Below are 72,089 nucleotides of genomic sequence, written 5' to 3' on the forward strand. Positions count from 1 at the left end.
CATGAAACAAAATGGTGCTCAGATGTGTTGCTCATTAATAATTAGAATGAATTGGATGATTATATTTCTCTACCAGCTTCACATTAAAAATATTTTCAATGATCACAAATGCATGGGAAACAATTATGTAAAATGTTGTTTTGACAACTGCAGGTTCTTTATTATCAATTAGATTGGTTTTAAGTATACTCTGTTGTATGTATTGTTGTATATATTGTTTATCTCTTTATTTACTTTATTATAAAATTTATGTTTTTTCTTTTCATTTATTTCTCATAATACAAAAAAAAAAAAAAAAACACTTTCAGTATCGAATTTTAAAAAAGCACATGAAAATTTAGTTTGTTTCATTTCACTTCATTTGAAAATGCCAATCTCAATCTCCTCAGTGCTTACAGACCTCGAACCTGAACGCTCTGGAAGGTGTCCATGGCAACCTGAGAGCGCACTCAACCCCACTCATTCTCTGTCTCCTTCACTCACTCTCCGAGTTTCTCAGAGCATGCCCTGAGCGCTGTGAAAGTGGCAGCTTTTATCTTCTAATTAGATAGAAGGAACTCACCTCAAGGTAAGAGCAAATGGGGCAAGACCCTGCACGGCCCTTTATTCCAAGTTATCTCTGTACTGTATATCTGTTTCATTTATTCTAATGACTAAATTCAATAAGACAGCTCCCATAATGACTTTATTTGACATAGACTGTTCATATCAAATGGAGAACATGTCAGTTTTCATAACAAAAAATGAAACGTGACGAAACAGAACAAAGAGTAAACAACTTTTTTAGAAGGGTGATGGAAAGACCCCAAGTGTGTCTGGTGGAAGCAAACACATCTCACCCAAGGCGAGAAGATCAATGAGACCCTTTCATGCGCCCCACGTTGGGCGCCATATATACAGATTGAGCGCTTACATATGTACATCCCTCTGTTTCTCTCCAGCCTTCTCTTTCTTAGCAGCTCTGTCTCCACTTGCCGAAAAGCGTGTGACAAGCAGCACAGATGGAGTGTGAGGAGCGAGGTCTTCTCGGGTCCGTTTCATGGTGCATTTGGCTGCGCCTTGCAGCTGATGATTTAGGTGTCATAATAGATGTTCCCATAATAGCTCTTAATCCAACGGACACTTCCAGAGCAGCATCCCTCACAAAGCTCTCTCATTCCATCTAGAGTGAGTCAATCACCAGCCTCAGGCATCCTTTTTAAAGTGGCAACTAGTCCAATCAAACAGCCATTCTCAGTATCACTGATTTAAAGGACTTGTCAAACATATTAGCAGCTAAGTAAAGAGTAAAATTGGCAAACTGTTTGATAACGTGAATGCTGTTCGCTAAAGCTCCTGTGGGTAAATTGGGCTGGATTTTTTAAGAGTTCTTCAATTAATGTCCATGCTTTGAATTTTAACGATTGCCACATAAAACATCCGTAAAAAATGGATTTTAACCTGAGGGATGTTTCTATTACCATGTCTCTGTCTCTGACTAAGTCTTGGTGGAAGATTGTTTGGGGTGAAAGCCAAGGAAAACCTATACAAAGATGAAGTCCAGATCTCTTCTTTGGCACAAATTTAGTTCTTGTAATCATGTAGACGAAACAATAGCCCCAATGGATACGATGTTGCGTGCAATTTGTGATGGTAAGTATACTTAGCATAATTTAAAGGGATAGTTCACCCAAAAATGAAAATTTGATTTTTATCCGCTTACCCCCAGGGCATCCAAGATGTAGGTGACTTTTTTTTCTTCAGTAGAACACAAATGATGATTTTTAACTCCAACCGTCTGTCAGTCATATAATGCATGTCAATGGGAACAAAATCTAGGGGAGTAAAAGAACATGCACAGACAAATCCGAATTAAACCCTGCGGCTCGTGATGACACACTGGTGTCCTAAGACACAAAACGATCGGTTTGTGCGAGAAACCGAACAGTATTTATATCATTTTTTACCTCTAATACACCACTATGTCCAACTGCCTTGAGCACGTGCGCACGGCATCCGGTGCTTGAGGTGTGTATGTGCTAAAGCAGATAAACATCAAATTTTCATTTTTGGGTGAATTATCCCTTTAAAGTTTGGATAAGTAATTTGCCAAATTGGTCCCTGTTGTTGGCTCCAAATGTATGAATACTCTCAGACAACCTAAATGGTGTTAACGTTCTTCATATTAAAGATGTACTTGGATCAGAAATGTTTTGGAAGAAAAAGTGAGTGAATGAGTCTAATTAGCATCTAACACATGATACAACAACAAAAAACAAGATTGTCATGCTATAATGTTATCCCAGACATCAAAAAGGCAAAATAAAGAATATCCACAAACACAAAAATCGCAAGGAAATGACATATAGTGTATCATTACCATCAAATAGAATTAGATTATTGATTTTTGCTTTCTCTGGTGATATTTCTAAATGAAAGACGTTCCAATAACCCCAGCTTTCTTGGAGAGCATTTCAGGAAAATAAAAAGGGAAAGGCCAACATTTAGTGGTATTCAGCAACTTGAGTCCATTTGTGTGGCCATGAATGAAAAGTACACAATTTTGAGCAACAACTTGTGCTTTAAAATGGAAAAGTCAGATTAAACATGCCAAAAGATTTGCTGAAAGTGTTTCATTGCTTAAATTTTGAGATTGATATTCCAAGAACTAAACGGGTGCAAAGAAACAAAAAACAAAGACATGGTTTTAAATGGTGTTGAAAAATTGTGTTATATTATGTGCACTATTTCTAAAGTCATATATCATAGAAATTGTGCTTTACGCTTGTAAAATAAGCAAAAGTTGAGTTGTTTGGTGTGATATTACAGTTTTTGACAGGTACAGCATAATTACAAGGGCAAACCATGACATATTTTCAGGGAAAGCAGGTCGGTGATGTCCCAATTAGGGTGAAATGACCAGCAAAGTGACAGCTCGAAAATGTGTCTCATCCTTGGCATACGTCCTCAGAGTGGGCTTCGTTATGTCGCCTATACAAGACAGAATTGAATGGCAATGTCACAAGGCACTCCAAAAAGTATCTGGCTTGTTAGAATGCAGATAATAATGTTGTTACATGCCTTGGTTGCTAAGGGTCATTTTCTGATGCAACTCCAAGACTTCTGCGAATCTAAATATAATGGGACCAGCAGTGGTCCAAATTATGGTACCATTTAAGGTCACATTCTTGGCATCCAACTTGGCACCCTGGTTAAATTGAATGCATGTCAGACGATAATGTTAAAGAAGAGGCCAACATGAGGACACTATCCTCAGGAGGTCCTTCAGGAGACGGCTTAGTAATCAGGGAATTTAAGCATCGAACACTGGTCATTCTTTTGCAAAAAACATGTGGTTCTCTGTCAGGTCATTATGTATATATACAGTTGCAAGAAAAAGTATGTGAACCACTTGCAGAATCTGTGAAAATGTTAATAATTTTAACAAAATAAGGAAGATCATACAAAATGTATGTTATTTTTTATTTAGTACTGTCCTGAGTAAGATATTTTACATAAAGGATGTTTACATATATTCCACGACACACACACACAAAAAAAGCTGAATTTATTCAAATAACCACATTCATAAGTATGTGAATCATTGATTCTTAATACTGTGTGTGGTTACCTGGATGATCTACGACTGTTTTTTTGTTGTTGTTGTTGTTTTGTGTTCATGTGTCCCTTGCTTGTTCTGAGCAGTTAAACTGTACTCTGTTCTTCAGAAAAAATCTCCAGGTCCTTCAGATTCTTCAGGTTTCCAGCATTTTTTTTTTTTTTTTTTTTGCATATTTAAACCCTTTACAGAAGTGACTTAATGATTTTGAGATCCATCTTTTCACACTGAGGACAACTGAGGGACTCAAACACAACTTTTAAAAAAGGTTCAAACATTCACTGATGCTCCAGAAAAAAAAAAAAAAAAAACAAAAACAAAAAAAAAAAAACATGATGCATTAAGAGCTGGGGGTGAAAACATTTGGAATTTGAAGATTGAGGTAAATTGTATTTAATTTGTCTTCCGTGAAACATGCAAGTATCTTCTGTTGCTTCCGAAGGGTAGTACTAAATGGAAAAAAATAAAAAAATAAAAATATATATATATATATATATGCAAAAGATGGTGGAAAACTGAAGAATTTTGGAGATTTTTTTCTGAAAAAACAGAGTTCAGTTTAACTGCTCAGAATAAACAAGGGACTCATGAACAATATATATATATATATATATATATAAAATAAGTTTTGCCCTTATAAATTACACTCATCAACAAGTATTTTACTGTGTGTTATTTCATTATGGAACAATGAAATTAGATGGGCTTTTTTTTTTTTTTTTTTAAAACACACAATTGGGCTAAACTTTTGGATTGCTAATGCTATTATAATGCTACTATGCTCATTATAATAATGTGTGCACTTAAATGGGAGGTGCTGCTGGCTGACAGTCATCACTCTTTCTCAAACCTCCAAATGTATTTATGTACCACACAAGAAAGCTTTCGGGAAACAAGCCACAAAGACAATGCAGCTTAAGTACCACTTATGCTCTGGAAGTCACCATGTCATGTCTTATTTTCCCTAGTACATTCCTCAAGATGCTTCTTGGAACATTGTGTGGCTTTAATTAGATGTTCATTAGAAGGTGTCTTGTATTTCCTCAATTAGTCCCTGTCATGGCAGCAGCGGCACTGCAGTAATCTCCGTGATTAAACTCTACTCTTGTTTGTCTGGGCGCGACGTGCCAGCTTTCTCCGACGGGCGCTGTCCTGGAGCCCTGTCACAAAGTGTAATGATTCTTTAGCATGCCCCTCCAAGGCTTCCCAACATCCTGCCAGCCTAACAGCACAGAGCACTCATTTTAAATGTCTTCCCCATTCAACCATTTGCCATTTTCAATTATACCTTTCCACCCTTCCATTTGTGTAATTTTCTAATCTCACCATAGCTGGCGTGACGCTGTTTTAGTGGTAGCGCAGAGTGACAAATGAAGCCATCAGGATGAAAGCTCAGAGGTGTAAGACATGTCAAAGGTCATGGCTATGTGGCATGTCCCTTTAACTTGCCTAAACTGATGAATGATAACAATGATTATGTGTCTGTTTATTATAACTGCATATGTTAAAATTACAGAGTTGTTTTTTTTTTCTTTTTTTTTTCAAATAGTATGTTGTGCACTCATGTTGCCATGGCTATAGAAGAACAGAACAGTTTGTTTTCTTTAGATTTAAAAAATGACAAATCGAAAATGACATTGGACTCAAGAAAATAAATTAAAAAGCTAAACTGTCACATTTTGTTAAATTCAAGTTTGAAAAAAAAAAAAATTTAAAGACATGTTTAATCACCTTTTTAACTTTAAAAATCCTCTCCCAGACTTCATTCACATAAAATAGAACATTTTTTAAAAAGAAAGGAAAATATTAAAACACTGCAAAAGACATCATTTCATCTCCATTCTGGTGACAATAAGTCCACTTGCTTAGCTGAAAGAGCCGCTCTTGTCAAAGCACAGCAGTGGTGAAAGAGGTCAGGTCAGACAGATATGGGGTGCAATTACTGCCTCTGAGAGCCATAAGCATTAAGGTCTATTAGGTTAAAGTGTCCACCACTTCGGTACTAAAAAGAGCACAAATAGCTACAAACTCATGTTTTGAGGGTTGGCTACTGTTCTGAGAATATGATGGAACAATGACCTGAAAGGCTTGGCAAACAGGTTCGAGTGAAGTTCATGACACACTTTGAACAACAAAGAGTGATAGATTATATATTCTCTCTAAAAGGCTTCAGCAATTTAGTGACAATTCAACAAACAGAATTATGAAATGGTGAAAGATATTTTTTGATGTAGACAAGCCCAAAACTTGCCCAATTATATTGCCATGCAGCCGTTTAAGACATTTTGCATAGTGACCACTGCAAATGAATAAAGAAGCCCTTTTGACCTGAATGAAATGTAGAAACAAGATGTTACAGATATACACTGACCGACCAAATGGATTTTAATAGCAAATACTTAAAGAGTCTATGGATGGATCATTATTACAGTGATTATTATTTTTCTAGCATGTTATATGTTTGACAATGGTTCTTTTAACCCTAAGGGTGCGTTCACACTTGTCATGTTTGGTTCGATTAAAACGAACCCTGCTCGGTTAGTGCGGTTCATTTGAACATATGTGAACGCTGCCATCTGTACCCTGGTGCGCACCAAAAAAGCTTCCAAACGATCTCTGGTGCGGTTCGAATGATATATGAACGCAACACGGACCAAAGACATGTAAAGACATCCGACCAATCACGTTGTGAATGTATCCCTATGCCTTAAGGTTCGGTATCTTCTGGTTCAGTGACAATTGCCAATCTGAACGCTTATCGGACCAGTACTAAATGTTTTTTTTTTCTTCTTTGGTCCGGACCAAATGAACCAAACGAACTACAAGTGTGAACGCACCCTAAAAGACGGACTGTGTAGCTTTTCATTTCTTAAACAACCATGTAGGAATCATGGCCATATTCCAGTATGACAATGTCATTAATCAGGCTCAAATTGTGAAAGAATTGTTGGGAGGGAGCATGAAGAATCATTTTCACACATGAATTGGCTCTGACCTTAACCTCAGTGTAAGTTTTTGGGATGTGCTGGAGGAGACTTTACAGAGTGTTCAACTCTTGCATTGTCAATACAAGATCTTGACCAAAAAATGATGCACCAATCAATGGAAATAAATGTTGCGATGTTATTTCCATCAAGAGGTGCATCAATTTTTGGTAAAGATCTTGTATTGACAATGCAAGAGATGAGCACTCTGTAAAGTCTCCTCCAGCACACCCCAAAGACTTTCAATGAAATTAAGGTCTGGACTCAGAGGTGCCAATTCATGTGTGAAAATGATTCTTCATGCTCTCTGAACCGTTCTTTCACAATTTTAACCCTGGTGAATCTTGACATTGGTGATATGACCATGATGTGTCTTCCTACATGGTTGTTTAAGAAATGAAAAGCTACACACTCCATCTGTTAGGGTTAAAAGAACCGTTGCCAAATATATACTGTAACATGCTAGAAAAATAATAATCACTGTAATAATGATCTATCCATAGATTCTTAAGTCTATGGATGGATCCAAGGATTCTTAAGTATTTATTAAAATCCAAACAGCAACTGAGTGAACATCTAGTAGGCTATATACTTACTATATACTTTGTGCGCAAACATTGACAAGTATAGAAATGTGAGGAGACCAAGTTGAAATAGGGTGTGCCTATTCTCAAATTTATGAATATTAGGAACATCGTTGGGGTAACTCAAGTAACTTGAGTATCGTAATCAGAATACTTTATTCAAGTAAGATGCAATGCATTGCTTTTAAATTTAGAACAAAATATCTGAGTTACATTTTCAATCAAGTAATGCATGTTACTTTGTTTTCTCATTTATTGACTCTTGTCACCACGTTGAGAGAAATCAGGATTGAGGTGCAGAGGCATTGTGTGCGCTGTGTAAACATGATGGTTATTGTAGTTCTAGACTAAATGTGAACATGCATTTACTTTTCACTTGGCACAAAAAACAAAAACAAAAACAAACAAACAAAAAACAGATTCAGTATTCCTCAAAATAAATAAAATCAGTCAAATGAAATCTCAGAATATTATGCAAATCAGCAATAATGAAATGTTAAATAATACATATAAACTTTATGCATTTAATCTCACTTTTTTAACCACTGTCTTTGTTGCTGACCTTTGATAATCCAATTCAACCATATTAAGAAGCAATAATGACTTTAGCATGCAAAAGTGGTGAATTTTCTTCTTCTGCAATCCAGAATGGCAGCACAGCTGATAGGTTTGTTTAAGCAGGGCCCTCTACTGTACAGGTGTGAATTTGCATTTCCTTCAGCCTGAGGCTTATTAATTCCATTTTTGGTGTGAAAGAGCCTTTATCTTTGCCAAAAAATATAACTTTTTTTGTTCAACATGTACAACAAGCAAGGCCAACCCAGGTGAGAAAAAAGTAACGTAATGCATTACTTTCCATAAAAAGTTAATTAGTTATTTTTTTTAGGGAGTAACGCAATACTGTGATGCATTACTTTAGGAAATATTCTTCTCTCATATTTTGTGATATGCTCATTTAGACAGCCCAATGTAAGGCTGTACAATTAAGTGTGCAATAACAATAAAAGCACAAATGGCCTTATATTGCTGGATGCAGTTTTATTTTATTATTATTTATACACTATTATAGTATTTATTATTAATTTGATTTTATTTTTATATTTTCTTTTTTTTGTTATAGTTTTAGTAATTTTATTACACGCCTTTGTCATTTTTATTAGTATTTTATTTCTATTTAGCTTTAATTATTTGATAATTAGCTAATTTAATTAATTTATTTGTTTTAACTTTAGTAATTTTAGTATCTCAATCTAATTTTTTTATTCTTCATCTAATAGTTATATTTTATGTCAGGTTCATTTAAATGAACAAAAATCGATTATTAATAGCTTTAGTTTTAGTTAAAAACACTGGACTCCAGGACACCAGTTCCCAGACAAATTATGATTCCATCCATGTATCATGTTATGGGTCAGAAGATGAAGAAGGTTGAGAATGAAGGCCAAAATAATAGAAAGATAACTGTAGATAACTAAAGCAGGCAAAACTGGAACTGAATCAAAATAAAAATGAAACCGAAATTGAGCATAACTGTTACACCATGAACAGGTAGATGTACATTTGAAAACATTCAGTATTTCATGTCAAAATGTATCCTTCTCCCAGTACGAACAAACAAACAAACATATTTACCATCGCAGTATCACAAATCTTGCATAACGCGCACTCAGTTACATGACCGTTCAAAGGTCTGAGTAGGTCTCAGTGATTTTCTCTGAGGTCTCCCTGATTGCAAGGTTGAAGTGCTCTCCGCATCCCGGTAGGATAAAGGAAATGAGACATCAATTGGACTCTGCAGCGTGTACTCAGTACCAATGATTCATTTGCAACATTCAGGAGGCATTAGAAGCACTCATTTCCTAGCCCAACTCCCCCCAGTCCACAACACTCCCCCACAGCCCACGCTGCCTTACTGTGATTAGGTAATGCTGCTCGTTATGAATGTGATGCCCCATTTCCACTGGCAAATCAAACAGCTCTGGATCAACGGGCCTTAACTTTCGGATTCATTAGACATCTAAGAGAGGTCTTAAAGCGAAACATCTGCTTTCGGTTTCGTCCCAAATACCTGTTCCAAGCCATCAGCTCTGCGCACGATAGGCTGCCAGGCCATGCGAGATGAACCCGAGTCTGATGACATCGGCTGAGGTCGCTTCTCCGCGGGTCTAATGAAGGCTTAAATGAGCTGCTACATTGATGGGTAAGGAACGAGGGATGAACTCGACGCATGCAAAGTTCATATCGTCTGACTCTGGCAAGCGCAATGCTGACCACCGTATTAACTTAGCAAGAGAGAGATTCGTCCGGGTCTTTTTTCCTTATTCCATACCTCTCCCTTCCTGCTACTATACTCTGTTCATTTGATTTTATCCCTGCCAGGATATTTGCTATGTGCAGATGTGACAGCTTAATAATGTAAGCTGAGGTCTTTCCCTTCAAAAACATCCTGGGTTTTGTAAGCCATCTGTTAGACATCCTTTAAGCCAACACTTTGTGTTATACTTAACGTCACTCTTCCAGGGCACACTTATAATGGGGTAATAAATAGTGCCGAGATCCGTACTGATGTTCATCTCAGTCCCTGGCTTTTTGGGTTTAAAATATTAGTGGCGTAGTATGTTTTACACCACCTGTTTGGAATCTGCTCTTGAGATTCATTAAACAATGGCAGGTTGTCAGACAAATTTGCAAATGACAAACAACTTGAGGCTCTTATTAAAAATGTACATTCAAAACTCTGCATGCATGTTAAAAAGTATTATTTAATGGCATCATTCAGAAGAACCTGTCTTGTTTATTATGGTTGGCTCACATAGCAGCACGATGCAATAATGAAGTGTTCCTCACTTGATAATAAACAGCAGCACTATCAAGCACGGCAGAGTCTGTCGCGCTCATGGACACCTTTCACCAAATCAGTCAATTTACTGTTGTTATGAGCAAAAGGCCATGTGCATACAAACAAAATACTTTACGCTGACAGGTTATTTTTGTATGTAAAAAAATATATAATATTAATAATTATTCATTTTAGACTAAAAAATGAGAATCCTTTATTATATTATGACATATTTATATATCTCGGTGCCGCAGAGATTTCCAGAACAGCACTTGCAACAGACCCACAAACAAAAATGCAACACTTCCTCATCAGATTCCTCACTGTGCCTGCAAGACTCGGAGAGAGATATTCTGGTCACAAGAGTTATTTTAAGAGTTTCCAAATCGATCTAGTATATGCTCTTGTGCAGCTAGTTCTTTATAGCTGAAATTCACTGTTGTTAATTTGCATTTATCTGAATTGTATTTCAAATGTGCATTAGATAATAGTTCTTAAAAAAAATAGTGCACATAGCAAATAACTGAAATATTGTCTAACCGTTAAAGGTCCATTAATCATTTAAATACCATTACACATGATAAACTGCAATTATACAAAAACAACTGACATAAGTAAAAATAGGCAGTCCTTTGCCACAGATAAGCTAGTTATTGATTCAAATTAGTTACTCTACTTATAAAAAGACTCCACCTTAAATTAAACTGAGCACCAAAATTGCTTTTAATGATACATGTAATTAAATTGAGGAACTGTTTAAAAACAAGTATTATAATTATTAAAAACATATATTGTATTAGCACTCGATAAACTAAATGGAATTTAGTTTTCTTTATTTTTAATTTGAGTCAAGCAATTGCAATAAGTATCAGTAATTTTTTGTGTGTTTTTTGGAGGAGGAGAAATTAAGCAGTTTTATCTATAATATGTTCAAAATAGTGAAAAAAAAAAAATTGCCTGCTTGATTACATATTCTGGTTTATTATATTATATTATATTATATTATATTATATTATATTATATTATATTATATTATATTATATTATATTATATTATATTATATTATATTATATTATATTATATTATATTATATTATATTATATTTGAAGTTGTTCAAATGTTTTCCCTCTAAGCCAGTTCAAAGCCAGCTGAATTCTTAAATAGAGCAAAACAAAATTTAAAAGGACTTCAAACCCAGATAACCTAGGTGCAGAAGGTATTTAAGATATCCACCATACTCTCATTAGCCCTTTGTTTTATTAATTTTAATTTCTCCCGACAACCATGGCGTAACATCCTCCACTAATCTCAGAGTATGTAAAGATAATCCTGCAAACACTTGTCTCTGGCAATTTACATGCTCGCCTTTTCTAACTAAAGATAAATGTCAAAAAAAGGGAGAAAGGGTGGCACAGAGGGAAACCGAGCCTATTTTTTCTTTTCAATTACCTAATGGTAAGTGGGCTGTTTGCAGTTTTTGCCAGCTTGTTATCATGTTTGGAAAGTTTGCTGAATTGAAAATCGCAACAGCTTAGACAAGTGCTACATGCTCGCTCTACTGTCTTTATATAGCGCGAAACGACCAGAACAGACCTTAGGAATTCTTTCTCTAGAGAGCTCTAAAAACATCTTTTGTACAGCCTTCTCTGATGTATCTTTGACAAAGAAAATCCTGAGGCATCTCTTTACACAGTCACTGAAAGACATTTCTTCTACTGGAGCAACGTGACAAGGTGTAACATTCCATACCACCATGTCAACAAACCAACTGGCTTCCATCATAGCAGTGAGCACCACTTCCCAAGACAAAACAACCAGTCTAGAGTCTCCAGGGGCAAGTCAGAATCAGCCCAGACATGATATTCCTGTCCCCTGACCGTGTCCACGCTAGAGGGATCAATGACTGACATCTCTGCAGAGGGTTTCACCAGCCTTGAGGTTGAGTGAGTGTAGTATGTCGCTCGAAGGCATGCCATTGGCCATGGCCAAGTATTTCACGTCAGAAAGGCCCACGAGAGACCTTTGTTAAAATGGCAATGAAAAGCTGACAAAATGAGTACATCAGTATGACACAGTCACGCTTGTCACACAGTCAGATGTCTTCAGATAACACTAGCAAGTGGATATCTTATGCTAGCAAAACAGGACATTAAAGCCTGAAGTTAATAAAACATGAAAAAAGGGAGTCAGCTGATATTTGATAATACTTTTCAGGGAATGTACATTTGTACAAACAACAAAATCCTATTATACTCGCCAGCTGGAAAAAAAAAAAAAAAAGAAGTCGCTGTTTGGATGTAAAAAGGCAAATACTATTACAATACATATTATGACTGGATCATTATTGCTGTGATTATTATGTTTCTAGCATTTTATATGTTTGTGAACAGTTCTTTTAACCCTAATTGATGGAATATGTAGCTAAAGAATGGTTGGGAGGGAAAAAGAAGAAGAATTTTCACACATGAATTGGCACCTCTGAGTCCAAACCTTAATTTCTTTTAAATGAAAATGTGATGTTTATCTGCTTACCCCCAGGGCATCCAAGATGTATGTGACTTTGTTTCTTCAGTAGATCACAAATGATGATTTTTAACTCCAACCGTTGCAGACTGTCAGTCGTATAATGCATGTCAATGGCAACGCAATATATAAGATTAAAAAAAACATGCACAGACAAATCCAAATTAAACCCTGTGGCTCGTGACGACACACTGATGTCCTAAGACACAAAACGATCGGTTTGTGCGAGAAACCGAACAGTATTTATATAATTTTTTTCATCTCTAAAACACCACTATGTCCAACTGCCCTCCACATCCGGTTAGTGAGGTGGATGACGGAAGTGATCGCACAAAATGATCGTTTCGTGACTTAGGACATCAGTGTGTCGTCACGAGCCGCAGGGTTTAATTTGGATTTGTCTGTGCATGTTTATTTGACTCTTATAGATGGTGTTACTGTTTCAATGTATTATTTGACTGACAGACCACAACGGTTGGAGTTAAAAATAATCATTTGTGTTCTACTGAAGAAACAAAGTCACCTACATCTTGGATGCCCTGGGGGTAAGCAGATAAACATAAAATTTTCATTTTTGGGTGAACTATCCCTTTAAAGTCTTTGGGATGTGCTGGTGTAGACTTTACAGAGTGCTCACCTCTTGCTTTGTCAATCCAAGATCTTGACCAAAAATTGGTGCACCTCTTTATGGAAATAAATGTTGTGATGTTAATTCCATTAAGAGGTGCATCAATTTTTGGTCAAGATCTTGTACTGACAATGCAAGAGTCAAACACTCTGTAAAGTCTACTCCAGCACATCCCAAAGACTTTCAATGAATTTCTTTCAGAAATCATTCTAATAATCTGTATGACCCCAAATTTTACAAATTGTACAAAAATCTACATGTGCTGAAACCATTTATGTTAACCCAACCCAATAAGACTGCTGAAATATTTACAGATTGAACAGATCCCAAATGTAGTATTCACACAATGTTAGCATGGGCTCCTTTTCTGAGTTCATTAAGAGTTCAGATCAAATGAGCTAATTAATCATCTCAACATGCATGATACAGTATTTTATCTGGACCTGTGACAACTGTTTAATCCCCCCTTACCATCCATTCAAAGCTTGACAACAGTATCACCAAAACACAGTTTGTCCATTATTGTCTTCATGTCAAAGTTTTTCCTTCCCGGCACGTTCATAAGGTTTGAGTGAACACTTCCTGCTGTATTTTTGTGCATTGATAAAGGTAGCAATTAACATGTTGCTTCCCCACACTGCACAGTGGGGCTCGTATTCAGAGCTTCGCCTCACTAATTACAGCCCATGCCTTGATCTCAACCTGTGTCCTTTGCACAGCATGGTGACCCTCCAATCAACTGCTGATTCTTCCACCACTTCCTTTTTATCTATGTGGTGAGCTTACCTTCGTGTGACGCTAACGTATCCCATGCCACACAAGACCTCGGAAACCTTATTTTTCTTCTAGCTTAGATGTTCCTGGACATCTGCAGGAGGAGACACTGGAAGCTTCACAGAGGTTGAGGAGGAAATCACATCACGGCCCTAGGCAATAAGTGCAGAGCGCACGAAACGCTTGCTCCTTGCTCTCTTCAATTCCCCCCCAGAAAGAGTAGCGTGTGCTGCGGGGTACGGATAGATCTGGAGGAGGGAAAGTGTAAAGACAGGGCAAAAGCTGAGGAGACTCGCTTTACTTCTGTTTTTCATTCACCTCCTTTGCCTTACACTCTTCCCCGTCCCTGCTGACCCGACAGAACCCTCTAGCTATGCTGCCATTTCCACGGTTCCACTTGAGTTCTACAACCTGCACTGATTATATTTCCTGTGACTTATATTAAAGGAAATAAGGTGAAAATGATGAGAGGTATAGCGTTTCTATAACTACGTGCTAATGTGTTCATCAAGCTGCCGTGTGAGACATAAAACGGGTAAAATGAAAAACATCTTTGAGATCAGTGACAGGAGGGCTGTTATGTTTGCGCGAATGCGCTCGGCAGACTGATGTGTACACGTGTAATCTTATGCCTTGCCACTAATGAGGACATATTTGTTTTTAATGAGTATGTGGGCACATAGATGGAGACAAGGACAGCAGCTTTTGAATAGCAAAACAACAGGGGATAAAATGGAGCTTGACGTAGACTATAGGCCCAGTGGGATTCGCACATGTGTGTAAACCTACTGACACACACTCTTTGCTCAAAGAAAGAGGGTTTTTGCAGCTACACACAGAGGAAAACACAGTGCAATCTCGCCTGCGGATGTTCACAAAAGATGCAGTTGTGTTCTCCCACTGCCAAATAAGACCCCACTGGAGTGTCTCAGACACACAGAAACACAAACTCTCAACCTCAGCTATCTCCTGGAAAAAAAATGCATTGTTCAGTAACTTATTCTTTGATAAACAAGTCAAAGTGTAACGATTCTTCCTCCCGGAGCCTGTTTGGTGCATCCGAGGCATTGCGATCGCAGGCCGAAGCCTGTTTCCATCAGTCAACATACAGCTGCACCTGGAGGGTTCAAAGACCCCGCTGCTACATCCACGCTTCGGCCTTATGTTAACGGCTTGACTTGCTCCATCTAAAGCACCTTTGAGAGCACGCACCTGGCACAGACTGCATTTTACGCTTAAATAATCAGTTCATTTGTACTGATTTAGGGCCGAACTGAGGCCGGATGACCTGATCAAGTTTTTGAGGTCTCACTTGCTTTAACTCTGGGTGCACTACTTTTCACTAAATTTGAAATATATAGGACATGTAACTAAAAGAAAGTTCATAGCAAAGAGTTTATTTAAACTGCATGTATGCAATGCATAATATACAGCCATGGAAAAAATTAAGAGACCACTCCAAGTTCAGAAATCAATGTTAAGTGGTCTCTTAATTTTTTCCATAGCTGTATATGCAACACACTTCATCATATTGTGTTTAAAGTCACAATGAGCCATTTGTGAAGAACAGCAATTATATGTTTGAATTTTGACTATCATCTGTGTTGTTATTTTTGATAACAATACAGATAATAAGTCAAGTACAGTACAGATAAGTTCCACATTTTAAATTTCATGAATTTTATTACAAAATTCAAACAATGAATGTCTCTTTAATGTAGCATGACATATCGTTGTAGCTCAAATGGCAGAATGGTTCATTCAGTCATCCATTTCTCTTAAAAAAGAGTTCAAAGATACAGTCAAATTTACTGAAATGTATCATGTAATTATGCAAAACAGTCATCTGACATTACACTTACCTCAGTAAAGATGATCAGTGTTCAACAAGATTGTTAGTCTGCTAGAAAAAAAAAAAAAGAAATCACAGAAATCAATTTATGATGTCTTAAATGTTTAATGTATGTTTGATTAAATCTCCTAATTCTGTAAAGGAAAATAAAAGATCTGCAATCTTTCTGTCAAAAAATAATGGGATCTTTAGAGTCCATGTAATCAAAAACAACTTTTTATGTTTGTATACATGACAAATATTATTTTCCTATGTGCATTCATTCAACACCACTGCTTATAACATGAATGATTTGGTTAATTTTGCAAGAAGTATTTTCTAACTGATGCATGGCTATCAGTGTTGGGCAAAGTTACTTTTAAAAGTAATGTATTACAATATTTTGTTACTCCCAAAATAGTAATTGTGTTACTTAATTACTTTTTATGGAAAGTGATGTGTTACTTTTTCTGGATTGCCGACAAAGAAAATTATTTTAATAAATAAATATATAAATGCTAAAGTCATTTTGGTAATACTTTATTTTTACTTTGTTTTAAGGTGACGTAGTTACATGTTACTTCATGTACTTACAATAGTAATATCAGTAAATTATGCATAATTACAAGTAACTTACCCTAACCTAACTCTATAGTAAATACACATAGTTAATTAATAGAATTTGTTTTAGTGCAAGTGAGATGAGTAAATGCATGATCACATTTAGTCTAGAAATAACTGAACATCAATGTCTACACAGTGCACAAAGATGTTTTACAAAAATAGCCATCAAGCTTACACAGCGCAAACAATGCCTCTGCACCTTACTCCTGATTTCTCTTAACATGGGGGAGGGGGGGAGTTACTTGCCTTAATTATTTGACAAAAAAAGTAACTCAGATATTTTGCTGTAAATGTAAAAGTAATGTGCTTTACTCATTACTTGAAAAAGTAATCTGATTACATAACTCTCGTTACGTTACTTGTAATGCGTTACCCCCAACACTGATGGTTACTAAATCAGACATGCAAAGGGAAAGTGGATGAATGCATGTCTCGGCATGAAGCTCTCCCATAATACCCTTTAACACCATCTATATTGAGAGCGCATACTGTAAACATTGCGAGAGCTATCTATGACATCATTCTCATTTTTGTCACTGTCGTGGCCATCACATGATTCAAAGTCTCGTTGTGTTACTCATGCTTTATATTGAATCATCAACACAACACAATCTTAAATGACAGAAAAAAGTCTGGGTTTATAGACATTACACAGAGAACCCTGTTGTTGGGTCCTACAGGAAAAGGTCAAATTAAAAATATTGTGTGGCTTTTTGCCAAGAACTTTCCTTGCGGTGAGGGTCTAGATGGCCTCCGTGCCTCTGGGCTAAATTTACACACTGTACAATTAATTATGGCTTGTTTACTTGTAGAAAGAGGAGAGGCTCCGCCAGAGAATCTCAGAACATCATTTCAACACGTCCCATGCAGTGGTGTTTCAGTTTAGGGTATGAATTTAATGGGACTGTGATGTGTATTAGACACTATATTATTATACAGACCATTGGTTCTGACCTTGCTAGACAAGCTATATTATGTGTCCAACATGACCTTGCACACAAAGCAATCAAGGCTAGGGGTCTAGGCTAGGCCTCGTAGCAGGTCTCACATATTGTCCAAACAAATGGAGGGAACAGAGAGATAAAAGAATGCAGTGGTGACCAAAGATTTAGAGAAAAATCGGCCCAGGAAAAGGGGGCTTTTGGTCTTAGTTGTCATCAAAGCCTTTCACAGTCTTGTCTGAATGTCTCTTGAGGATGCTGAATCTATGGCAGAAGTTCACTCACACTTTATACAGATTTCTTTTCACTCGGTTGGGACTTGAGAGGTTCAGAAAGCATGATTTATACTGCAACTTTATCTGCAATCCAAGAAAGAACATATCAGAGGGAAAGTACGCATATCGCCAAAGAAAGCAAATAGGTTTCCTTATGCGAGTTTTGCAGAACTGGCTCAGTGTGACGTTACCGCCACTGCTACATCCATTTTTGAGACCAAAAATAAATAAAAGTAACAGAACTGTGTAAATTTTACAAGACTCAACCCAAAGTGATGAATTTTAAAAAAGGTTTTTGCAATCTTGCAAGTTGGTCTGTTCACATAAACCATGTAAATTTAAAACCATGTACAATTGAAACTGAAGTAGCATAAATTCAAAAAATAAATAAATATTGGAATTACATGGTTTTTCTTTGTGTCAGCAGGGTCACTGGACTTTTTGAAGAACTCTACAAAAAGCCACTGGGCTCATGTTGTCTCAGCGGAATAAGACCAAGAGGATTACACTTTGAAAATAAAGCTAACACCCCATGTTTTGTACTAGTTAACATAGCAGTTTGTGATGGATTAAGACGGATTATGTCTTCCGTTAGTGATCTAAATACAAAGTAAAACTGTGAACATTGGTGTCTTGTAATGCCATATTTGAGTCTGCCATAATATAATGAATTCTTTACATTAGAATAACATCAAAGCATCAGATTAATTAATTCATCTACTTAATTTTCAGTTTATCCAGCTGCATATAAACACTAATCATTAGATAGGATGTCGTTTGCATGTATAGGACTGGCGGAGACCGTGAAAGCAGTGGACTTTTCGGATTGACTATATAGCCAGAGAGAAAGACTACAGATATTTGCTGCCGGAAGACCAAAGGGGAGGACGAGGAGAGGCAGAGGAGATGTGTGAGGGGAGGCCCGAGGGGGGGAGGGTTGGTGCCATGATCCAAACTCATTTGAAACATCAGAACTTCTTTTCTTAAGTCAGCATTTCAAATCAGAGCGTGTCCGTACTCATTTAATGCACCGTTTTGCAAAGTGATAAATTTACGAATTCGACATACATCCTTTTGGCTCTAGATAGGGAGCGCAGCGCAAGGAAGAGAGAAGCGAGGAGGATTTAAGAGCATTTCGCAGTGTCAAACATCTAAACCCACGGGGATCCACGGCACAATTAGACCAGGGTGAAGGGGGGGAAAGAGAAGAGGATCTTAAGAGGAACAGCCTCATTTCTCGTTTACAGTAACGTGGTTATCTGTCGCGGGTGATCCGTTTAAACGGTTCGTTTGCAGGGATAAAAGCCGTATGGAGGAAATAAACTTAGTTCTGGCTTAATCTCCAAATCCTTAGTGGTCATGGAAGATGATCCCAATTTGCTTCTGAGCAGCACTGTCAGATCTCACAATAATAAATAATTTAAGTCTTTAAGCACCAATTATGTTTGATTAATGTTGAAGCATTTGGACTGTGCTCCGTGGCTGGCTGATACGTGAGTTTTCTTGATCAGTTGTTGCACCTGATGAAGTCTGTAGCCCACGCTGAGGGAGACTTTAATCCTTTTTCCATTTCCCTGTATCGCTGAACAATCATGACATTAGGTGATTAGTAAATATACCTAATGTTCTTGCATTAAAGTTCCCATTAGAATTAGTTTGTTACACCTTTTTAAAATGTAGGTCAATGAAATCAAAACTTTTCATGTTAGTTCACCCACAAATTAAATATTTACCATTTACTCACCCTCATTTTGTTCCAAAACTGCTTTTTTTGAAGACTGTTATGAACAACCTCTCATGGATTATTGCTTTAATAACTTGAAACAACCAAAACACATTTAGATTTACTATCAGCTATCAAAAAAAAAAAAAAAAAAAAAAACTGTGGGGATTTACTAAAGACACACAGTGCAAAATTAGTGCTGAAAAGGCATGGACTGAGTTGTTTTTGCGGCTGACCTTATTGCATGTGCATTTGTAGGAGTTTCCCTTTCAGACACAAAATTTATAGGAGGAGAGTATTTAAATGAATCACGCAATGCGATTTACTAATGTTTGTGCTAGTCAATTTACTGGTATTTGCGGCATTATTTAACACCCAAAAAAAGCATGTCTTAACCCATTTTGCGACATGGCTGCAAGTGTTGCTGCTAGGATGAGACACCGCAGAGAACAGAAAGCGTGGTAGAAGGGAGAACATATTTTCCACTTATATTCATTTCTTTGGAATGCCAGAGGAAGACGTTATCCGTATATTACATTTAACAAGTTGTGCCTGTGTCGACCTGCACCTGATGAGCATCATCTCTGCTTATTTGCGACCCAATGCTAATTTCCACTACTCTTGGTAGATTGTGTTGGTCATTATGTAAATGATTTGACTGTGTCTGTGTCTGTGTCAGCAGATCACGTGCAAAACTTGCCACTCCCATTTGCCCCATTTAGTAAATCTGGTCCATTGTGTTTGAAATAATAGGGTATTTGGCCATCTTGTTTTTTTCAACATGCCATTGGCCATTTTGGGATTTATTCACCATGTCAAACTCAACAGGTTTTCCCAGGTGACCCCATTATGGCCTGACAAGAGAATAGCCATCCTGCCCCTCATGGTTTTTTTGATTATGTCCTGTGGGACACTGATATTGTAAAACTGTCACCACCATGGGTATTTGACATCAGTAAGATCTAATCAAAATAAATGGATGGAGGGCCAGTAGCATTTTAGCTTCTGTTCTTGTTAACACATGAACAGATCAGGTAAAGCCTAAATGAAAATCTCATATGTCTCATATTATGATTTTCATCATCAGCCATCTGAGAATTGTGATGCGTAGAGTGACAGAATTGTGCAATCAAGAGCTCTTCACTTATCATTTCGTGACATTTTATCCACAGCCCTCTGCTCAGCAGAACAAACAAACAGGAACACATGGAGATAAAGCCGCCCGGCAACAGCACACTGTGGTTTTGTTTGTTTTTCCAGCATGTGTTTGTCTTCTCCACAGCCTTGTGTTGATCTTTTGTTTATGTCCAAATGTGCCTCAGATGACTGTGTTGAAGCTAGTTTTCCTCAGTGTTAAGATGAAGTGCACATTTCAGTTGTGCTTATTTCACCGTTTCACAGTTGTAATGAATCAATACATCCACGGTAAAATGAAAAGTGTAATTATTAGCTTTGGCGTTTCTATCTAATCCTGATTGATGGCTTGAAAATGAAGCTTGATTGCTTGCTGATGACTAATTCTGTGTACTGTCAAGTGTTTTGGGGGCTAACTTTTTTTTGGGGGGGGGGAATCTGTTTATATTTCAAGCTGGGAACTTTCTGAGAAAGGCTTTCTTACAGCTCATGTTTGACCTAGTTAACCTGGTGTGAGTGTAATGTCAACAAAATGCATGTCTTTTACAATCAAGACATCAATGTCGAAGCACAAAGTGCAAAATTACAGAAGAAAAATTAAATCAAAATGCTTGACTTCTTTTGGCAGGCACTAATGTTTACCTTGAAGAGCCCCTGTTGCTCTTGAATGTGCAGTATAATTCAGTACCCACTGGAATTCAGCACTCAATACCTGTATTCAAGCAAGAACACGTCACATGGTACCGCTACGGTTAGTCGTATGCATGCCAGAGCTGCGGGAGACAGCTACTATCTTGTGTTGACTTCTAGAGAGGCTGGATTCTACATTTAGCATTTCAGTATGACCACCATCATGTTGTTAGTGCACTTAGCTGAACCCTGAACCAATCAGAAATCTGTTTTCCCCCAGCATCCAGTTTAGCATCTGACAATTTACTGGTTTATTCATTCTGATAAAAAATAAGGAAGTATTGAAATTGTAATTAGATCTTGATCCTAAAAGTAATTGTGAGTGCCATGAAGTAAATGGTAAAAAATATTGACCCGAAGGGGTCAAAAAAATCATTTTGACAAAAAGTGGAAAAGTTTCATTTTTAGAGTACTTTCATTTTCTTTACTTTATAACTCTTTTTGTTATTCAATCAAAATGAACTGAAAACCTGTTGTTTTTTTTTCTGATTATATAACTAATTTTGTTACTCTTCAAAGCAAACCTGTGCTGGAATACAACAATTCCAAGGATGTAAAATGAGCATATTCTTTCAATCAATGAGCTGAGTTGTCACTTCAAAGAAGATAAACCACATGCACATTTTCTAGAGGACAGAAAGAACTAGGGTGTATGAGTCTCCAGAGACGTTTAAGTCACAGTGACTCTCTCTCAAATCACAGCAGCCAGTCTGAGAAAAGAAAAATGCTCTCCGACGTTTTTCGCCGCCTTAGAGATGTCTCCAAAGTTAACGTAGCATATAATTCCACCACTCCCCTTTTTCTCTCTCCCTCTCCCTGCGGCTGTACGGAGAAAATAAGCATATTATCAAATTCTGCTCTCAAACGGCATAATTTCTTGGTTGCGTGAAATGGCTGTCTCTTCAGGGAATCCTTGGCCTAATGCTGACTGGCAGCCTCTCCAGCTTGGTGGCATAGACAAGACCCGAGCCAATGGGCTGGCAATACGGCGACTGTCATCTGCCTGCTGCCCTCTACAATGTACATTGAACCCAAACGCTTGCTAACATTTCCACCGATTAAGGGCAGAGGGCTGACTTTTCTTACCAAAATGGGCTTTGAGGATAAACACTAGGCCTTTCAAATAGGGTTCCCTTTCAGACGTCCTTTGAAGGACACAAGATTCTTTTGAGGCATAGGGGAAATTATAGGGGTTTGTTGTTGGGCTATTTGGCAATTCAGGAACTTCATCAGCTTGTCCAAGAGAGAAAGACGAAACTCAAGGGAAAAAGAAAAAATACAGACCCAGAGTCCTCTCAATTCCCTTGCAAAAAAGCCGGGCGCTACGCACTATGCTTGAAACACTCCATCCTTTGTACAACACCATAATATGTCCCTCCTATTTCCTCTCCTGAAACCTCTGACGCGTGTCCCTTCGCATTTCACTTCTTCTAGTCTACTGGAAGTACTTATTTGTCATTTCCTCTAATAATTGAGGGAGTCTCAATTCAGTCCTTCTGACAGCAGAGCAAGAGCTAAAATGATCAGGGAGGCAAAGCAAACACATTAACTCACATTTCAGAGGAGGAGGGATCCAGAACAAACTGTCATTGTCCTCCATTACTATATTCAAAATGAGCCCCCGGAGCCCCTTGTAAGTAAAGGGCATTAGCTATATGAGGGGACAATTCATTTTCACTACAAAAACATAGCTTCTGTTTTTAAATAGCACAATTTTCTGCTGTGTTACGATGGTCCTCCTATTTTTAAGGGCAGCTCGAGCAGGATCACATTCTCTCATGTTGTTGCTGCTTTTGGAGAGCTTCTAAAACTGGATGACCATTCAAAATGCTCTGATTACTTCGTGACTGATAAAAACAAGGTTGTTACAATAGGTTCAAAATCAATTTTCTAAAACCACGCTTTGCTGAAATGAATGTTCTCCCTAAAACAAACAAGTTGTGTTGTCTATTTCGGTCACCATTTTATGGGCATGATATTGTTTGAGCTGTGAAAGGCATTGTGGTCAGTTGGAGGCAGCCTCCTCTCCATCATCATCATTAGGGCCGTGGAGCAGGGCCTTTGGATAATGAGAAAGCAGAAGAGGGTGGTGGCAAAGGGTTTGGCGGCCACTGTATGGTAGCTTTGGCATCCACGCTCTGACAGCATTTTTTAGATGGTGGGTTGAGTATAATTTGACGTCCTTGTGTATAAGTACACCATATTGTTTGGGAATTAAGTGCAGCGTCTAGGCCTGTAATTACATGTTCACAATAACTGGTATTCACCGAGGCTGGAAATAGCTTAAAGGGTTCCGGTCTGTGCTCCGATGCCGGCGAACTTCATAGGAACGGGTTGTGTCTCCTCTCAAATGTCAAACAGTTCTTATTTTAGAAACAAAGGGTTGTCTTTTACTGCTTACAGATCTTGCTGGGCAGAAGTTCATTGTTCAGCGGCTTCCTGATTAACAGAGTCACAGTGTTCTATACAGTAGACGGCATAGGAAGAGAGAAGAGATGAATAAGGAGGCCTCGTAATGCAGGTTTATGCAACATTCAGAAATGAAGAATTGGTACCATTTCATTTCATCAGTGTGAATTTGAATTGAATTGGCCTTGCCCCATCCATCCATGCATCCATCCATCCATCCATGCATCCATCCATCCATCCATCCATCCATCCATCCATCCATCCATCCATCCATGCATCCATCCATCCATCCATCCATCCATCCATCCATCCATCCATCCATCCATCCATCCATCCATCCATCCATCCATCCATCCATCCAATCAACCAACCAACCAACCAACCAACCAACCAACCAACCAACCAACCAACCAACCTAAATCTGCACTCTTGTATTCAAATTCAAATTGCATTTCTGTTTGCTACCTCAATTCGAATCAAATTGAAAAACTGAACTGGAAAATAACATGGCATTCCAAATTCAATTCTGAATGGTGCACAACCCTGTCATAACGTTGCATAAGACAACAACACAATATGCCAACTGCATTGGTTGCATTGAACATTGGTTGCCATACTGAACACCAGCGGATAGCAAAGTGATAGAGGGAAAGTAGAGGCTCAGTGGCCGTGCAGGTGCGTCATCTGTCTGCGTTGTCATTGACTTTGGTGTTTCTAATAGGCTCCCTAGGTGGTACTTTACATGAGACCTAATCAGTCAGTGAGGGCTCTACTTCTCTCAGCCCTGCCCAGCTGGAGGGGAGGGTTAGACAGCACCGTCCAGACAAACGGCCTGCTGGGACTCTCCACACAACCCCCTCTCTTTACTAGCCGCCTACGGCTCTCAGTGACTGGCCATATTCAAGGACACAGCAGTGCGCCCAAGCAGCATTTAAATCTCCCAGAACCGTATACGGTCTCCATCTATTTTTTTGTTTTTATCCCATTCTGAGCACATGAAGAATGTGAAAGAAAGAAAAATAGAAATCAACAAAAACTTGACTTGCTCCAGAACTGCCGACAATGCTCAACCGCGTAGTCGGGCGACAATCCCCGCTGTGAGCATGACCAATCGCTCTCTAATGAAAGTTAAAGTACTGTGGCCTGAGAACCCGCTGTGCTAGTCTGGCAGTGTTACTCTATTTAATATTCCTTATGTATCTCAGCAACGCTTGCATTCTCCTCCATCGCCTCCACCTTGATACAAATTACAGGTGTCCTCCCACACAAGTCTACCTGGTGATGTCAAAACTTCACATTCAAAAAATCAGACCTGTAAATGCAACAAATAATAGCTCTCCCTGTGGAACAATTCAAGCAACAATGCCACTAATCAATGCAACAATGCCACTAAACCATATGAAGAAAGTCAAGTAAATGCCTTAGTTTTACTGGACAAAAAGAGAGTTCAACAAAGTACTTGATATTGCAAGAACTTTCTCAATGGATTAAAAAAAAAAAAAAAAAATCATTTTGTCTTATTTCATAGCAGTTTTTATTACTTGTTAAGTAAGATAAAAACAAACAAACTAACCAAAAAAAAATAAAAAATCTGCCAATGTAGTAAGACAAAATAGAAACATGATTGCTTTAATCAAATCATGCAGTTTTCAAATATTGAAAAAGTCAATTAAATAAATTCAATGTCAACACAGATTCACTCCCCTACTTTCTGTCACAATTACGAGGAAAAACTATTGAAGTGTTAGGAATTCTCTACCCAAATTTTAGCCTCTAGGTCTCAATATAAAAACAGGAAAACAACCTGGTAACCTAGATGGGATTTCTTTAACAGGAGCACACAACTAAAGTAAACTAAAGTACTGTAAGAAAACATAAAACTGCTCACTGGAGAGGGAGGTTGGGATATCTAAGAGCACGTGTGGTTTCTTTAGGCAACAGGAGAAGCCATGGAGTATCGATTGGTTGCAGCAAATCTTTTAGCAGGTGTCTCTCCATTCAGGAGATACTTCTATTTACAAAATTGAAGTTGTACTGCAAGGTTTGTATAAATGTTTGCTCTGGAACAATAGACTTAAGGAAAAAAGCTGCATATAAACAACATAACTTGAAACCAAGTAAACCAGGCTGAGTCATTTATAGCCACAAAGATCATTTCAGTCATTACTGCAATAATTTGTGATGTTTGTTGGATAAAGGTCAACATCATGTTCTTCAGGGAGGAATCTCTCACTGCTACAAAAAAAATGGGTCTGAAGTGAAATATTTATGCCATGGATGGCTAAGGACAAACCGGACCAGAGCAGGGGGCCTGTTTATTGGGTTGGCTTGTCAGGTGACCATATGAAAGGGTGAAGTAACAACAGTTGGGTAGACGTCATCTTCAGCTTGTTTGGACTAAGCAAGCGGGCCACTTGCCGGAGCCACAAAGTGAAGGAAACTGCCGTAAATGGTTAGGGCCATTATTTAGTCTGTTGTCCTCTAAGAGGGAGGATGTGGTCTTATGACAACATACAAGAATGAGCTTCTTGTTAAATATTTCTTTCCATGCCTTTTGTGACTAAAGGAAAAGGATTCTCTCAGAGAAATGGGTTTTCTACTTAATCAACCATTAACTAAATAAAATGATGCTGTGCTAGCTGAAATACACACACACACACACACACACACACACACACACACACACACACACACACACACACACACACACACACACACACACACACACACACATACACATATATATATATATATATATATATATATATATATATATATACAGTGCTTGACATTACATTACATTGACATTACATTGCTCACCAGCCACTGTGGTTAGTGGTTTTCCAAAGTTACTAGCCACTCAGCATTTTCACTGGCCATTTTTACATCCACTTAAAACCAAACAGACTGTGTTTTTGTGAATACTCGCCAAGACCAGCATTTTGACATTATTTTGTGTGTATGTGACTGTTGACTGTTATGCGCAATATGCGCAATCCCACTCTGAAATTCAAGCCCTGGAACACCAACAATATTCATCCAGAGCAAATGAAACAAGTGAGTGAGGGGAGGCGGGTTTGTGTGTCAACGCGATGTTGGGGAGATGAAATTGTGTATCTATTCAATGGAAAATGAGTATTGGAAGCATTTCAGTATCGATATATATATATATATATATATATATATATATATATATATATATATATATATATATATATATATATATATATATATATATATAAAGTTTATATATAAGAAGATACGTCTTAAATAATTGCATAATTCTTCCATGTTTAATGGGTTATATCATTGTTTATTGATAAAGTACACTGTAAAAAGTAATACGGTATATATACTACATTAAATTTTGGCAACAGATTACAAGCAATATTATTAATTAAATTCAACAAATTTAATTGAGTTAGATTTAATCAAATTAATTCCTTAAATGTCAACCATATAAAATGAGTAAAATTTAAGTCAAATTTAAACTAACATATTTGAATAACAGACGTCAAAGATGAATAAAGACTCTTTATTTTTCATTGCCAACATTGAAGACACCTGATGGTAACAAGCAGAATCACTGAATGAAAGAGAAACACAAGAATTAACAGAGGTTTAGATGCTGTTGTTGAATTTATTGAAAATGTTGGTCGCCATTATGGTGATCAGTGTTCCATTTAGTTGGCCAGTTTGACTCTTTGCTTTTTATGTCAGTTTGTGGTTTTTGTAACGGTGTTTGTTAATTTTAAACATTTTAAATGATTGACTTTTAAGGAAATAATTTGAGCAATTCTAACTCAATTCTTTTATGTTGAATTTAATGAATAATATCGCTTGTAATCAGTTGCTACAATTTTATTGAGTAGATAGAGTGTATTACTTTTACAGTGAAGCTGTTTAATTAATAAAACTTAATTAAAACAGACAATTAATTACAAACAAAATAAATTAAATAAAACAAAAAAAAAACAAACAAACAAAAAAAAAATAATAAAGAGATCCCATGATGGAATAAATGCATTTTAAATGGATTTTTTTTTTTTTTATCCAAATTGTTGTTAATCAAATCTAATTGTGTATTGAATTCAATTACTGAATTGGCAAAAATCAAACTGAAATCATATGTAATCATAAATCGAATTGCTTCCGAAAGGAAAGATTCCTTCATTACTTTTGCAAAGTGACACATCTGCAAAGATACCGCAGAACTAATGTGGTTTCTGAAGCATTTGTGTTTTTAATAACAATTTTAAATCACAAAGTTCCACTGCGGTATTGAGAGTACTCGCTGAGAGTCTGAGAACCTTCCGGATCACCAGGACTCCCGCCTTGGCCTTCACAAACACGGCTGGCTCGAAGGCAGCGCCTGGAGGTGAGTGTGCTGAGAACTCCGACGTCGGTGAAAGTTTTACACTAAACCTACTTTTCCAAGCCTATGGAACAGCCATCCTCAAACCTGTTTACAAGAAAACACCACATCACAGAACCTGCTGTGGGGTAATTTTGGAAGCGACCAAAGGCGTGCCATCAGCGCAGCGTTCCCAGACGCTCTGAAACACAGCTGTAATGAGAGGCGAAAAAGTTTTGCAATTCTCCTCCCTGCAGTGTGGCAAAAGCGCAGAGAACTCGGCTTTAGCGTAACGTAGCGGAAAGCCGCATCCTCTCTTCCACTGTGAGAACAGAGGGCACGTAAAACAAACAACACACTAAAAATACTAAGTTTGCCTATACAAACATGCTGCTTAATGAGCCAACGGTTTAGAAAGAGAGCTCACTCGTAGAGCCCTCCGTAGTCTACCACACTGATGTCTAGAGGAGAGACGAGATCAGAGGGAGAAAAAACACAGACGCACAATGAAAGCATGGAGAAAGAGAGACAGAAGATGACTCAAACAGTGAGCAGGAAGAAGAGCAGAAGAGAGAGAGAGAGTATATTCCACACATCTCTGAGGGGGGCCAGCGGGAACTACCTGAGCTAGCACTGAGCAGAGAAACGAGCACAGATGTTGAGGTGTTTCTACAGGGTTATGCTTGATAAACTGAGTGTTTGGCACATTGGAGCACATCCTTCTCTGCTTGTACCATCGGGCCACTGCTTCACTGTTTGGGGCTGTGCTTTTATTGTGCCATAGACCAGAAAATAGCTCTGGTAATGCTGTTTGGGCAGATCTGATGGTTAAGGACATGCTTATACAGCCCAAGCAAGAAATCATAACTAGTGGAATTTTGTCATACACTTTGCTAAAGTTTATAGTCATTTCTCTATCCTTTGAACAATTTCTCAATTGTCTGGAGACCAAACTAGGTCACATGAATTTTTAGGCACTCAAGAGCATAGGTATAGATATAGTATATATAGCAGTATTTTTCAATGATGTTGTACTGTAGAAACTGACTGCTGATGTCAATTTGCAATCACAATTGCTATTCCTTGAAAAAATATTACAGCGGAAAAAGGATTAGTAATCATTATTTCACAGTTAAATTGAAGGAGGTAAAATATCACGCAAACACTTTTGTATAGGGAACATGTATTCACTGTTAATTATGACTTTTCTCTCAATAAACTCCTAATTTACTGCTGCTATTAATAGTTAGTTAGTAAATTAGTTGTTAAGTTTAGGTATTTGGTAGGATTAAGAATGTAGAATATGGTCATGCAGAATAAGGCATTAATATGTGCTTAATAATTACTAATAAACTGCCAATATTCTAGTAATATGCATGCTAAGCAACTAGTTAAAATAAAGTGTTACCAATGTCACAGACATTATTTTTAATGTATTTTTAATGAGTATTTGTTCACTGCATTAGATTCAGCTTATTAGACATCATTTAATGTAACCGATTATTTCCAATCAATCATTTTGTTGAATTTTCATTCAATCACTGTCTGCAAATGTTAGAATGAAAGGTAAAACATTTAACAAGACATTAAATTAAAATTGTATCATTTCATGGATATTAAAAACAGCAAAAATATTATATTGTTTTAAACCTGTAACAGATTGTGGTTAGTAGTGTAAATATTTTACTGATATTAGCTCTACAGTATGCAATTTAACAAACAGTACCATACAAAAATATACATTAACAATTAATTGTGCAGTACAGTGGAGATATACAATTTGTTGTTAGTTTTACAGTAAGTACTGTATGAAGTACATAAAAAACTTGTCACTACAGATGACCCCCCCCCCCTTAAAAAAAAAAAAATCATCATTATTAAAATAATTAAATAATTTTCAGATAACTGACTACTACAATGTGACTTGCCAAACATCAATCTTACTATTTCCAGTCACATTTGTCCCAAAAATCCATGCCGTTAGCATATCCTTGCAGTGCGTTTTGAATTATTTGAATGAGGCTCATATACTGTAAGGTCTGCTGTAACTACTGCCATAGCATGAACAAAAGACTCATTGAGAAAAATCCTCCATCTTTCATTCTGACATAAACAGACAGCAGTGTATATGCGGCCATATACTGGACACACTCTGCCAGCTCCACTGGCGCGACAGACCTCACCATATTCCTTAAGAGACTACTAGAGTTGGTACAGAATGCCTAATATTGTGCACCTGGCAAGCAAAAAATAGTCTTATTTTGTAGGTTGCAAAGTGACAATTTTCTCTCTCTTTTTTTTTTTTTTTCAGGTTAATACTGCCAGATAATTTTGTTGTTTCAGCCTTTTTATCCATGTTTGACTTCTGCTGTGAATTTGTCTCCACCACTATGCATAAAAAGGCTGAGTGTGCAGTGTTTTAAGTCCAAAAACAAACCCAGGAATGTTTAATTTCTTTCATTATAAAACTCTTTGGACATGGTCAGTTGAGCTAGAGATATAATAAGTTTACAACAGTGGTAGCGGATGGCGGCTTTAATGAGAGTAGGCAGCTGAAGAGATGTTCTTAATCAAAGCTGATGAGGCTTTGGGGCGTATGCACGCCTTCATAATAGAGAGAGAGAAAGTGGAATCATTTTTACAATAACCTATATGTCCTCTTGTCACAAATCATTAAAAGGAAACGAGTGGAAAATGCAGCAACAATTACACCAAGAAAAAAAAAAAAAAAAAACAAACAGGGAAACTTTCTTCTTTCTTTTATGGATTACGTTTCTGGTTACATCAAAGCAATTGTGAAAAGATAAACAATTAACCATTGGACTGGGAATATGTTCATAAATAATGTATTTATTTTTTCCCTCCCTTTCTCTTAGAAAATAAGTTCTGAAATGAGTAACCTTATATAGATCTAAAAGTTTTCATGCTGTGAATTGACACACAAGATATTAGCCTTTCCCCTAAAGGCCACCAGAAGAAAAGAAAAAGGAATAGCAATGACATTCATGCTTACCAAAACAGACAGACAATTACTGCAGAGAGGAGACTGTACACCAAACACTGGAAATGTATAATCATCAAAATATTGGCAACAGCTTTCAGATATGAAATTAAAGGGAAACTTCAAAAACAAGATCCTAACCACAAATGTTCTTTCTTGTCCCTTTTTAATTTAGTTTTAGCCTTTAATAAAGTGTATAAATACATATAAAATAAAAGTCTTTATATAAGACGTAAGGACAATGTAGAAACCTGACCTACCTGTGAATGTTCTATAATATTGAAAAATAATGTATTTATTTTAGTCTTACTGTATATGTTTAAGCAGTTTTTGTCAAACCGCTGTGCCTCTGTTGTGGTGGTCAGTAGTATTCAGATCGCATAATATTTTCTAGACGCCTGTAATAACTTCATACCTTTAGTCTAACCAATGCAGCAGTAGAGGTGGCTAAAGCAATATTACTTTATAGTAGAGAAACCTGGGTGGTCCATGAGCTTGTATGCAGAGCACCGGTCGGCCCTCTTTGCTCTGGTTCAGCGAGAATGGAGAGCTCTTCACCATCTCTCTCACTCTCACTCTCTCTGATGAGTCAGCCCATTCTCCCGCTCCTCGGCCGTCCTGTTTGTTTGGGATTTGTGGTCTCAGCCAAAAAAAAAAAAAAAAGAAAAAAATCAGCTACAGAAGTAATAGAAAAAAAGCAGAGGGTTAGAAATAAAGAGAAAATGTTGTTCAATATTTGGACGTCTTCTGACTGTCTGCTTAAATATTGCCCCGTGGCTGTCGGGATGGAGTGTGAAACAAGGGTTTCAGTAAGACTGACAATGAGATCTCTGTGGCGACGAGGCAGACTGTTTATCTGTCTGTCTGCTGGTTTATCGGACTGTCAAATTATCCTTCTCTGCAAACATCTTCCCGCTCCGTGAATGTAAATAACATATTCCGCGTGAGTCACGTGACTCTCTAACCGGAGGTTAACAGGGTTACTTAATGAGATGAGATGTTTTTGACCGTTTCTTTAAATATCGGAGACGGCATGCGATTCCTTTGCATTATTCATAAAGATGGAAAAATGTGTTTTCTGCACATACAGACAAGATAATGTCAAAAATATGTATGTGTGAACTGGGTGTATAGCGAACGTGTGACATTTCTCTGATTTTACAGAACTGGCGTATAGTTGGAAATTTATGAGACGCTGTGACAGAGAGATATATTACAATTGAACAGACTTATAACACTTGCACATCAAAGCTCAGAGTGGGGTTTGAACCGCTGCATTTCGAAGAGAGAAAAAACGCCCTTCTGCCAAAACCAACAGGGTGGGCTGCCTTTCAATGCAGTGACTCTCTTGGACATAAGGATACAAACTGATTGAAGTTTCAAAGTTGACTGAAGCTACTGTTTATGAACTAAATTACACAGGTTTGGACGGAGAATCACAGGACACAAAATTTCAATTCCACGCAAGTTACACAGCAACTAACTTCCAAAGACATTTACATCAAATGATTCATACGCTCTTGAAGCATCACCAGAGAGTGTCAAATACAATTTCAGATCATCTACGACATAAACCAGCGTTACAGCATCCTCCTCCTCCTTGCAAAATAAATCAATGCCTTATATGTGCCACATAGGAACACATCATAAATACTTCACATAGGCATCTGAAGGAATCTGCAACATAACACATACTGAAAGGCCTTTACGGTGATTAAAAGATTTGGCGAAAGGGTTTAGCCAGAATAAATTATTTTTATACTCGCCGCAATGAAGTCGTAGTCGGCTTTGTGTGCCTTGGGTGGGGGCCAGAGCATAAAATTCCCTCCATTTAGCCACAGAAATGGTTGCTAAGGAGTTGGTGTATTGACCAAACAACTCATTCACTCCCTGCCATTCAGTTACGGACTGTGGGTTTGAATTGTCACAACTGTGTCATTCATTGCCCCTGACACGCTCTGTAAGAATATATTCAAGTTCAAAACTTGACAAGTGTAAACAGACACCCTTCGTGCGACCCGTTCCAGTCGCTTTAAAGGCAAAAAAAGACTTTCCACTGGGCTCATTTGTCTGCAGTTTCTCTCATTTTGCTTCACGGAGCGTGACGCACGGATGATCTGCGTAACTGCGCACACGCAAGCTCAACTAACAGGTTCTCTACATTAATGACTTAATCTGCATAAGGCTCTTTGATGTTCTGACTGCTCTTATTAGAATATGAAAGCAGTTTCATATGAGAAACAGCTCTGTTTTGTGTCTGGATTCAGTTCTTTGGTGTGTGTGTGTGTGTGAATCCTTATGGGTGTTTACATACTGCACGGAATGGCCGTATGGGTGCATAATCAGGACAGTGTTATACAGCATTAAAATAACAGCTGGGTAAGAAGGTGGATTCAAACACACTTTTGTAATCTGTTAATGAGGGGTGAAAAATCAGGATTTAATTCTACAGTTGTACCTTAATAAAACATGAGGGAAGCCCACTTTGACATGTTTCACTGTAAATTTCCATTCAGGGCCTGTTCAGATGACACATTAGGCTCTAATGTTTAGCTGGGCAGTGTCATGCGAGCTCTGCCTCCTCTTTCAGACTATTTTTTCCCCACCTCATCCGAGGAAACAAACAAAGAATTGCCTCAGACAGGAAATTTCCTTCATTTTGACTAAAAGAAAAAAAAAAGAGTTAGGTTCAAGAAGGAAAGAAGGGGAGGAAAAAGAGCTACAGTGAAATTCATAGCCACCCAGGATTTTGGAAGACTTGCAAGGACCGCATGAGGGACCAACATCCGACCACTTCACACAGGCGCTACGGGACGTGTGGACACACCTCTGCATGGTGTAAATACACTCGTGCCTGATCCCTCATCTGGCACCACTGCCAAAGACAAGAGTTTAAGTCATTCCTGTGCATGTGCGATTGGCTTTTATCTCAAGATCTTTTATATAACTTTCATTAGATTAGACTTTGATATATTATTTAAGTTTTAATAGTAAGAATATAGAGAACTCATACGGCCTTTGATTAAAGTTCTTTGAAATTCCATTTCAATTTCTTCAATTTCAAATGGATTTAGAGTGAGATGGTATCTAATCACAATCAAAATAGCTTATTTCAAAGAATGATTTCTTCTTTACTCACCCATGTCGTTCCAAAATCATGCTGCTACTGGAATACAAACTCTTGTTATAAAATGACCACTTTCTGGTGACCAGAGCTGTTAAGCTCCAAAAAAGCACTATAATAGTCCATGCAACTTGTGTACCGCTATAATCAAGGTTTTCTGAAAGAATTAAGTCATTGTTCACTAATCCTGTCCTCCTCGAAACTTTGCATAGAATGCGTTTGAGTAGTTCAATCAGCAATGCCAAGGTCATGGGTTTGATTCCTAAGAAATGCATGAATGGATAAAAAGTATAGTTTGAATGCAGTGCTTTAGATAAAGACAATAGGGTTCAATTGGTTAATGTTAGCTGGGGGCAGTTGTGGCCTAATGGTTAGAGAGTCAGACTTGTAACCCAAAGGCCATGGGTTTGGTTAAACAGCACTCTCATTACCCACAACTGAGGTGCCCTTGAGCAAGGAATATATTCCATGGTCATATTTTCTAGTGATTTTTTGTCTTTTTTCTGGTCGCTATAAACGGTCCTTTTATGACAAAAGATGTGTAAACTATTGTTAAACAAATTAAACTTTTATGTTGCACATAAAAAAAAGCACATGTATGAAATGACATGAGGGTGAGTAAAGGTAGAGCTGGACTGTTTCCTCCTTCTTATGTAAATTTGATTTGTGCAAAAGACCTCTGAAGAACAGGTGAACCTCAACATAACACTGACTGTGATGCAACAGTCAGGATCATTAATATGTACACCCCCAATATTTGCATATGCCAGCCCATGTTCAAGGCATTAGACAAGCCAGTATTAACGTCTGGAGCAACACAGCTGAATCAACAGACTTTATGCAGGTAAGCGAGCAAGGACAATAGTGAAAAATGGCAGATGGAGAAATAATAACTGACATGATTCATGATATCATGATATTTTTAGTGATATTTGTAAATTGTCTTTCTAAAAGTTTCATTAGCATGTTGCTAATGTATTGTTAAATGTGGTTAAAGTTACCATCGTTTCTTACTGTATTCACGGAGACCAGAGACATCGTTATTTTCATTATTAAACACTTTCAGTCTGTATAATTCCTAAACGCAACTTCATTCTTTATAAATCTCTCTAACAGTGTGTAATGTTAGCTTTAGCCACGTTAGCCCGAGCATAGGCTACTATCAAACTCAAAGATAGAATCAAATGTAAACATCCACATAAATACTATACTTACATGATCTGATATGCTGCATCACGAACACTTTGTAAAGATTCATTTTGAGGGTTATATTAGCTGTGTGAACTTTGTTTATTTGATGTATTGTAGAGTTGCGAGCTTGGGGGTGGGGAGCACGAGCATTTAAAGGGGACACGCGCTGAATCGGCACATTTTTAATTATGCCCCAAAATAGGCAGTTAAAAAATTTAATAATACAAAATCAATGGAGTATTTTGAGCTGAAACTTCACAGACACATTCAGGGGACAGCTTAGAATTATATTACCTCTTGTGAAAAAGGGTTCTAGGGCACCTTTAATTTGTGTTTCCGAAGATGAACGAAGGTCTTATGGGTGTAGAACGACATGAGGGTCAGTGATAAATGACATAATTTTCTTTTTTGGGTGAACTAACTCTTTAAAGCTCATTTATTCTTTGATTGACTTGAAGTGATAGAATCATTCCTAAAAGCGCATATATGTGTCCGGTGTATATGTGTGTTTTAGGGGAAGCTAGAAATATGAGGAGCTGAGAGCTTGTGCACATAGGTACGTGTGTGTCTATCGTTCCTGTGTTTGGTTGCAGAGATGCAGACCTGCATCTATGTAAAGTGTTCGGGTGTGTATGTGTGTGTACGTGTGTTGAAAAGCTACGCGTCCAGAGCGGAGCTCCAGTGCGCCTTTCACATGCCAAAGAAAACTGTGGTCGGAAGAGGCCGCTAATAGAGCATGATGCACGTCACCTGAAACTAAAATCATCGGCAACCGAGAAACCACAGCAGGCAGGCATCTCCCTGGCTCCGCTATTAAAGTCTTTCAGAGCCTCCTGGGACCAGCCCCTTTGCCCAGCCCCAGACCCTCATTTCCCTTCCGCGCCACTGTGAGCCTCCATTAGCCTCCAATGCTTCTGCTCGCGTGTCTGGCCTACTCACGGTGGAGATGGACAATTGAAGTTAGAGCTGGATGAGTGTTAACAAGTCTGTAAACCTTCCTCAAGCCTCTGTCTGATGGTCTTCATCAGTGTAGGTAAGTATCTAGCTAGAAGTAATGTCATGTCATTCTAAATCTGTATGACTTTTTCTTCTGTGGAACATAAAAGAAGTCCAAACAACAATGGACCTCACTGACTTCTATTGTTTGGCCAAAAACTATCTATGGCAGAATAAAGTCATAAGGGTTTGGAACAACAAGACGATGAGTAAATGACTAGTCAATTTATTTTTGAAAATGAATGTGTACATAATAAGCTAGATAAATATATATCACATTTACTCTGGGAAATGCTGATGAAGCCAAATGTGACTAATTATAATAGGCTTTTGTGATTTCTGTTTAATTTAAACTTGAAATTAAAAATAGTTTGAATGATTGATCTCCATGTTAATAAAATGTTAAATATCAAACAACCAAATGTCTAATAAATTGAAGTGTAATTAATACAAATGCTTATAATTTTCAAGTATAACTTTAGAATAAAAATGATAAAATAATTCTTCTCTTCATACCACACACCATTTTAGAAATTTCACTTCAAGAAGTTCAAGAGGTTTGTCAAGCTACAGTTTCAGTGGCTTCCCCATCTCCAATGAGAAGGTCAATGAAGAATGCTTGCCAAACACATTAACGCTACATAAGCTCTTAGACCTGTGAGTCTGAATCACCCAAAGTTTGCTCAAAGTATAAGTATAACCAAGCTTTGGCCGGATGTAAAAACCCAGTTATTTGTGTGCCAAATGTCCTTTATGGAGCACTTAGAGTCCTCTCAAATAGCTTCATGCGTTCCCCACTGTCTGCACCTTCTGGGCCATCTCAATGTCAGGGTCAATGCCCTCATAACATGTGCCACACAAATAAACTGGTGCACTATCCATAAAAAAAAAACAAAACAAACAAAAAAAAACTTTACAATAGGGTTCAATTTGTTAACTTTAGTTAATGCATTTGGAATGAATTAACAATACTGCAAAATTCTACATACAGTACTGTTCAAAAGTTTGGGGTTGGTAAGATTTTTTAAAAGGTTTTGAAAGAAGTCTCCTATGCTCATCAAGACTGCATTTATTTAATCAAAAATATAGTAACATTGTGAAATATTATTACAAATTAAAATAACTGTTTTATATTTTAATATATTGTAAAATGTAATGTATTCCTGTGATGGCAAAACTGAATTTTCAGCAGCAATTACTTCAGTCTTCAGTGTCACATTATCCTTTAGAAATCATTCTAATATGATGATTTGGTAAACCATTTATTATTATTATTAAAATCAAAAACAGCTCCTTATTATTTTGGTTGAAACCATGATACTTTTCTGATGAATATACAATTCAGAGGAACAGCATTTATTTGAAATGTAAGTCTTTTGTAACTTTATAAATGTAAAATAAAAATATTATTTCTTCAGATAGATAGATAGATAGATAGATAGATAGATAGATAGATAGATAGACAGACAGACAGACAGACAGACAGACAGACAGACAGACAGACAGACAGACAGACAGACAGACAGACAGACAGACAGACAGACAGACAGACAGACAGACAGACAGACAGACAGACAGACAGACAGACAGATAGATAGATAGATAGATAGATAGATAGATAGATAGATAGATAGATAGATAGATAGATAGATAGATAGATAGATAGATAGATAGATGTGTTCCTTTGCCAGTGCTTGTGATGTCTGGAACAAAATCCAGAGTTCTTCCCTTCCTCTCTCTCAGGCACACACATCACTTCTGTCTGGTGACAGCTTGTGGGTGGGAGAGGAGACGACTAGTGTCAATAGTGTCTATTAAAAAGGACCACACAGGCCAACGGCCGGCCATGATGGATGATTATCTCAAAGTGTGACAGGTGCTGGGATGGTGGGGGAGCACAACCTCTCTCTGTCAGCTCCTGTGTGTGTGTGTGTGTGTGAGAGAGAGAGAGAGAGAGAGAGAGAATTTGTCCCTTTTTCTGTCAGCAAACCACTTTTTGTGAGTGTATGAGGCTTTATCCCTCTCTCTTCCACTGTCTTCCAGCTCCTTTCATATTTGTGTGTGTGTGTGTGTGTGTAAGTGCACGTGCACGTTTTTGTAACATATCAGGTCACAAATTTGTATAATGACATGGGTATGACATAGGTATTACAAGGAGAGGGTGACTTATGACGACATTACCCCATATCCTCAAACGGCTTATAAATCATACAGAATGAGTTTTTTTTTTTTTTTTTTTAAAGTTCAATTTTGCAGTTTCCTGTGATGGGTAGGTTTAGGGGTAGGGGTAGTGTAGGGGGATAGAAAATACAGTTTGTACAGTATAAAAACCATTTCGCCTATGGAATGTCCCCACAATTCAAAAAAGCAAACGTGTGTGTGTGTGTGTGTGTGTGTGTGTGAGAGAGAGAGATTGTCTACAAACCCCTTTCTCCATCCACACCAACATTTCTCTATGCTTTCTGTTGCAAGCTCCTTCTTTTCTATCACCTGCTTTCTTCCTTTAAGTTTTCGGTCATCCTGTTTCTCTTAGTCAAGATCCCCCGGCCCCCTCCCTGTAGTCCTGCTATCTCTCTGCTGCGCTCTCTGTATTGACACTTGGGAGATAACTCTACATGGCTAATAAGGCTGTGTAAGGGTCTTTCTGCCTGCACTCTGTCTTCTAACTGTCCAATCTCCCTGTCACCGTGGGTGAGAGTGGCCTATCTGAACCATTACAAGCCATCCTGGATATCTATCTACTCCTGAGTCACTACACACACACATACATATAGACAAAAATGCACAGATGCACAGCCTCCATACACAAATGCACATGGACATAGAGTTTTTCTCTCTGTGAGTCTTAGGATGTTTCCACACTTTTTGAAGGAAGTCAGATGCCTTTAATGCCCCCTTTCACTTACATGGTTCACTTACAATTTCATGAACCACAACAACTTAAACTGATAAGTTTGATAAAGCGTTTTTAAGTAAAAAATAATGCATCCATTCATAAAAAAAGTAATCCATACGACTCCAGTGGGTTAATCAAGGCCTTCTAAAGGGAAGCGACGTATCCAACGTACGCAGAACGTGCGCAAGTTGATTTGCAGTGGAAAAGTATCCTTTGACCTGATGCACAACGTAATAACGAAAGCGGAGGCGCAGAGGATAGAGCAAAAAAAATCACTGGTCACAGATTATAAGTCTAAAATGATCATTTTTAAAGAGAAAATTAGGAGGATTTCGATATATAAGAGAAGAGGAGCTTAAATTTGTTGCACAGCCCTATTTGTTTGAACCGCGAGATGAGTCAAAGCTTACAATACTCCTACATCCTGCGTCATACTTCGCGTCAGAGGATTACTCATTTGGCGCAAGAGGACTTGCGCATTCTGCGTAAAGTCATCTGCCGGAAGCTAGTTATTTGAATTCAAAAAGTTTTAAATATGGATTTTTTTTTTTACAAAAATACATCGCTTCGCTTCAGAAGGCCTTTATTATGGATTACGTATGGATTACTTTTTTATGGATGGATGGATGCATTATTTTTTATTTCAAAACGCGGCCCCCCCATTCACAACCATTATAAACCTTGGAGGACTAAGGATATTTTTTAAATATCTCTGATTGTGTCCGTCGGAGATAGATAGAAGAAAATAATCATATATACCTAGGATGGCTTGAGGGTGAGTAAATGGGATAATTTTTTTAATTTTTGGGTGAACTATCCCTTTAAGGGACACTGCAATATTGTTACATTAAATTATATTTAATAGAATATTAAATTTGGACTGGACTGAAATCTTGTCACAGTCAAAGTGGACCAAATGAGATCTGAGTGAGGACAGTGTGAATGCAAAGAGAACTGGTTGCTTTACCACTCTGTTTAATTTTTGGTCATCTTAAAGATGTCTAAGTTCAGTTATTTTCAAGATGATTAAGTGTTTAAAAAAGTTTTATGCTTTATGAAAGCAGTTTAAATATATATTGTTTTTCTACAGCTGTTTTTTTTCTGCTTTGAAACTAGATTGTTATTCACCCTGCCTGCTTGATGCCGCAATGATGACTTCTGAAATTGGTTTCTTGATTTCAGGTCCAAAATTAAAATATGCTGAACAAACCACTCTAACTGCTGCGCAAGCACAACCATGCAGCGTAAACCTCAATACTGTCACAAGTGCTGTACAGTTCCCGAAACACCTTTAAATTGGCGTTGTGCAACCAAACTGTTATGGTCAGGCTATAGACCACATAACCTCACTTCTCACGCTGAACTTCCTCGTGGCTCTTTTATAACGTAATTGATAGTCAGTAGTCACCTGCTACCCATTCTTTGCTCTTATTGGTTAACCACATTAAAAGTATATGGAAATACCGTATTTTTAGATTTTTGTTACGGTACGGTACAGCATTCCAGGCTGAGTGACCATATGAACTCAGATGGCTTGTTTAAGTGTTTTCATAGTCTGTGGAGTCATTTGTTACTAACAAGTCTGTCAGCATGGTCTTCTGCCGCCCACAGCCGTGTTCATAATCCTCTAATAGAGCCAGCTGTCAAAGATGTGATCGCACTAGGGTGGTCTATGAGGAAAATCAGTCGTATCCACACTGCATACCATTCTTTCAGCTAAAAAATGCAAGTGTGACAATAACTGTGACAAAAAAAGGATGAGTATTTAAGTCGTTATGGTCTTTACTTTTGGATTACGTCTTCTAATTGTGTGTAAGGCGCTGCATGTACGACATCCTCAATCAGGGTATAAACCCTGACATTTTATTCTGTTTTCCCTTCTTACTGTACTGGCAGATTTAATATGACTGTAAGAATGGCATTATGTTTCTTTCCTCAGCGTTGGCAGAGTTATTATATGCTGGTAAGATCGAATGAGGACAGCATGAAGAAATGCAGAGAAAGCATTCTGGAACGAACACTGAGCGAATGAGGGAGGAATGAGGCGCTCAGTCACGTAACCGTACCTATGGAATGTCGCTCGGGAAATTCATAGAAAAAGTCCTTCAGTGAAACATAAGACTGACCTATTTTAGAGTATGTCCAATTAACATGAGGAAAGATCAAAATAAAGCTATATAATTATTAAATGATGCTGAAAAAAAAGCTCTTAAGGAAAAGAAAATCTAATCCCTGGACAATACAAACCTTCAGATTCCTCCATTAAAGATTGTTTTGGCATATGCTAATAAGATGCCTTAGTCATAGCAATATTAAAAATAAATACATAACAAAAATACAAATAAAATAAATAAATAAAATGTATACCCAATTGAAGCGAAAGGTCATTGCCAGTTTAGTGGTTTCACTTATTTAAAAATGAAATGAATTGAAAAAAAATAAAATAAAATAAGATAGTAAAATACAACATTCATTTTTAGCAATTGTAATAAATAATTAAATAATATAAAAAGTCTCACTGTCAAACAGTCCAAATATTGGCATATTTAGATGTTGAGAAGATTTTTCAATACAAGAAAATTCAAACTAGGTTTCTCAACCCCAAACTTGCACATTCTCTATATAAAGCTTCTTAAAATCAATTGCTGAGTAAATCTGAAGCAGAATGCATTGTCCTAGACTGTTTATTCCTCGGTAGCAATTGAACTCTCTGATCATGCCCTGATTTTAAAAACTTTAACTATGTCATGGACATAAAGTTGATTAAATTAAGTCCATCCTTTATGCTTGAAATGATGATTCAGTGCCTCTTCTTGATAAAAGAGCATTGTTTATGTCTAGATTTTGCTTTTCTGTTCATGCTCTGACACTATTTGAGGGTCATATTTCAGGCTACGAACTTTCAAAAGAATAAAAGAAAGTGTTACCCTAAATGTGCTTTACTAGCACAAGCCATCTTTTCCTCACCATCCTGCTTTGTTACATATTCTGCATAGCCCATCATTTTAATCTGTCATTAAAGCTAAACCATGAAGACAGAATGTAAAATGACTAGTCCACCCCTCCCCCATGGGCAGATGGTATCTCCCTGACCATATCATCTCTCCCAAAGGAAACTCATATCCAGGCACTATGAAATGACTCCAAAAGCATAACAAATGAAGGAAGATAAAGGGTTGGAAAAATTGAGAATAAATTACTGTAAAGGGGAAACTGCTTCACACCCTGTCCTCCACTGAGAACACCGGCCAAAGTAAAAATCAGCTTAAATTGATAAAACCTTTTTCCTCATTATTTTAAGAGAACAGATTTGAGGCAGAGAAATTGATTAATTGTATGGCCTCTTTTCAACTTCAAAGAGCACAAAAAACCCCATAACACTATACTTAAAAAAGAGGAAGAAGAATAAAAGACAAAATATAACCTCACAATACCAAAATCTGGTTGAAGAACAAATTAGCTAACCAAAATTATATTATTAAATATTTCTTGCATGCTGCACAACAAAGTATAATGCATTATATCAAAGCGATGCGATTATTTATACGTTTTTACAACATAATTAAGAACAATTTCATATGTAACACTATTCAGAATTTTCAAACCCATTGAGGAGTTCCTCAATGTTAAGCCTTAAAGCAAACAAAGAGCGCAGAGCCCTTATTTTAGAGTGGCCCTTTCCCAGTATATGTAATGCATGGCGAAAATCCATTATGTCAAAACTCATTTCCTGCCTAGCAAAACAAATAGCCCTTTTCTAAAAAGGGAGGAGAAAATGGCAAATTTCTTTCTTTCCTCATTTTAGCAAAAAAACTCAGCTTTTTTGACTTAGCTTCATAGCAAGACCACCTGGGAGAAGTGCAATATTGAGAGAGAGGGTGGGTTTGGAAGAGGAAGTAGATTAAATTATTGATTATTTGAAATGTTTGAATTATCTTCAGCAGGTACACATCTCTTATTGTATTCTTATTACCTCTTAGAGGTTATTATCCACTTACAGTATGAAAGAAAGGTACTCACACACAAATACCTGAATATATATGTATGGCGAGATAAATCGAAATCTCTGGCTCTTAATTTATCCCTAACATAATGAGAACAAGCATCACTGCCGTTGAGCTTGTATGTTCCAGGAATATAACAATAGAATTCAGCACTGCGGTCACAACAAGGGCACAGTTCTTGTTTACGCCGTACATAAATCTTATCATCCTCAAATAAACTTTTTGATAGTTCACCAAATAGAACTAATGACCTTGAAAGAGGAGCAAATTAGCAAACATACAGAGCCATCTGTGTGCCCTGCAGGCAGTCAAATTATTTCATCTTTGCCAAGGTACCCTAATGAATCTCCTACATTTTACATGTAAATCTCTGTCTAATCTCGCTCCTCGCTTCTGCCAAACGTCTGAAGCAAATAAATATATAAAACCCAATTATGATTTAATTAATAGAAATCACATGTTCAATGGAATTTGTACCTTGGCTGGGCAACTCTAAGCTCTGATGCAGACTCACATTTGAGCTTTATCAGCCCCTGCTGTTTAAACAAGCCCTCAGGGTCTGAGTGGAGCTTCACCAACCTCAATCCTTACAGTAGAAAAAATCTACTGAGCTACCTCGCTGCCCACTGTTTACATAGGCAGCTGCCTTCTAAGACAGTTTTGGAACATTCTACATATGGTGTGTCAAATCAAGTCAAGTCAAGATTTTTATTTTATGAGATGAATGCACATGAACACCACCACAATGTTGTAATTATGAGTGGCAAACTCTTTTCTGAGTTGGAGGCGTGTTAGAGAGAAAACATAGCGAACATAATGGATGCAGCGTTTGTAGTTGATGGCAAATTTGCTGAATTAATTTTTTTCAGTTACAATAAAATGTCTCAGGTTGCGAATACACCTTGGTTCCCTAAGAAGGGGGACAAGATAGTGCTTCTTGGTGTTGATGTTATAGAGAACACCATCAGTGTGGCCGGTGTCTCAGCATGTTAACAAACGGCAAAAATCAATAGCAGGTGGCAACCTATGAAGTCCCACATGGAGCGCCCAAACATTCGCATTCGCAACCTAAGACGATTCCTTTCTAAGTGAAATTTCAACACTGTGTCTTTGGTGTTGACGCTATGGGACACAAGACCCCTGCATCATGCTGAAGAAATGCCTGCCCCTCTAGGCTGCGAACGCGCACAAATAGATTGGGCATAACCTTAAGTGATCTAAGCCTGAGAGGCTCACAGGGAGTAGTCTACCAAAGGGAGCAAAGTATCTCCAAGCTGAGGTTACTGAGAAAGGCGACAGGTGAGGAGTGGACAGCAACTGCTCTGCCCAAAAGCCCATAGCTCCAACCTTAGTATCGCCACCATCCAAGGGGAGGATATCCTGACCACAACAAAATCATAAGGGAGGGAAGTAACGAGACCATGGGACACCCAAAGAGACTCTCGCAAAACAGACTCTGTACCCTAATGGAATCACAGGGGAGATTAAGCCCTACTTAAAACCCCAATGATAACTGGGAAGAGTGGCATTACAGATAAATTATGATACACACATAATCCTTATTCCCAAGATTATACCCTGACCAAAGTAAAGGGCACTCTCTAGAGACCCATATGGCTAATGATATCTGGTCTTAATGAAATATAAAAGAGGCTTTTACCTCTACCTTTACATGGATCTTGCTAAGAAGCCCACAAAAGCAACAGCTTTGCACAGCTTTGGTGGCAAGCCTACAGTTAGGATACCTCACCCAGTAAAGTTTACTTAGCTTGCGTCTTCAACAGGGAGCATCTTCACATAGCCCTGATCACATAATTCCTACACATTCGAATGTTGGAAAGGGAAAAATGTGGGCTGAGTATGGGTCCTTCCATGATTTTCCCACCTCAGTGTGAAGATAAGGAAGAAATGGAAGGCTCAAGAGCTGAACATGTGTGCTATGAGGCAGATAACACAGAGCTCATGTGAGTCCTCAGATGTAAGATAATGCCTTAAGGCCTGGCCATACTTCACTTTCTGCGCCCAGACGCGTCTCGCACGCAGTTGTGTCTGCGCATCTTTTAAAGTATTCTTGACCACGGATGCACGCGGATCACCGAGTTCGACACATGCGCAGTATAATTTTTTCTATACTCTTAGCAGACATCATGTCACCAACGGGACATTCGCTGGGCAGGATCGGAGAAGAAAAAAAAAGTGCATCCACCACTGCAACATACTTCAGAAGATACACCAAGTGACTTGCATAATAATGAGGCCTTTCAGTCAGGTAGGCTGTGAAAAAACCCTCTGTAATCATGTCTCAGCTCATCATAAACAGCAATACTGTGAAATATTATTACAATTTAAAATAATGGTATTTTATTATATTCTTTAAAATATAATGTATTTCTGTGATGCAAAGTGTCTGAACAGTTATGTTACCTCTATGGCATTTCATATAGGCTTTTAGCGTAAAAGCATGCACATTTGGTGAAATATTGATGGATTCTTATATGTTTATGTCAGTTTTCTATACTGAGGAGTAACATTTATTCAATATTTATTGTCATCACTATGAGCGCTGGATACTGTGTTTTCAATTCATACTTGCAGCCGGAGGGCGCTCTGTACACCTTTAGTCCACAAATTCATATAAAGAACAGGAACCATGAACTAACGGCATGTCTTCTACAGATCGCTAACCATGGCTTTAAAATCCAGATAAACACTTTTCAAGACAATAAATACACGATTGAGACAATGCATACAAGTATTGCCTCAGAATTTGCCTCTGAATAGCGCTGGCTCCGTAGGCATGAACGCATTAGCGGATAATGAACTGAATCACGGACTACTGACATGGCTCTCTTTTCATACAGATTACATAAACACAGAATGTTTGTTTTCGATTTGACTTGCACGATTTAAAACCTGACATTTCAATGTATCTTTAGACATAAGTGTCATTTTTTTGTCTTTAGTATTCATAAGTTACAGTTCATTTTCTGAGAAGTATCAGATTGGACTTCGTTCAGAGGGAGACGAGAGATCACGCATCATGTCAGTTTTCTTTATTTTACAAAAAGCACAACATTGTGTTTTTACTCTGAGTGTACACAAATAAAAGAAGACATTATATAGTTTCAATTGATAGATTACTTATGTCTCTATGACAAGAAATGACAGAGTATTTCAAGTCTGTTTTGCTGCAATGTGAAAAAAAATCCTGCAAACGCCGGCGCTTTACCCGACTCCAGAGAGTTAATTCAGGTGCTGTCCATTTCTTCTGATCATCCTTGTGATGGTTCCACACCTTCATTTGAATCCAGCGGTGTTTGATTATACTGATTGGACTTGATTAGGAAAGCCACACACCTGTCTATATAAGACCTTACAGCTCACAGTGCATGTCAGAGCAAATGAGAATCTTGAGGTCAAAGGAACTGCCTGAAGCACTCAGAGACAGAATTGTGGCAAGGCACAGATCTGGCCAAGGTTACAAAAAAATGTCTGCTGCACTAACGGTTCCTAAGAGCACAGTGGCCTCCATAATCCATAAATGGAAGACGTTTGGGACGACCACAACCCTTCCTAGAGCTGGCCGTCCGGCCAAACTGAGCTATCGGGGAAGAAGAGCCTTGGTGAGAGAGGTAAAAAAGAACCCAAATATCACTGTGGCTGAGCTCCAGAGATGCAGTCGGGAGATGGGAGAAGTTGTAGAAAGTCAACCATCACTGCAGCCTTCCACCAGTCGGGGCTTTATGGCAGAGTGGCCAGACGGAAGCCTCTCCTCAGTGCAAGACACATAAAAGCCCGCATGGAGTTTGCTAAAAAAAACACCTGAAGGACTCCAAGATGGTGACAAATAAGATTCTCTGGTCTGATGAGACCAAGATAGAACTTTTTGGCCTTAATTCTAAGCGGTATATGTGGAGAAAACCAGGCACTGCTCATCACCTGTCCAATACAGTCCCAACAGTGAAGCATGGTGGTGGCAGCATCATGCTGTGGGGGTGTTTTTCAGCTGCAGGGACAGGACGACTGGTTGCAATTGAGGGAAAGATGAATGCAGCCAAGTAGAGGGATATCCTGGACGAAAACCTTCTCCAGAGTGCTCAGGACCTCAGACTGGTACGAAGGTTTACCTTCCAACAAGACAATGACCCTAAGCACACAGCTAAAATAACGAAGGAGTGGCTTCACAACAACTCTGTGACTGTTCTTGAATGGCCCAGCCAGAGCCCTGACTTAAACCCAACTGAGCATCTCTGGAGAGATCTAAAAATGGCTGTCCACCAACGTTTACCATCCAACCTGACAGAACTGGAGAGGATCGGCAAGGAGGAATGGCAGAGGATCCCCAAATCCAGGTGTGAAAAACTTGTTGCATCTTTCCCAAAAAGACTCATGGCTGTATTAGATCAAAGGGTGCTTCTACTAAATACTGAGCAAAGGGTCTGAATATTTAGGACCATGTGATATTTCAGTTTTTCTTTTTTAATAAATCTGCAGAAATGTCAACAATTCTGTGTTTTTCTGTCAATATGGGATGCTGTGTCTACATAAATGAGGGAAAAAGATTAACTTAAATGATTTTAGCAAATGGCTGCAATATAACAAAGAGTGAAAAAATTAAGGGGGTCTAAATACTTTCTGTACACACTGTATAACGATCCAGTTTACAGCAACTTTCGTGAATAATAAAGCAAAAAAACACTTGATGGACATTCTTTATTTATAACTTTGTAGAAGAAGAGTTTTTTAAAAAAACTTGCTGTATTTATTTATTTATTTATTTATTTTTTGACACACAGAGCAGAAGACATAACTTGTAATTGAGTTGTACATTACTATGTTGCTAAGCTATATAACCCATTTTTAATTAGATGGAAGATGTATCAAAACTTTCAAGCATTAAATTAAATATTAATTTACTTATAATCATCATTTCATCTCGCCTGCCATTTTGGATTTATTTATTTATTCAAATTTTTATTTATTTATTCACCATGCTAAAATTAATGAATAACAAATGTATAAATATATCCACAGAAAACAAATGGTCGCCAACATATCAAAGTAAAACAATATTTTTACTATGGCTAATCAGTGTAAATAATCATTAGTTCATAATTATTCATAATAAGCCTTTAAATACAATGTTTTAGTAAAAAAAAAAAAAAAAAAAAAAAAATATATATATATATATATATATATATATATATATATATATATATATATATATATTGTTGATTTTTACTTTGTTTTTCACTAATCTCAATCTGCAAATAAAACTCAAATCGGATCTGAAAATTCTGCATATGCAAATGATCAGACCAACATGCAGCTCTAATACACTGGAAATAAATGACTTCTGGTCTGTTGTTTGGCGAAGACATTGAAAAGGTGGCAGTAGAAGGCAAAATAAATTTAATTGACTACCTGTTGGAACAACCCTCATGTCAAAAGCAACTATGATGTTTTTTAAATGCTGTCTACAGAGGCAGCACTAGGTTTTGAAACAGAGAAACTGTGTCCGTGTTGTAATGGGGTACTTGTCATCATGAGAGAACGTGTCATGGCTGTGTCATTTCTCTTGATCACAAAATGGAGTCTGATTGTGTATGTGTGTGCGCACACATGGGGGTGGGTGGGGGAAGTAAGACAGAAGAGAGAGAGAAGGAAAGAGAGAGAGGCTGTCACCCTGCCAGTCTGGAGACTGGGGACAGACATGCATCATTAGGTTCACAATGACAAGGTGTTATTACAGTATTTTTCATGTCCTCACACTGTCAGTGGAAACCTACACACAAGAAGACTTAAACCCAACTCACTCAGCATTACTTTCAAACAAATCTACTCAGACTTCCACCCTGATTCTGACTGAGAGTGAAACAATACCATGCCTGTCATGAGAAAAATCACACTTGAAAGAAAACAAACACACAACCAACCAACCAACCAACCACAGATATCTCCTTACTTTTTTAACCTGTACTATAACTTGTATGCATTATTTAAAAATGTTATATAAAAATGTTTTAACATGTATCATTCCATGCTTTATGTACAGTGGGGTCTGAAACCACTAGTGGAAATGCCTCTATTCTGTCGAAGCCGGCAGCCTCGTGGGCTTCAACATACATCATGGTCCCAGCTTGTGGTACTTTCCTATCTCGTCACCACCCCTCCACCCCCCACCCTCGCTTTACTTCCTGTCTGCTCTCCATACTGTCCACTATAAATAAAGGCAAAAGCACCAAAAAATACTTTTTAAAAAAAAGAAGAAGAAGAAAAAGAAGAAGAAAGAAAATGCTTCCGTTTTGGATAATTGATGATTTTCCTAATTTAATACTTTTAATACAATTTTAATATGATACCATTTGTAATATAATTTACCTTTAAAACGGTAAATCCAACAACGCACAGTCGCACACTGCTACTAAAATCTATTTTGTACCTTTAACATATATTGACAATCATAATAATAATGCAGGTGGTAAAAGAGGAAGCCACATGAAGAATCATGAAGAAGTTCTTCAGAAGTAGCCTTTCCACCAGCTGAATTATACTAGTATACAGAAGCTGCACAGAGTCATTTACACAAACACAAAACACCATCATGACATGACACTAAAATAATGCAATAAACATTCATTAAACAACAGAAGATATAACATAAAATCCAAATGTGCATAATGTAACTGATAACAAAAACATAAAAAAAACTTTCAAATGTGAAGTGTCACACAGGGAATTCGGGGAATGTCCAACCCGATCTCATGGCAGTTCTTATGTATTTTACTAGGTGGCTAATTCGTACAATTTCATACGACAAATTGATTTTTTTGCTAAATTGTACGTATTTTATGAGTTGCCAAATTTGTATGAATTCGCACAAATGACCTAACCCTAACCCCACACCTAAACCTCCCCATCACTGGGGTTCAGACAAATCATACGAATTTGTACGAATTAGCCACCTCGTAAAATATGTTGTGAGATAGTGTTGGAATGTCAGTTTACAGTTTTTCACTGTAAATTACAATTTGATTTGCTTTTTTTTATTCTAAAAAATGATAACAGTATTTTACTGTAAAATTACTGTAAATGTCCAGTTAGATCTTTTACAGTATTTCCCTGTATATAGTATGGGAACTTACTGTTAACCTTTTGTCAAGGTTAACATCATATTAACATCATATTGTCATCACATTGTTTTTACAATATTTTACAGTCATCATATTGTTTTTACAATATTTTACAGTTAAAATAACAGTCAATTTTTACAGTGTTCTTAATTTTCAAGGTTTTACAAAAAAAAAAAAAGTAGATTTTCAGTGTGGTCTCAGACTTTTGGACGTCACTGTCTATGATATAACAGCTCAGCAGCAGTCTGCAGATCTGCCACAGACTCTTGTCCACAGGTCTTCCTTTGTATTTTCTGAAGCCTTTTGGACAGGCAGTATCCCAGGAGAGCTCTTGTCAGAAGTAATATAGCAAGAGAGAGCGATGGATAGTGAGAGACAGATACAAGTTGAGGAAAGACCACACACTCTCGACTGTCCCTTTCTCCTTGCAGTCTGCTAGTCAAGGATCAGATGACTGATAAAGACACATATCCCACAGCAGAAGGTGGAGACAATCACTGCCGACTAGCAGACCCTGTCAATTAACCTCATGCCAGCACGATAAGAGCCTCGTAATGAGCCTTTCATATCAGCGGTGAGACTGGACCCGTCCCCTGCGTGACAGAAAGACTTGCGCTCCAATGCCTCCATTTGATAACAAAGGTTCCCCCTGTCAAATGATACATTACAGAGCTCAGTCTATGCTCTTATCTTTTGACATAGTTCACCGAGACGCCACCGTCCTTTTACTCACTCTGATCCGATTGTGAAAGATTGAGGTAATACAACCAACTTTCTCTGTCTCTTCCACTGTTAACAAGACAATATCGCTGTCACATTTGAGATAATGTGTTGACCATTGAGAAACTTATGTAACATGCTCTCTAGGTGACATTATGGCAGGCTGTCTTTCTTGACATTGAAAGCACAGTAAAATGCCTCATTAAGTGCTGTTTTCAAATACATTAAATATTAAATTCTGCGTAATACTATATGTTAAAAGTAGTCCAACACAATATGTGGATATCTGTGCATAAGAAATAAACATAATTTCTTGAATATCATACAGAAAGTCTCTGGTTCCATTGGCAAAACATTTTTGTAATATTTTCTAATTAAACTCTTTTAAGTATTATCATTTTTCTTCTTTACCACAGAGGCAGATACTTAGCCTCCGAAAAAAAAAAAAAAAAAGGAAAAAAAAAAAAACACCTTCCACCCACTCCAAGTGTTCCCACTTTGTGGCAGTTATTAGGAGCTAATAGAATTGCAATGTTGCAATATGCTGATCCAATTACAGGATCTACATTAGCAATTAACTTCCAGCTAAAAATAACAATAATGCCAATTACATGCATAAATAATCATATAATCAGCATATTCTGTCACCAGACAATTATTGTGATTACCCCTCAGTTTATGGAATGCTTTGCCAGAGGGATGTGTACACAAAGCCATTCTCATTTCCCCTCGCTTTCTTATAAATTACCAATTTCATTTTGTGCAAGGAGCTCGCAAATGAAAAATCAGCACACTTAAATATCCTCTAAAATGAACATTCGTGACTATAAGTACTGCTTATGGAATAGGACATTTACTGTACAATTTACAATTTCAGGATAGCTTAAGCATAAGACACAATGACAGCTCTCATCGTCTTTTTCTTTGTCTCTTGAAAGTTGGATAGCGGGCAACCTCTTTTACTTTTTTTGATTCAGACTAAGATCGTTTGTGGTGGTGAAAATGGACTTTTAATGTCCTTCAGTTTCATGTTGCCGTCTGGGTCTAGAGTGCTCGTTTTTGCTCAATGTCCGGTTCACCAGGGTTGAGAGAAGGTCTCTGACTTCTTCTGCTGGCAGAGAAACAGAGCACAGCTTGCAGGGAAAGCCCAACGTTGGTGTTCCGAGACAGTATCTTGGAATGAACGACTATTCCGTATGTTAGGCTGACATGCAGGATGAGGACAGGGCCGTTGTCGGCCACAGAGAGGAATGACTAACAGTTATCTGGCAGAGCTACTTTATTTTACACTTGGTCTGAAAAGATACACTTACCTATACAGAACTGATATTCTGACACAGCTAAATACTGTATACCTGCATTAAGAGATGACAATCTCTTCATCCTCTAAAAGTGTGTTTATCCACTCGTTTCCATGGAAGCAAATGTGGTAACCAGTTTCCTTTGTTATGTAGATAATATCCCAAGATTTGGTCATTTAAAATTATTACACCCTAAGCACTCTGTAATGCTCTGCAATGATCCAAATAGCACAATATTTTCAGTGAGTAGCATGCGAAACCAAGGTTACCAAGCCTGTGGCTTCAGCACAACTGCACTTTTTCAACACATTCTTCATCATTCATCAGTCAAGCTTCCAGTTTTTCTGTAGTGTAGAGGGTGCTACATTGTGTCATTGTGTTATAACGACAACCACACAGGGTTATTGACGTTAAAGGATTAGATCACTTTAAAATGAAAATTACCCCAAGATTTACTCACCCTCAAGCCATCCTAGGTGTATATGACTTTCTTTTTTCTGATGAACACAATTTGAGTTAATAAAGTTAATAAATATCCTGACGCGTCCAAGCTTTATAATGGCAGTGAACGGGGCCAACGAATAAGAAGCTCAAGAAAGTAAATCAATCCATCATAAACGTTCTCCACATGGCTCCGGGGGGTTAACAAAGGCATTCTGAAGCGAAGCGATGCATTTGTGTAAGAAAAATATCCATATTTAACAAGTTATAAAGTAAAATATCTAGCTTCCGTCAGACCACCTTCTGTATTTAAGTACAACTTCTGTATTTCTTCACTTACGAAGAAAGTGTAACCGACGTCACGTAAGTTGAATACGGAAGGCATAGCCATAGGAATTTTGAACAGGTATTACAATTTCTTTGTATTTTGAATAACTTGTTAAATATGGATATTTTTCTTACACAAACACATCACGTTGCTTCAGAAGGCCTTTATTAACCTCCCGGAGCCGTGTGTAATATGTTTATGATGGATGGATGCAGCTGATGCACTTTCTTCAGCTTCATACACATTGGTCACGTTCACTGCCATTATAAAACTTGGACACGTCAGGATATTTATTAACATAAGATTGTGTTCATCAGAAAGATGAAAGTCATATACACCTAGGATACCTTGAGGGTGAGTAAATCTTGGGGTAATTTTCATTTTAAAGAGAACTAATTCTTTAACGTTAACTAAAACCAAAACTACTGTTATTAATAGAAAATAAAGCTGAAATTAAATAAAATGTTAATATTTTATGAAAATCTTAAACTAAACAAAAATTAGAAAAGCAGCTTTGGAAACTAACCAAAATAAGTTTAAGCTGAAGAACAAAAATGACTAACTGGAAATAAATAAAAATAAATTACAATAACAATATAAAAAATAATAACTAACAAAATTTAAAAAAAAAAAAAAAAAATTCGGTTAGAAAACCAAAAATATAAAAATAAAATTCAATTCAAATTAAAGCTGCAAGCAGCGATGAAAAGGCCCTCGCACCTGGGCTCGCCCTCACCTGGTGGCCTTAGGAAAACTGAACAGTGGGCGATATTCATTTAAGCGGATAAATAGAGGAGAAATATGTAATAAGTAATTTTGATGCACCACAGTTCCTGCTGCCAGCAGGTTGTGCTTTGACTATGTAACACAGTTCGTAAATATGGGAAGAAGGAGGCGGGAACCGGCAAACATTCAACCAAACTTTAATTCAAAATAAACAAATACAAAACGAAAGTAATGCCGGCAGACCCTCACGGACGTCTGCTGGCCACACAAACATAATAAAACATAAAATGAAGTCCAGGCCTGGTCCTCTCTCGTCCTTCACTGTCATCGCTCCTCCTTTTATGCTCCCGGAGCGCCTCCGTGAGGGACTCAAGGCCGGTGCCCCCCGCAGGTGATGCTCGTTATCACTCGCGTCACCGGCCTTGCGCCGTTCCCTCATGGCTCTTGCCCGCCCTGCTCGTCACAGACTATAACTGAATATTGCCATGAAGATGTCTTCAGGCCAGGACTTTTATCAAACATGTGAAGTTTGGGGCAGTTACAACAACTTCCTGTTTCATGCCGTTAATCGCATACATTAGCACTCAGCCAAATGTTGCATGATTTAAAGTGTTTCTTGCCTGTTTGGTACTTAATGCCATATTTAAATGTGTTTCTGGGAGTGAATTACAGTGTAAAGCATGCCATTTCCTATTATCAAGTAGATGTCTTCAGACCTGGACTTTTATCAAATATATGAAGTTTTGGAAAGATCGGATACTGTATGCCTGAGTTACAACAATTTCCTCTTTCATGGCGAAACATGGACACGCCCTTCAGCAAAAACTCAAGATCTTCGCAATTAGTTTAAATAATTTAATGTCACAAAGGTCTTTAGATTAAACTGAACAAATATGATGTGTATCTGATAAAAACTGTACCGAATTTCATACTTGTACGTAAAACTTAGCGCAAAGGGTGCTTAATGGAAATTTTGTAGGTGCATTTTGCCACACCTAATTCTGAAACCCATGTCAGATGTAGCTAAATTTTCACCACTTCTGACGTGTGTGCAAAGTTTAATGAGTTTTCGAGCAAGTTTAGGACCTCAAAAATGAAATTCAACTTAATTTGCCTTTGAAGAAGGCAAAATGTGGCTGCTATTGGACAGAATGTCACTCGGTTTCAGTGGAGGTCTTGAGCTGAGCCTTAAAGATGAGCATTTGTATGAGATGGGTGAGAGGTGTACGTGTGTGTGTATGTGTGGCATATTTGGGTGAGAGCGGTCTGAGCCGGATCCACTGGGCAGCAACAGAGCAAATTGCAGCCGGCTTCTGGGAACACTTTCCATATAGCAGCTAAAGCTTGGGGCTCGTGTGTACTGTCTCTGTAAATAGTGTTAAAGTGAAAGGGGAGGCTAGCGGCCATTTTTGGCCTGGCATCTCTCAGCTTCTCACTGACATATGCTGTCTGCATAGGACATACTATTAGTCACAAGGGGGGAAGTTATAAATATGTACCAGAACAAACAGTTGAGGTCTAAAAGTTTCTGAAGACTGCAGGCCAGGGTCAGGTTGCATAATGGGATAATAACAGGTATAGGTAGACCTCTTTATTTATCCATAATAATGTTAGCCCGGCTAAAGTCTAATGAGCTCCTGCTGTCCATCTAAATGAGTGACAACAGAGACAGCTGTAATATGTCTATCCATTGGTACAGTAGCTGCCATGTGTATTTGATTTTTCTCTATTGTTTTTTTATAAGGAACACAAGGAACTGAACGGCTGCTCTTTGCAATACATCAGTAAAATAGGCCACAATTTTTAGAAGTTCAAAGGAAGAAATTACTTGCTTTAGTGTTTAAACAATGACACAAAGTCTCTTCGATGTCTGCAGGACATTTCTTGTGACCAACAAGATGAAGATCACTTCATTCTCTTTATATGCAGCCAATTACAATGCACCAGTCCTGCTCAGCTGCCACAAGTGCTTTTTATAAAAACTAAACCTTCAGAAGTGGCCACAAGAATTGAAGGAATTTACCATCCACACAAAACCCGTAGATTTGTTGCAGTTCATATAATTTTGGTTTTGGCTCTGGAATAATTTGCAAGCGTGCACTTCATATGAGATGCTTTCGTGCAAAGTGCAGCATGTTGTGTGCTGTGGACGGCAGTCTGGAGTAATTGAGGTCATTTGATATGCACCATTTGGGGGTCCAGCCCTTACATATAATGTGCTGTTTTGACATGAGTCGAATGAACCCTTGCCATACCACCTTCAATGCTCTTAAATATACTGTACACTAGAATCCATGTCTGAATATCATCTCAAGTCAGCCTGATCTCATTAGTACTCATAAGTAACATTTACATGTACATTTGGAAATGTAATCAAACATATAAAATATACATCATCTAAAATGTATCAAAAAATACTTAATATAACCAAAGAATTCTTTGTTTTAAACATATAAAGTTACATTTTACTGCTAAATAGATTTTTTTTTTTTTTTTTTTTTTACTTGAACCCCTAACCCAACTTGTAAAGGAATATTTCAGGTTCAGTACAAGATAAAGGTTTAATTAACCATAAAAATGAAAATTCTGTCATTAATTACTCACCCTCATGTTTTGCCAAACCCGTAAGGCTTTCATTCATCTTCAGAACACAAATGAAGACTTTTAAGCCACCATTTTTAATAAAATCTGAGCTATTTCTGTCCCTCCATTGACAGATGCAACTACCACTTTGACCAGTGCTTGAAGTGGAAAAATAAAAGTGGCGGTACTCCTGATGCTTGATTCAAATTCAAAACACGTTCCTGAAGAAGGGAGGGCACGGTGGGCTTCTGTACGTACAACATGTCGGAAGTGCTGGTACACAAGGAAAACTGGCGGTACGCTAAAAGTAAAAAAAAAAAAAAAAAAAAAAAAAATGACCCGGCACGTACCGGCTCACTTCAAGCACTGGCTTTCATTGTGTTTACACCTGGTGTCACTTCATGCGTTTTCTCTGATCGGATAACAATCCGATCGTGAAAAGACCAGGGTAGCGTTTCCTAAAAGCATTGTAAGCCTAAGTTGACCACCAATGGAGCTACGATCAAATTAAGGTTACGATGCTTTTGGGAAACACTGCCCAGCTCTAAACGCCCTCCGAAACGCATTCAAGATGGATATAAATCCGATCGCTCAAACCACTTCAGGAGGTGGTCTGGGACACATTCCAGTCAAAAGTGAACAAGTCTAAATGCATCTGGTTGTGGAAACCACATATGTAAATTTAACTCCTCCCAAAAATACTAAAAAAATAAGTTTGCGAGTGTGTTATAGGCTAAATAACATGTTATAGCCAGATATGACAGCGCTACTGCAGCACGCATCGCTACAGATGAGCTATCTATTCAGCAAGACAATGCAAGCTGCCGCAAATCAAACTGAAAGTAAGTCGCAGGCGCTCATCTTCATTAAAAGTAATAACACTAAATGATCTTAACAGTGCTGTTCCCACACTCTCTCCTATTGCAGTCTTTGATTTTCCAATTAGCTGAATTAGCAATGTTGAATTATGATAAATGGAAGCTCAAGCATACTTGCTTGACGTGCAAGAAACAATGAGTTTAATTTTCATGTGTTATGCAGCACTTTTGAGCTTCTGCAAGAATAAATGTTCTCACGCGTCAAGCAAGTTCCATAGATTCTGTTTTTTTGTTTGCTGATCAATGTTTATATGTGAATAAAACTGTAAATTAAATCTGTTTGTAAACGGTAATGCTATCAGTATGATAGGATATACAGTAATGGACCAGAATGCTAGGTTCACTAAAGAGAGCAAGAATAAGAAAATGCACATTAACACAAATCAGACAGACCAAGAAAATGACTTTCACCAAGATGGTTTTGATTTACTTTGTAAGAAAGTTTGAATGGATGTAAATATGAAATGTCAACAATGAAATTAAATGACAATGAAACTATACTATATAAACTAAACTATATATATATTTGTATTACATTTGTTACTTTAGTTTATAAATCGTCCCTTTTTATATATCAATACATATAAGGCACAGATCACTTGATAAATCGTGAATTCTCTTCTTTTCGTCACTTTTAGGGTTTTCAAACTGGGAGGCATCTCAGGATCACAGCTTATTCCAGACTTTGACAAAAAAACCTGACCTGTTCATACAAACAGCGCCATGAACATCATAGACAATTAATATGTCTTTTAAACGTCACATATCTTACACACAGTAACTCAACTGGATGAAAAATACAATTTGAGCACTTTTGTCACTCAATACATAACCAATTATTTACATAAATGATTTACATAAATTATAGTAAATACTCTACTAATAAGCATTTTTAAGCTCTTCAGAAACACAATGCATACAGTTTCAATACATTACACATGCCAACTAGACAAATAAATGCATATAAACTCACATAAAACACTTTTGAACATGAATATAACTCATTAATACTTAATTTCAGAGAATTGAACATTATATTATTTTGAAACTCACCAAATCCGGGGGATTTCAACAATGAATCAACCGCATTGGATTCTACAGGGCCCACAATCAGCTATCATCCACTTCAATATCATCAATCTTTTAATCCGCTTTGATAACACCCGCGATCTGCAAAGCGTGTGCTCTCCGTGCGATTATTTCGTCTCATCTCTGTGACACCATACACAGCGCCCGTCATATAACAAAATATCACGTTTGTTTATTTATTTTTACATTTTTTCTTTGTTCACAGCACAGCAGAACAACTTTAATAATACATTATATATTACTTTAGTATTTTAAGTGAAAATATAATTATTGCAAATTACATTTTTTTTTTTTCCTAATCAATTCAATTCTGACCTGTGTAACACCCTCCCCCCTTAGGTCTATGCAAGTCCCTTTGCATGGCTGTAACCTAAAGGCCTGTACTCACTGGGACAAATATCGTCACGCACTTATCGTCAGCGTTTTTCAAGACTTTTTCTGTGTTCATACCCAAGCTATTTTCACTGGCAATGCGCAGAGTGAACGTGCAAATTCACTCCCTGACAGTATACGGCGCTTGTGCTTAACAGTAGTGCAAATAAACATATTTATGATATTAATAAAATTAAAGAAGATAAAAATGCAGATACAAAATCGCATATATGGTATATATATGACATATGAGAGATGGTAGTCACAAACGGTTGTGCAAATAAGTCACATAATGACAGTAGTGCAAGTGAACGGTAGTGCAAATAAACATTTATGAAATAGACTGTAAAAAACAACAACAACAACAACAAAAAAACAGTAAAAATTACAGAAATAATACCAATAATGCCAAGAACTGGCAGAGCACCCATAGCGTGCATCTCAATCAGCTCCCTAGTTCAGTAGTCAGGCACTGATCAGGGTGTCGACCACAATCATTTACACGGTATACTGATACACGACCTAGGAAGCTAGGGAGCTGTTCTGAGATGCAGGAATAGTTTGTAGGGGTCTTCCTTGTCTACTGACTTCCTCTTCGTCATCTTGGTATAAATGTGTGCTCAGCAACACCATTTTGTGCTTGAGCGCCACAAGTCGTGTTTTACTGTAACTTCAGCAGTTCCATGCATGTGAACAAAAGCACCAATCTCATTGGTCTGCTAGTTTTTAACGCGGCGCGTCAAACCAACAAAACAAACCCAAGGCTTTTTTTTTTTTTAAATTACGCTTTTACGCCTTGTGTTTTTTGTTTCATTGTGCACACTCACATTGGCGCCCTTTGTTTAGTCACGAGGCGTTAAACCTTGGCGTTAATCGTGCACAATATTCGTCCCGGTGTGTACAGGCCTTAAGGCTTTAGGGTTTGGAGTGTCTAATTGATCTTGGTTGTTCTGTAAGTGACTCTATAAAAGCGGTGTTCAACCCCTGGAGCAAGGATTGAATGATGGATATCATTGGGTTTCCCAATTCTGGATAAGTCTTTTTGACTTCTGCTTCACTCTTTTAGACCTTCTTAGATGACTTTCATCCTCACTCTCATCTTGATCTGTTTCATCCTCAGGTTCAGTTGACTCCAGTCTGCTTCTCAGCACTGGAACATCAGGTATAGTTTCATCAGTTTATATGCGTTTCATTGTCCAGTTTTCTTTGGTTTTTGCCAGGTACATCAGGTGTCTGCTGTTCTACTTGAGGTAAGTGCTTTCTTTCTTTCTTTCAGGTTTTCCTTTACAGGTTCTGCAGGACTGGATGAGGATTCAACTTCAGGTAAGTACTGCGTTTCAGGTGGGTATTCAGTACCGGGTAAGTATTCAGGTTCAGATGGATCCTCTCTTGACACATCTCCTGCATTCTCTGAATCATCACTTGGGACAGGTGCTAAGTTAGGTGAGATTTGGTTTGCAGGATCAGAGTTAAGAGGAATCTCTGTAGGCTTCCTTATGACACTGTACTCCCGGATGAACTTTTCTGAGGTAATGGCTGGAACTTCAGAGATTTGAGGTGCATAATCATCCTCATCAAAAATTTGGTAGTTGTCCAGACATTCATTAGTGTCCTCATCTCTGCTTTTTCTGGTTACACTTTTTTCTGAGGTTTCATCATATCGACCTCATCATCGGGAAGTGAAGACAAAAACCCACAAGGTAGCAATAAATCTCCATGCAAAGGTCGTAAGGGACTTTCTTGTTTCTCAGGTCTCACTCTATATACAGGCAATTTGCCAGCACGACCCACTACAATGTGCACCACAGGATCCCACCTGTCAGCCAGTTTATGTTTTCCATGTAACCTCAATTTCTGACCAGCACACGGTCACCTTCCTCAAGAGACGACTCGGTCACTCTGCGGTCAAAACGGACTTTGTTTCTTTCTGCGGTTTTGGCAGCATTCTTCTGGGCTAGCTTGTAGCTCTCCTGAAGGTGAGTTTTTAATGACTGCACATATTGTGAATGGAACTTGGGACTGTCAGGGTTCACTGTGGTGTTGAAAATCAAGTCTACCGGCAGTCTTGGTTGGCATCCGAACATAAGTTCATATGGTGTGAAACCGGTTGTCTCGTGCTTCGTGCAGTTATAAGCATGCACAAGGGGTTTTACAAAGTCTTTCCAGTTTTTTCCTGAGCTTTTAAAGTACCAAGCATTCCCAACAGTGTGCAGTTGAAAAGCTCGACTGGGTTCCATCTTGGATGATGCGGTGTGGTTCTGACCTTTTTAATTTCAGTAATGTCACAGAATTCTTTAATGGTTTTGGACTCAAAATCAGGTCCTTGATCACTGTGGTGTTTTTCAGGCACAACATAATGAACTATAAAGTTCTCCCACAGGCTTTTGGCGACTGATCTGGCTTTCTGATTGGGAGTGGGAACCGCAAACGCATACTTGGTGAAAAAGTCAGTTATCACCAAGATATCTTTGGTGTTGCTCCGGTCGGGTTCCAATGACAAAAAGTCAATGCACACCAACTCTAGTGGCCAGGTGACTTGAATGTTCACTAGAGGTGCTGCTCTTTTGGCAAGGCATTTCTACATACACAGCGGCTGCAGGTCTTGTCTTTGTTCTCAACATCAGTAGCCATCCTGGGTCAATAGAATCAGGAATGGATTAGATCAAGGGTCCGTTCTATTCCCATGTGACCCATGTTGTCGTGCAGGCTTTACATGGTCATGGCTCTTAAGTCAGGTGGAAGGACAAGTTGGTAAGTTGTACAATCTCCAACAGTTCTTTTATGATAACACCATCCATTAACTCAAGTTTTCTCCATTCTCTTAACAGGAAAGGAAGTTCTGGAAGCTCAGTGTAGGTAGGACAGCATCTCCTGATTCTAATTGAAGAATTACTTCTCGCATGGCTGGATCACTTCTATGTTTTTCCTTTAACTCCTGTTCTGACATACAGGGAACAACCGACGATCCTTCCATCAGCTCATAATCTTTGGAAATCGCTTCTGGGCACATAGAGAGTGACTCAACAAGAGTGATACAACTGTTGTCCCCAACTTGACATAACGAGTGCATGTCGCAGATTGATTGGATTACGTCAGTGGAAACCAGGGTGGAACTGTCCGCTTCAGGTGAGTGGTACAAGGTGTAGCAAATTAACTCAAAGGGGAAATATTAATAATTATTAATAACTCAATATGATTTATTAATTATGATTAATTATGAATATGTAAATCGTTAATTGGATTCACTGGATATAGCTACATTAATCGTAATATTACAGTCAATTAACCTGTTGTCCAGGCAACACTTAGTGTTGATTGTTTAACAATTATAAGAAATGTTCATTTCCAGGTTATGGAAAAATAACATTTTTATCGCACCGTGCTACTTAGAGCATAGGTTTGGGGTCTATATCACTTAAGAGGCAATTCATTAGCGGATGGAGTCAGAACCAAACCTGTATTGTGCACAATCTTTATTAACTAACTCACAAACACATAACATAACATACACAAAGGGTCACACACATATGTAGGTCAGAATGAGTAATGATACAGTTAAACCGGAAGAGGTACTGTTAGAGCTATAGGAAAAAGTCAAAGACACTCTGGAAAGGACTCATCAGTTTATTTTAGCAATAGCAAAGGAAAGTCTTACAAATCAATACTAAATCACTGTTTAGCATTAAAATGTACGATACTTGCAAGATGCCTTTAGGCTGAAGAGCGTCAGATCGGCAGGTCGAGGAGAGATCTTGAGGATTTTGTCTGAAGTTGTTGCCAGTCTTTCTGTGTTGGATGTTGAGCACATGGCTGGTTTATAGGCAGAGGCCAGCAGGCCTAGGCCTAGGCTTACCAGGCCTTTGCCTGAAGCGGCCTTCGGCCAAGAGGGTTCTGTTCAGTTGTCCACGAGGCAAGGATAAGAGAGGGAGTGGCACTGTTCGCTGGTTTTTAACCTCTGGTCAAAGTCACACCTCTCAGTTGTTGACCAGACCAATGAAGATGTTGTAATTCCAGGTGGCAACACTCCTCCTGTCAGGGCTTTTACGACCCAGAAAGATTAACAAGCTGAGTTCTTGAATAAGAACTATTAAAGATTCTTGTAATACTGATGTGTTGCACAGGTATGGACATACCGCATACACAAGCATTTAAATCTTCCCGCTATGAACGTATAGACACTAAACCTGGCATGATTGAAGTTACCTTAAATGTCATATAACTTAAAAATCATAAAACATGTAAATACAATGACTGCAATACAACACAGTAATAATAGATACCATTTACTGGGAATATGCCTGTTCATTTATAGAATTAATGCAGTAACGTCGTTGTTCTGTGTGGAAAATGCAGGGAAGATGCAGATTTCCTGTCTCTTCTCTGCTCTCAATGTGGCAGCACATTCCTCAGTGCAATAAACTTCTCGGGGGATGTGGACAGTCAAATCCCAGAGTGAGCTTAAAACTATTGGTGAACTAACAAATAATTGTGTCTGATTTGTCTCAGTCATTACAAAGTTAAACTGCCGTATGCGATCTTGCTCCTTTTGAGATGTGGAATCATTAACCAGATCACCATGAGGTGATCTTGAGAGTGCATCTGTGTCGAGTTCGCTCTTCCCAGGACGATACTGGAGGGTAAAGGAGAAAGTGGACAAGGCAGACAGCCACCATAAAGGTAGTCACAAAACTTTTCGGAAACTGCCCACTTCAGGGCTAGGAATTCCAGCTTGTGGGCAGGATACTGGGCCTCGCTCTTTGACAGCCCTCGACTGGCATATGCGATTACTCGTAGCACTCCTTCCTGCTCCTGATAGAGAGCTGGACCCAGTCCAGTAGTGCTCGCGTCTGTATGCAGCACATATGGCAACCCAGGATCTGAAAATCCTAATACTGGTGCTTCAATAAGTTTTGTGATGAGTGTTCGAATGCTCGCTGGCAGTCAGCTGTCCATCGCCTTCCAAATGGCTCTTTAGGATCAAGGTAGGGACTTTGCAACTTTGCACCTTGCGACTTCTCTGAAGAGGAGGATACCCCACAGTCAGCTCATTCAATGGCTTCACCAGTTTCGCATAGTCTTTAATAAATCGTCGATAATAACCAGAGAAACCAGAAAGGAACGTAACTCTTTCAGGTTCCTTGGACTTGGCCAGGTCTTAATGGATTCTATCTTTTGAGGATCTGTCTCCACACCATTTTCTGAGACAATGTGACCAAGATATTTCACTGACTTCTGGAAAAACTTGCACTTTTCCAATTAAAGCTTTAGCCCAATATCTTTCAAGCATCCTAGAACATGAAGAAGACATCTCTCGTGCTCTTCTAGAGTATCTGAGAAGACAATTAAATCGTCCAAGAACACTAGGGCTTCCGAAAAGTTGATGTCACCCATGCACTTCTCCATCAGCCTTTGAAATGCGCTGGGAGCATTAGTGATGCCCTGAGGCATCCTATTAAATTCCCAAAAGCCCAATGGGCATACGAAGGCATTCTTGGGTTTGTCTTTCTCTTCTAGTTCGATCTGGTAATACCCAGATTTGAGATCGAGCACTGAGAACCATTTTGAACCTCGAAGTGCTGAAAAGGTTTCCCCCAAGTTGGGTAAGGCATATGCGTCTTTGATGGTCTGCATGTTCAACTTGCGGTAATCAATGCAAAGCCTTATATCACCGTTCTTCTTCCTTTCTACAATGATAGGGGAAGAGAAAGAGGATTCTGACTCACAAATGATACCGGCTTCAAGCAATTCCTCCAAATGTCGGCGGACAGCTTCAAGATCGTTGGGATGGATCGGTCTCGCTTTATGCTTGAAGGGGGTTTCATTGTGTAACTTGATGCTGTGTTTTACTTTGTTTGTCCAACATCCATGTCATGCAACGCAAAGACTTCGGGCATTGTGCACACTTTCTGAGTGATTCTCCTCTTCCACTCCTCTGGCAGACAGGAATCACCGAAGTCAAATCAGAGGTCTTCAGCGGATTTTGCATGAACACTTGACACTGATCAATCAGACTGCACAACATTGTGTGACATCACTTTCTGCAAAGCATGAATGTCTGCAATCAAACTATTGCCAGGGATGATAATGTCATGTTCGGTTTCATTCTTTAACACCACTGGAACCTTCCGTGATGGGTGCTGAGGTAGATTCAGTAAACAGCTGGCAACTAGCAGCCTTCCAGGAAAAGGGGATCATGAAGGAAGCTCCATCACAGCCCATTTCTCTGCCACTTGTCCTCTTACACTCACCATTCCTTCAAGAATGACATTTAGACCAGCAGGAACAACAGCAGGATCAACACCAGGCAGCCTAAAAATTCCTATGCTACTGTTTTCTTTCTGTTGGCGTCTGTGTTCGATGGTCTGAATCACAACTCTGTAGCCGAATGGGATGGCTTGACAGACTGATCCGTTGGCTTCAAGGTGTTTGTCGTATGCAAGATCCAAGGTGTAAGTGCCTATTAGAACCTTTGGCTGGGCAGTACCGCCAGTTTCTGGAATTACTAAAGCAAGGGTTGAGACTTCAACATCAGACCCAAGGAAGTCTCTGGGAAATGTGACCTTCACCTCAACATAACCCAGGTAAGGTACTAATTGACCATTGGCTGCTTCTACCTCCAAGAGATTATCCAAATTAATCCTTTGGGTAGGCCAACTGGACGACATTTTCTATAGGACTTGAGATAGCTCACATTGTTTGACTTCCTGAGACTTTGAAAATTGACAGCCCTTGTACGTCTCACTACAAGGACTGGCCGGCGTTTAAAGCTCCTGAGGCACTTGGACCATGCTGAATGTCCCACAAAGCTTGGCGCTCTTTCAACTGCTTCCTCTTATCGGCTACCAGGGACGGATTTGGATCATTTTCGCAAATTGAAGCAACATGCCCATCCTCACCACATTGAAAACAATAGCCTGGCCTGGGCCCGTGATGCAGCTTGTGGTCAGCAATAAGAGGGTTCTCTCTGGCAGACTGCATGTTTGTGTGCTTCATTTTACTTGAATTGCCCTTTGGCTCTGGGTTCTTTTGGACTCTAAATATGAAATGTAAACAACAAAATGAAATGACAATGAAACAATAAAATGGTGTAACACAAATAAAATTGTTATTTTCCTTCTTTTCCTTTAGGAAATGTAGGTTTTGAGCTCCTTCGTAATTACTTGATCTACTTTGCATCTCAGGATCACAGCTGACCTGTTCATACAAACAGCGCCATGAACATCATAGACAATTAATATGTTTTTTAAACGCAACATATCTTGCATACAGTAACTCAACTGTGTAAAAAAACAATTTGAGCACTTGTCACTCAATACATAACCAATCATTTACATAAATGATAATACTCTGCTAATAAGCATTTTTAAGCTCTTCAGAAACACAATGCATACAGTTTCAATACATTAAATATACCAACTAGACAAATAAATGCATATAAACTCATATAAAACACTTTTGAACATGAATATAACTCATAACTCATTAACACTTCATTTCAGAGAATAAAAAATTATATCATTTTGAAACTCACCAAATCCGGGGGATTTCAACAATTAACCAACTGCAACGGATTCTACAGGGCCCACAATCAGCTATCATCCACTTCAATATCATCAATCATCACACTTTTAATCTGCTTTGATATCCCCCCGCGATCTGCAAAGCATGTGCTCTCAGTGCGATTATTTCGTCTCATCTCTGTGACATCATACACAGCGCCCGTCATATAACAAAATATCATGTTTGCGTCCATTTATTTTTACATTTTTTCTTCGTTCATAGCACAGCAGATATAACACATTAAATTAATCTTTTTAGTATTTTAAGTGAAAATATAATGATTGCAAATTACATTTATTTTTTCCTGATCAGTTCAATTCTGACCTGTTGTTATATGTTCATCATATAAAGCGATTGAAAATTTAGACTAAACCACTCAATTCATATGGATTAGATTTACAGACTCTTTATGAACTTTTTGAATCGTCAAATGGGAGTTGCGTGGGGAGCTGTCTATGGAGAGTACAGAACTGGCTCAGATTTTATTAAAAATATCTTAATTTGTGTTCCAAAGATGACAAAATCTTATGGGTTTGGAACAACACAAGGGTGAGTAAATGATGACAGAATTGTGGGTTTCATTTGTGGGTGAACTAACCCTTTAATAAATAAATAAATGAATATTATAAAGGGATTCAGTGAGGCAAGTAAATGAGGCCAACTGAGCCTGGGATATTCATTTAAAGCTAACCACTACAAACATCAATTATCAATGTTTGTACACACGTATGAAAAGGTTTGTGTGCTATTACCACACTTAACGTACAAATACCTATGAGATCCTGCTGTCCCAATTTCTTTCTAACATGACACTCTCTTTTCATCAACATCCCCAATATGTTGCAGGATTAAATTATAGTTTTCATACACACATACTTAACTGAGAGGGTAACAGATTTTTTTTTTTTTTTTTTTTTTTTTTTTCTTGTCAATCACAATTAAAGGAACCATTATAGGAAACTACTTGCAGACACAAAGGTCCTCAAATTACCACAAATGCACAAACTCAGTCTTATTATCTTGTGCAAAAACATTAAGATCCTTTTCACAGTAGACAACTAGAACAATTACCTTCTTAACAACCACAGGACTGCACCCAGTCTGAAAACCAGTAAGTCCCAGAGGAACATCCACGATTTACTGGTTCCCAGACCATAGAAACCTAGGGGAAAGGCACTCCACCCAGGCATGGTCTTCATGCCTCTGGGTTCCTGCATGTCCTTTGTGAAGATGGTGGCAAATGGCCAGATTCTGATTCCAAAGAGAAGCACGTGAGACGTGCTTTGGCACAAGTTGTGCTGGACACAGAATGTTCCCCTAAATGCTATTTATGTTTGCTCACTCATATATGTCTGTAGATACACTGTGAGAGTGATACATGTTCAGACCGAACCAGGGCTTAGTAAATAAATAGTCTGCAAATTAATTATTGCCTGACATATTTGATATACTATTTAGTTACATAAGAACTAACTTTCATGGTACGTCAAATACAGAAATGAGTCTTCTTCAAGCTGGCCTCAGTAAAACCTCTGAGGTCTAAGGTCTTGGTTCATTAAATGAGGCAACAAAATGTCAGGGGTGGTCAAACAATGCGATTAATTTGCTTGAAGAAGAAAATTGGTTGCAAATGAACAAAATAAGTCATTTCCGACCTCTCGGACAGGGAGCGAGAACACATAATAAGCCACGGCTAATTACTGTGCCGAGGTGAGGACCTCAACTCAAGCCCTTATCACAATTTTGAATCCAAGCCATGCAAAGGGCTCACTGTTTGTCAGATTAGACAGTCAACATTCCTTGAATTCTGCGCAAATGAATCATAAAACCTTTTTAACAAAGCGTTGAGGGCAGTTTGATAATTTGCTTGAACACGTTCTGACCACAAAGGTTAGAAACCCTGTTGTAAAAAGACTGCATAAAAGTACATTTTTGCCAAAAAACTGATATGATGCCACAAGCAGGACTTTGTTGAATGGGGAGATAGAGTGATGCTTTGTTAATATAACATAAAAACGCAACAGACTGTAGTGACCTGGCCACACAAACTAAAAAAAAAAAAAAAAAAAAAGCTGGTCTGCAAAGATTGGGGTGGGATGGAGTGGCGTGAGGGTCTGGCACAAGCTGGCAGCACCTTCAACGTCTGGCCACAGCTATGCCACTCTTTAGTTGACTGCTTTTATGTGGCAGCCCTACAGCCGCCCACATTCCATAGTGTCCAAACACATTAACCACACATGAATCACTAATTTGATGCCACCACCCAATCCAATAAAAAAATATATATATAGTTTCACTTGCTGCCACAGCAGCCACCTGTGCAGACAGCAGTATGAGAGTTCCAGATAATATCAACGTGTTTACCATTCACATGCTACATAAACCCAAGATATTTTAGTTGCTGAGATTACTGAGCAGGAACTTTTAGACATTTCTTGTGTTATTGTTAATATACTTGAATTAATATAATTTCTAATACGTTATAGAGTTCTGTATTTTGACTCTGGAAGCATTTTCACACATTTTTTTTTTCACCCTTAATTAAGGGTATAACCAATGATGGCCACGGACAGGACCTGCTGGGTACTTAGGAAGGATCCTAATTGAATCTGACAATAATTTTCACATCACTCCCATGCTCTGTCTCCAATGCTATTAGTGACATTACTGTGCTAATGGTTGCCATGGCAGCATGAGCAATGCTCATTAATGACCTCAGCTGTAGTAATATTCAGTATAAGCTTTTATTTTTATATATTTCCTGCCTCTTTTTGCTCTAACTTCTGATTTGAAGATAGGAGCACTTAAGAGATTTACGTCAGTAATGGACTGCTCTCAAGACAGGTTGGGGGAAGTTTCCGGTTGTAATTAGCATTGGAAAATTGGGCCGTTTAAGAAAATGATTAGACAATTTGTAGTATTAAAGGTTTTTCTACCACATAATTTTAACAGAAAAAAAAAAAAAAAAAAAAAAATTAAATTTCACTATATATGTTTTTGCTTTAACCACACTCAAAAATATAATTAGTGGAGCAGGTAATTAATCTGAATAAATAAATAAATAAATAAATAAATAAATAAATAAATAAATAAATAAATAAATAAATAAATAAATAAATAAATAAATAAATAAATAAATAAATAAATAAATAAACGATCATTTTTTCTTTACAATTTATTACAATACACCCTTTTTTAAGTCAACCCAACAATTTAGCTATAAGGTGTGCTGGGGTATCTTGCACCAAGATGTCAGTAGATCCTTTAAGTCCTGTATAATGTATTAATATAGGATTATAATAATTTAATTATGAAGCTAATATGATGATTATTAATGAGGTGTGGAGAAGGGGTAGGATTAAATAAACTAATGCTTCTTCCTACTCCTTTTCGGACATGTATAAGTTAATATTTGTTTATTAGCTTTTATTGTATTATTTTTACATGTTTTTTTACATTATTATTTTTACATATTCAAAATAAAGTTTTTTTTTTTTTTTTCTCCCATAAGTTGAGAGGTGGGGCCTCCATGGATAGTACTTGTTGGTTCAGCATGTCCCACAGATCCTCGATTGGATTGAGATCTGGGGAAATTTGGAGGCCAATTCAACACGTCAATCTTGTTGTTGTGCTCCTCAAACCATGTCAAAGTAACATCCACATGGATGGGAGGAACCAAGGTTTCCCAGCAGAACATTGCCCAAAGCATCACACTGCCTCCGCCAGCTTGCCTTCTTCCCATAGTGCATTCTGGTGCCATATGTTCCCCAGGTAAACAACGCATACGCACCCGGCCATCCACGTAATGCATAAGAAAATGTGATTCATCAGACCAGGCCACCTTCTTCCATTGCTCCGTGGTCCATTTCTGATGCTCACGTGCCCACTGTTGGTGCTTTTGGTGGTGGACAGGGGTCAGCATGGGCACCCTGACTGGTCTGCAGCTATGCAGCCCCATACACAACAAACTGCAATGCACTGTGTATTCTGACACCTTTCTATCAGAACCAGCATTCTTGAGCAATTTGAGCTAAAGTAGCTCGTCTGTTGAATAGGACCACACGGGCCAGCCTTTGCTCTCCACGTGCATCATTGAGCCTTGGCCGTCCACGACCCTGTCGCCAGTTCACCACTGTTCCTTCCTTGGATTACTTTTGATAGATACTGACCACTGCAGACCAGGAACACCCCACAAGAGCTGCAGTTTTGGAGATGCTCTGACCCAGTCGTCTAGCCATCAGAATTTGGCACTTGTGAAACTCGCTTTTTTCCTGCTTCTAACACATCAACTTTGAGGACAAAATGTTCACTTGCTGCCTAATATATCCCACCCACTAACAGGTGCTGTGATGAAGAGATAATCAGTGTTATTCACTTCACATGTTATGCCTGATTGGTGTGTGTATATATACATTTATAAAAAATTAACTATATAAAATTACAATATATATATATATATATATATATATATATATATATATATATATATATATATATATATATATATATATATATATATATATATATATATATATATATATATATATATATATATATATATATATATATTTTTTTTTTTTTTTTTTTTGTAATTTTATATAGTTAATTTTTTATAATATATATATATATAATGTTATAATGATACAATTGTTATAATGATGGCAGACTTTAAGAAACTTGGAATTTATTTGAAATTATTAAGAAGATGAACTGAAGACAAATGAAGCCATGCAAACTGTTGCAGCCTACAAACATCTCAGCTGAAGCCTATTCTTACCAGCTAGTTTGGCACAACTGTGTAAAAATAATGGGAGAAACAAACGTCTGTTGTGGATGAGGCAGTGTTTTGAATGCGGTCAAGCTTTGTTTAACGAGCTTCCTGAGAAGCTCATTTATCTCGGGACAGAACACTCCTGGAATTGTAACAAATAACATTTCAATGCCCTGTAAACAACAGGGTGCATGGCCAGAGCCACATCTGATTCGTGGAGCACTTCCCGGCAAGTCAGCCAAGAGGACGGCCGTGCGGTGGCTCTAGTTGGGTCGAGCAATGAGCAGCTGGACCGTGGCAGATCTTTTCACACACCCACACAACACACACACACACACAACAGCCACCAGCTAAAACACACAAACCCCACCCCAGACAGCTTGGAGAGATTACAGAATACAGTCCACATGGCCAAAACAAATGGTGCAGTTCCATCACAGTAGCCCATGTAACCGATATGGATTGGCTGACAGCAACAAGTGAATCCTACATCTGAGGCTGGATCAAGAAACTTGCACGACAACTTGTTTTTCTTCATACTTTCTTCACAAAACAACTTTACTGCACCAGGAGGATAAATTAACTATGTTGTACAAGAAGAAATGGACTGTTTCAGAGATGCGTGATTGCTTTTGACTCATTCAAAGAGATGTAAAACCTGTTCATGTTCACAGTTCATTAAACAAAAACAGTGATCCTTATCTGAGGTCATGAGAGAGAAACATTATTTACCTATTTGTAAATAAAAGGCACTAAATGTGTTCTGTAATTGATGTTTTTAAACTCATAGTTTTAATCATACACTAAATGTAGTTATATCACAGGGAACCAGTCTTACTGATATAGATATTCTACAAACCCGATTCCAAAAAATTTGGGACACTGTACAAATTGTGAATAAAAACAGAATGCAATGATGTGGAAGTTTCAAATTTCAATATTTTATTCAGAATACAACATAGATGACATATCTAATGTTTAAACTGAGAAAATGTGTCATTTTAAGGGAAAAATAAGTTGATTTTAAATTTCATGGCATCAACACATCTCAAAAAAGCTGGGAC

The sequence above is a fragment of the Chanodichthys erythropterus genome, chromosome 13 (assembly GCF_024489055.1).
Source record: "Chanodichthys erythropterus isolate Z2021 chromosome 13, ASM2448905v1, whole genome shotgun sequence".
In the NCBI taxonomy this organism is placed as follows: Eukaryota; Metazoa; Chordata; class Actinopteri; order Cypriniformes; family Xenocyprididae; genus Chanodichthys; species Chanodichthys erythropterus.